Below are 60,125 nucleotides of genomic sequence, written 5' to 3'. Positions count from 1 at the left end.
TGGACGCACACAATACGTGGTCTTTTGTGTCCAGCTTCTTGGACCTAGCATACATTTTCAAACATTATTACAGGTGAGGGAACCAAGGCTTGGGAACCTCAAGGCCGCCTGTCCTGTGAGCTTCAGAGTTGGGTTGGGACTGATAAGGGGTTGAATTCCATCGTTCGTCTTCTGAGCTGTAGCCAAGGTGGGGGAACTAGTTGACCCTGGGGGCAGGGCTGGGGCCTCTGCCCCCCAGCGCCCTGGCTGTCCCTGAAGACTCTGACCCCGTGAGGGGACACGGGACCCTTCTCCAGGTGCTCTGATCAACCCCACACCTCGCGTCCTCCTGAATGAGGGTCTCAGAACCGGCACGTGAGCTGAGAAATGAGGTCATGGAGCGTTTAGCACCCGGAGCTGGTGCAGATGAACAGAGAGTTACATTAACCCTGCATGCTTGGCTCCGGGCTGCTGGCTGGTAGGCTGGGCCATGATAGGAGGGTCCTGGGTAAGAACCAAGCATGGCGGGTAAGGGGTGTGCTTAAAGGGATGCTGTGTGATAAGCGGCTTAAGAGTCAGACCACTCGTTTTGAACACTATCTGCCATTTGCTTTCTCTAAATCCGAGAAGTTTATTATGAACCTCCCCAAGAATCCATTTCCCCACCAGCCAAACAGAGCCGGTTTACTATGTGTGAGGCAACGTGAGAATTAAAAGGTGATGCTGTATGTACAGCAGCTGGTGGGGGACCCAAGCAATGGTGGTCTCATTTCCAGAAAATCTAGGTTGAGATGAGGTGAACACAGGTCCAAGGGGAAAAGGGAACGACCAGGCACGTGGGCTCCCTGCAATGTAAGAGAGGACGGCAGGGAGGGGGTGGCCTGACACTGATGGTGGAAGGGTGGCAGGGCTCCTGGGGGGCTGACGAGGATGGCCCCCCGGGCACCAGCGTCCCGCCTCTGACAGGCACAGATGGGGCTCCCACAGGACCGAGCCTCAGATCAGGCGTGATCGTGCAGGGCGGGGATGCAGACAGACACGAGGCTGAGGTCCGCGCTCTGGGGGCAGGTCCAAGTCCCCTCCACACCGTGTGCCCCTCTACCAGGGAAGCAGCTGCAGGACGGAGGGCTGGAGTGCGTGCTCCAGCTCAGGGTGGTCCTAGCACGGGCTGTGGGTCTGGCACATCTGGGCTGACCCCGCCTGCCGCTCACCAGCCCTGTGACTGCGGCCGGGCCCGTCCCTGCTCCCAACAGCCCTCAGCCTCAGGTGACTGACCCAGGAAACCTCCGTGAGCGTGGTCCTCAGCCCTGGTGTCTTCCTTGGAGCTGGGGCAGCCGCCCCCACCCTGCTTCACTTCCGACGCTGGCTCTTGGCTTTCACCCTCTTTGCTCCCCTCGGAAAGGAAGCTGCGGACAGCCACTCCTTCCCTGGATAGCGGTGAGGCTGAGCTTAGACCCACAGAGCCAGGCCCGTCACAGGGTCCTGGTCCATCGATGGTGACCCCCGTGCTGGCATGTAGAGACCCTTCTGTCTCAAGTGACCGCTGTGAACAGGGCAGTCCAGGTGACATGTTCCGCTCAGAGTGGCCTGGGCTACAGAGGGTCTGCGCGTCCTGGGCAAGGGCACTCCCAGTGGCTCAGGTGCCCCCGCGGGACCACGCAGGGACCAGCCCAGCCCCGAGGGGTGGCCTGTGCCCCACCAGAGTGGTGCCCGCACCACTCCCACGCAGGCTTAGGTCCTGGACTGGACACGAGGAACACAGGTGGTGAACGTTTGGGCAAGTGAGTGGACTGTGACTTTTTTGAAAGAAATGAGATTCAGGTAACATAAACCATTTTGAAGCCGAACTGCTCCACACTGCTGAGCATCCCGTTCCCAAAGGCCTTCCTGCATAGTCACTCCCCAACAATCCCTCAGCTGCTTTCCATTTCTAGGGGTTTAACTTCCAGACGTCCTGTGTGAATGGAGTTGTACTGACGTGGCTGCCTGTGCCCATGAGGGCACCGTGCCGCAGCCTGGGCCAGCACGTCGTCCCTCCCTACGGCTGATCTGCAGTCCGCTGCACAGACGGGCCACACTCAGGAGTCCGCTCACCCACTATGCACACTTGTGTGTTTCGCCTTCTGGCTCACGTGTGAACACATGGGCACAGGACCCTGCTTCACTGTGTCGGTTCTTTGGGGCCTCGTACACCCCCGGGGTGGAGCTGTGGGGTCGTGTGGCAACTCTGTGTCCAGCTGTTGGGGGGACCTGTGTTAATCTGGGGCTGTTGCTCCCTGCCTGCCCACGCTGGGTGCGAGGTGGTCAGGGGGCAGGGCGGGGCACAGGCAGTGGCCCTGGGCGCTCCGGGTTTGCTGCCTGCCTGTCAGGGTCTCGGGTTCCCTGCTTGCCCATCCCAGGATGCCACAGGAGGCAGCGAGGGTGCCTGTCCCCGGAGGGCAGAGTGAGTGGAGGCTCTCGCACCTTTTCGGGTGGGTGGGTGTCTGCTCTCTTTGGAGCCTGCTCTTCCCGTGCGGAACCTGAGGTGGTGCCAAGTGCCCGTGGCCGCGGTCAGCACAGATCTGTGTGACGGGAGGGCTTAGACAGGGGCAGGCCCAGGTAATGGGGGCTCCTCAGCTCTACCTCCAAGAGCCCCAACCCCCGAGGGTAGTTGCTGAAACAGCAGGCAGAGCGGCTCGGAGCAGTCTGGGCGCCGGGGAGGTGTGTGTGTGTGTGGGGGGGGGGGACTCTTACGGGGGACCCCCGCAGCAGCCTTGGTGCGAGCCAGGCAACTCCTGGTCTCCAGAGGAGGGGTCTCCCCCTGCTTCCCAGGTAAGAAAACAGAGGCTGAGGGAGGCTGGCTGCAGGGACGCAGCTGGGATTAGTCTGCACTTCACTCTTCTGTCAAGGCCCCGTGGTTGCACTGGTTTTGCTTGAGGCGCTGGCGTCGAGCCCTGGGAGGCCATGCAAGGGGGACCCGCGGCTTCATGGCTCCCCGGCTGCCCGAGGAGGCAGAGCCCCACCTGGCAGTGGTGGCTTTAGTGACAGCGCCGGTCCCAGCCGGGGCTGCAGAGACCAGACCTGGTCCTGCCGTGAGGGCACCGTGGCCCAGCTCCCCTGTCCTCATGCCTGGCAGTTCTGCCTCCTCCTCTGGGAAGGGGATGCAGGGCCCTCTCCTTTCGTGACCCCTGAGACTTCTGTGTCCTGTTGCTCTCCTGCAACTCGGCCAGGGAGACAGAGGGGAAGTCACAGGGCGTCCAGAGTCGGGTTTGAATGAAGTCTGGGGCTTGGCCTTCTGTCTGGCCGGAACACCAAGTTGATAGTGTGCAGTGAGAGACTGTGTCCAGTCAGGTCTGGCCTCTGCCCTTGGCGGTGATGGCCTCTAAGAACCTGGAATGTCCCCCCTGACACAAGGTGGGCTCAGGTTTCATGGCTAATAAAGTGGTTTCCCTCCCCAGCTGTCACAGAAAATGGCACACACACACACAGAGCTGTCCCCAACGGGAGTTTATTTGGTGCTTGTCTCGGGCGGCTGTTTGCCCAGCAGGGCACTGCTACGTGGGGTCTACTGCCGCCTGCGGGCTCAGCAGAGGCCTAAGGTGGGCACTACAGGGTCTCGGCCCCCTACCACGTGGAGGAGTGGCAACCAGGGAGAGTAAGGGGGAGGCGGATGGGGACTGGTCATGCGTGGCCGTCTGCTGGCAGCGGAGGGGGGAGCCGCCTCCATCACCACCGCCCGCCAATGTCAGCAGGGCCCGGCAGCTCCGACACTGCTCTGCCACCAAGGGTGGGGCAGGGGGTGCCAGGGGAGGGGTGCGCCTTCACTTTGAACAGTGGGAAGAGACACTCTTATTTGGAAGTATACTGAAAAGACAGCTAGTATACCAAAGTTTCTAGAAAAGAGTGGACATCCTTCGTCAGAGGGAGCAGGGCGGCAGACTCATCTGTGGGACCTGGGGGAGGCGGTCAGTCACGGCCCAGGGTGCACCACGCAGCTGGAAAAGAAGAGAGATGGGTTTACGGTGGGGGGGTGGGGGGCAAGAGGCAGGTCCTGCCTCCGCTCGGGGCAGAAGAGCGATGCCTGCAGACCCTCCTGCATCCGGCGCCCCAGAGGTGCTTGCCGGCTGTCCCCCTGGTGGCGAATCACACGTCCGAGGAGCAGACTTGCCTTTCCCTTGCCCGTGTGCCCATTTGAAACAGTGAATGTGAACTTGTCTTCCCACCGCGGCCTGGTAACGCCGACCTGACAGAGGAGCCCCTAACACTGAAGCCTGGTTAAAGGCGGCGTGAAGGGGAGAGCATCTGTAAATAAAATCGCTCTTGGGTCCGCAGTTTCGCACCTGCTGCTCCCATAGCTCAGTGCTTCCTGGAGCTCAGGCTCCATCAAAAACTGGAGTACCGCTTAGAGCCGCCAGCCCAGGAGGAGGCTGTGCACCGCAGTCTGACAGGAGGGTGGCCGGCGGCCCTGTTTACTGATGGGTGCTTTAGAATTCGCCTGTAGCCCACCATCAAGGAAGTGAGGGGGAAACTTATCTTGCCAGTTAGAGCAGCAGATGCTTTCTTGGCCCTGGAGTCCTGTGAAACCCTTGGGAGAGGGAAGGTGGTGCTGGGGAAGAAATGGGGGTTAAATTATGTAGAAGGGGGTGGTCACATCTTCTGCCCTCTCCCAGAGCCAGGACAACTGTCTTACCTGTGCCAGGCAGGCCCTCACTCACCAGCTGCGCCATCCAGTCAAGGGTGGCTTTACATGAAACAGGGGCCATAGCTATTTGGCATGTTTGACTTTCCACAGGTACAAAAATGGTTTCAGTTTTTGTTAGATTTCCGAGAAGTGCACACAGTGTCGGAACTTTACATTTTATATACCCGTTATTCACTCACCAAGTCGTGTCCGACTCGTGGGGACTCCATGGACTGCCCTAGGCTTCCCTGTCCCTCACCATCTCCCACAGTTTGCCCAAGATTTTATATGCTAGCATTTGGCAGTTAGTATTTTATAGGAACCATAGTTCTTGGTGGCTACATAAGTAGATATAATAATTATAAACTATGTAATATATATACACACACATATCTGCATCTGTGACTTTTTTGTATACTAAGTACTGTTTCAATGTTAGTCATTTTTAGAATTATTGCAATGAGTATCATGTGTTCTCAAATCTGTAGAAGTCCAGCCTGCCACACTCTGGGCTCGGGGCTGCCTCCCAGCCACCTGGTGCCCAGGGCCCCAGCCTTCCTGCCTCGAGGCCCCTCTCTGTTGAGCACTCACTCGTGGACTACACTTCCTAGCAGCTAAGAGAACAGAAGGCTTCCTGGGTGGCTCAGTGGTAAGGAACCCGCCAGCTAAAGCAGGAGACTCAGGTTCGATCCCTGGGTCAAGAAGATCCCCTGGAGAAGGAGATGGCAACCGACTCCAGTATTCCTGCCTGGGAAATCTGGTGGACAGAGGAGCCTGGTGGGCTACAGTCCATGGGGTCACAAAGAGTCAGACACGACTGGGCGACAGAACACCCACAAGAGAACAGAAGAGTCTGTGGACGTCTGGGTCTTGGTGCTGCTGCTTCTGCCAGGCCTGAGGTGTCCCCCACTGCCCCTGTGGCTGCTCCAGACCTCCTCCCCAGTACCTGGCACGGAGATCCGGGAGAAGGCCTCAGGCTGGCTCAGCATGTCCACCTTGACGTGCCGGAACGCCTTGCACACAGGGCTCTGTAGGTGCCTGCAACCCAGGGGGACGCCCGTGAGCTCCTGGGGGTTGGAGTGGGGTCTGAGTCTGACCCTGGGCTGGGGGCTCTGACTGATCAGCCAAGCTCAGGGGCCAGAGCCTTCATGGGAAGGTAAGAAGGCCCGGCATGACTGCTAGGGCCCCAAGGGTAGAACAGCCTGGTTCTCGCCTCCCCGTGAGCAGAGTTAAACAAGAGAACTTTCTCTCTGGATTTTTATCCTTGGGCAGCAGTTTCTAAACAGGAGCACCCTTGGCCTCAGCTCCCAGGGCTGGCAAGGAACCTGGATTCAGAGCCCAGGTGAAGGGGTGCAGGACCAGCCTCCTGAGCGGTGGATGCCGCTGGGACCCCAACTCCTCACCACCCCCACAGGCTGGAAGCCAGAGAGCATGTGTGCCAAGCCTACCTCTTCCACTCCTCCTCCGTCTCCCAGAACTCATAGACCACGAAGGTGACGCCGTCCGCCAGCCTCACGGCAGCGATGCTGCAAGAGGAAAGGCCAGGATCAGTGGCCACACCTCCCAGGGTGCAGAGAGGGCCCCACAGGCCCATCCCACCACTACCCTGCCCTGCCACAAACGAGCCCAGACCGGGCGCCCAGAGCCAGGTCCCAAAAGCTGTGGTTCAGGACAGGATCCTCTTGGAACATGCTTCCTTTCTGATCAGAACCCCCAGGACCGCCACCTGGTCTGACAGCTGCATGTACAGCTCTGCTGTCTGGACTGAGGCCTGGCCCATACAGTGCCCAGAGCATGGCTGTTGAATGAATTCTAATGAAATGCCGTTTTTTAAAAGGCCTTTTTATTCATTTAAAAAAACCTGTTTTTTTTTTTCCAATCTGTAACATCCATCTTTATTAGAAACAGATTTTTTAATACATGACAAATAGAGGCTCTCTATAGATTAAAAAAAACCTAACAACTTAAAAGTAGTATCAATTGAAAAAAGATCTTGAAAACATACCAGTTTAGAGAATAACTTTCCTTCTATCTAGTAAACCATTCTGTGATAAAAATCTGATATAAAAAGAATTTCTACTACGTTAATAAAAGTTATGTGAGGCACTAGAAACTTACTGGTTTTGTTTTCTTTCCAGATTATCTCCAAGATCAGATGAAGTTATGATTTTAAAAATCTGATAGCAAAGTTATTAGGTCATTATTCATAACATCAACAATTTTATACAAATACTGGGTAAAGTTTTTTTGTACAACTGGGAAAATAAACCACATTTTCTATTTCTTTTCTAGACGTGTTTTGCATGAAGGCAAAATATGTAAATCTTGTTTTTCTTTGCCATGAAGATTCTTCAAAAAAGGCTTTTCAAATAACTACATTAGCCATATTTTCATAGCTATATTCTAATTTTAAGTGGGTTAAATAATTGATCAAGAAAAGAATATGGTCAAAAAGGTACCCAGGGAATCGTCAAGAAAAAAGAGAAAACCTTTTTTTCCTGAAACATAAGTTTAGAAAAGTTTCTTCCATGATGTGGGACTGTTAGGGGATAAATTTCATAGGGTCGAATCAAACCCCTTCTCACGATTTTAAGTTCTACATGATCTTAAGGACCAAAATAACATGCTGTGAAAAACAATATGACAAGTTATCTGGAGTACAAACTTAAGATTCTCTAAATGATAAAGGTTACCCATAGGGGAAACTATCAGATTTACTTCAAAGCAGCTAAACCTTCTTTTATCCAGCTGTATATAGAAGCAACATTCCATACCGTTAAACACTCGCTCCTTTTTGAAATATTTTGGCTTCTAGCACACCAGTCTCCTAACTTCTAGCTTAAAAACCTACCTTTAAAAATAAAAGCATCTTCCAAGCTGTCCTCTGTAATCGTCTCATTTAATCCTTAGAAACAGGCCTGGCCGGAGTCCCAGGCCACTCCTCCCTTCCTGTCTGAGACACAGGACACTTACCTTGTTCCAAACAGGGACAGACCCAGGCTGGGGGCTAGAGCAACAGCGGGGGCGGGTGGGAGGTGGCCTCTAAGAAGGTGGCTGACCAGGGCAGGGTTGGGGAAGAGAGGGAGGCCCGGCCTCGGAGATCACAGCGCCGCCCCCTCTGGCCTCTGGGCAGCCCTCCCTGCTCCTCTTCCCCACACGCTTAGCAGCACAGAGCCCCCAGCATCCCTTGGAGAAGGGATGCCCATTGCTTGCGGCATCTGCTGTATAATCACAGCAGCTCCAGGTTCTGTCACTCAGGACGGAGACAGGGCTCTAATCGCATCATTACTTCATTACCTCCAGCCTGAAGTTACCCGCCAGCTGCGGCTCCTGTCTCCTGATGGGATGGGCTTGGGCCTGCGTGCCACCTGGTCATTAGGGGGACCCTGGCCCCGCCCAGAGGTGGCCTCACTCCTTACAGACTGCCCTGCTGTGGACAGAGGTCACCAAGGGATGGGCTTCGTCTCCATTTGGTAATTGCAGCGCAGAGAAAAGCAATTACAGGGCTTGTGTCTGTTTGGCTGACACGCTGGTTGCAGGGGCGCGGGGCGAGGCCTCTGGCTGCGAGGACACAGCAGGCCGGCTTGGGGCGCATGGAGGACACAGACTCATGCAACAAACAGGATGCCCTACTGTGTGCTGTTTCCAGCCTGCCTGCCTGGCTGTGGGCCCCTTCTCCTTCCACGCTTTCTCCCGTGGCGAGTGCACGGCTCTGGTGGCCCTGGGTGACACCTGGACGCCCACCACCCCCAGGGTCACCCAACTTGTATGCTGGCACCTCGAATGTAATGGCATCTAGAGTGCGATGTGGCCCAAAGGCCTGTGTGAGCCCCCGCCCACTCACCTGATACTCTGCGACATCTCCAGCCCAGCCCATGTCCCCACCCCCCCGTCCCACCCCCTCGCCCCCAGCAAGTTTCTGAAGCCAAAGAATCTCGGACTCCACCTGGCCTCCTCTTTCTACAGCCCGCCTCCCATCCTGACCCTGGGCTGGTCTGGTCAGCCCCACTCCAAAACAGATCCCAGCTCTGCCCACATTGTGCCAAGGGCCAGTCCCTTCCCTCTCCCTAGCTGCCCAGCTGCACGTCTGTCCAGCTGACAAGCGTCCATATACAAGGGAGGAGGCAGGACTGGGCCCCGCTCTGGCCTTAGCATCTCCCCCCGTGGTACCTGATAGGCAGGCCCTGCTCATTCCAGCTATCTGCCCCCCCGCCCCCCATCTCACCCACCACCCCCGGGTCACCCTGTGGAGCTGCACTCTGTCATGTTCCTAGACACGCTCCCCTTGCTGCCACCCTGGGTCTGGGTGGGTGGGGCATCATTATTCAGGCCTCAGCACCCAGCAGCCCCTTCCTGAAGACCCCCACCCCGTTCCTGGCCTCCGCAGCCAACCGGAATCATCTGCCCCGCTCCCGCCACCGGGAATTAGCACTCAGCAACAGCAGCAGCCTGAGTCACGCTCCACCCTCAGGCCTGGCCCCCGCCCCCTACTTCACCAGGAAGCAGGTGGAGGCACATGTGCTCAGGAGGGAGAGAAATCAGCTGGGGGGGAGCGTAGAATGGAGATGGGGAACAGGCGTGGAGCTCACAGCTACTGTCTGCCAGTGGGCCACCACCGGGAGAAGAGGGAGCCCGGCGGCTTGTGCCAACAGCCCTCGGGGACACCCCCAGCTGGACGCAGGCCTTGGCAGCAGAGACCGCGGGCAGGGGGCCCTGAGGAGCAGCCACAACAGCAAGCAGGGCAGTTAACACAGCGGACACTGGGGCCAGGCTCCGCCAGACGGCCCCCATGGTGCATCGCTCCACTGAGGCCTCCGACCACCCAGTTAGTGGTCCCCCTTTACAGATGAGCAAGCTGAGGTCAGGGAGACGAAGTCACTTGCAAAATTTGCACAGCAAGGAAGAGCCAGAGTAAGGACTTGCCTCTGGCTCCTGTAACCACCCCGCTAGGTGCGTCGCTGGCATCGGGGTGTTCTCAGGGACAAAGCTACTTGGGCCCTGGGCCTTCATCCCCAGGCCGGGCCCCCAGCCCGCGGCTTACTCACTGGAAGCAGTTCCTGGTCCCAGCGGTACCCCGCACGTATTGGCGCAAAGAGTCCAGGAAGTCACCCAGCTGCTCAGGGCACACGGCCATCTCCTGCCGGACCAGCTGCAGGTGCTGTGGACCACAGGACCCGTGAGCCACCAGCTCACCCAGGACCCCACCCGGCCCCAGGGGGCACAGCCCAGGACCCAGCAACCCCCCTAGGACAGGACACCTTGGTCAGAATAAAGCTGACCCCCCAACCCCACTACTGAAAAATGAACTAAAAGCAGCAGTCCCACACAGATGCTGAAGAACAGACAAGGGGGTTTAGAGAGGCTCGAGAAAGACTGGAAGGCACTGGGGCCAAGACACAACAGAATGAACGGTCTGCAGAACTGATTCTGATTGAATCAGTGTCTACTGATCACGTTGCTCCAGGCCAGAGAACAACCCCAGAGGGGACAGAGGCCACTTGCCGGGGCTGCACATCCCCAGGCTGGTCCTGGGTGGGGGGTGGGGGTGTCAGGGACACTGAGCCACCTGCATCTTGAGTCTCGGCCCAGAAGGGGACAGGGCCACAGGGAGGGGTCCTCACCATGTTGGTGCCTTCTTCATCCGAGAGATGCTGCTGAAGGTCAAACCAAAGGGTCTGCAACAACAAAGCATGCACAGAGGCTGGAGACTGAGGCCCCCTCTGCCCGGGAGGCTTCCAGGACCACCACGAGGACACAGCACCGGAGAGCTCCGGGCCCTCCACCCGCGGTTCCAGGGACCCTCCAGGTTCCCCGGGCTGGTGGGAGCTCCCAGCACCCCACAGTGCTGGCTCAGGGGGACCCAGGAAGCCGGGATGGTAAGCCACCCACAGAGAGGCCAAGCGGACCTACCGCAAAGAACACAGAGGGGCTGCGTTTTGCTGAGCCCAGAGGGCTGGGGGGTTGCCACACCTGCTGGCAACAGACTGCCCGACTTGCGAGTCACCCCCAACCTGGGATCCTCAGGAACAGAATGGTCTGAATGAGGCAGTCTGCTTGCTGGCTCTTGACTGACCTCGGGCTAAAGGCTTTACACCAACTCTCGGGTAACTTTCCAGACTCTCAGGCAGAGGCTGCCCCACTGCCAGCACTGCGGAAGCAAGGAGTCCATCCAGCCCCTTCTGACCCCATGCTGGGGGCTGCCGCAGTTCCCAGCACCTCCATTCAGAGCAGAGAGCCCAAGGGCCGCAGGAGCTGGTCCAGGCTCCGAGCCCGAGTTTGAGGCCAGGCCCCTTCCCCCCGATCTAAGGAATCCTTTAACTTGGGCTCCCCAACAGACGCCACCTTTGTACCCTCCCTGTCCATCCTCCGGGAGGAAAGCCGTGTCCCTGGCACAGGGTGTGTGTGTCTGTCTGTCTTCTCTACACAAGGATGTGTGTGAGGCGTTTTGCCTGGTTGTTAGAGAAAACAGAATAGCAGATACACAAGTCCGTGACCTAAGCGGTCACCACCTAGAAATTCTTAATAAAGCTGGAACCAGGGACCCCGTCAATGCACGGCCGGTCCCAGAGAGGTGCTGACTTTCCCGGAAGCAGGGTGTGGACGCAGGTGTAAGCGGGCTCCTGGAGAGCGGGGCTGCGATTCGCCCCCTAGGTTTCTCCTGGCCGGCTGGGCCACGTGAGGGTGAGGATGAAGCAGAGATGAAGGGAGGGATGGTGGCACCTGGGTCTGCGTTCCCCTCTCCCTACCGCGCCTCTGCTCCGGGGAGCCCAGGCCCCGCCAGGAGGCCTCAGGCTGTCCCGTGGAGGGCGGGGCCTGGCTCCTGCTCGCGCCCGGGGCCAATCCTCTGATTGGCCGGAAGAGGCCCGCCCCGTCTCCAGGACGCCCAGGTGCTCCTTGGTTTCCAGCCAGCTGGTTGTTAAGGCGACTGGGGAGCTAAAAATAAGCTTCAAAGAGCCTCCCTCTGGGGGCGCCCGCGGAGTTGTTATGACAACCAGGCCTCAGGTCCCCGTGGAGTCTTTCCTACCGCTCCCACCAAGTAGCCGGCTTTGGGGGCGGAAGGGGGGGGGCCGGGTGGAGATCCCTGCGGCCCTGCAGGTGGGCTCACTGGCTCCGCCCTCAGACTCCCCCCCCAAGTCTGGGCCTCGGCCTCCTCCTGGGGAGCTCCACCCAGCGCCCTCACGGATCCCTCAAAACTAACCCACGAAACCATCAAAGCACTATTTTTCTTTTGCCCTTTTGCAAAAGATATAGAAGTTTCAGAAAATCATAAATGTAAAATTGCCACTGTGACCCTACAGCCCAGAGATATCTGTTATCTTGGTTTATGTAGATGTACAGGTGTGGTGTGTACATGTGTATATAGGTTCTGGTATCAGAATGTCTCATAATGATGGCAAAATAACAGTGCTAATATTAAATGCTAACTAAGCAGCAGGCTCTGTGCTAAGCCATTAAGATGTTTTATCTAATCCTCACAACGACCCTGTGAGAGGTACCATTCTGATTATCTCCCCTATGGTTAGGGGAGGACTCTGAGGCTCAGAGAAGGTAAATCACTGGCTCAAGGTCATACAGCTGTTAAGTGGTATAGCCAGGATTCAAATACAGGCAGGCTGATACGAGTGCCTACTGGTAAACTTTAACTGTTCGTTCTCTTTCTTCCAATAAATGGTCATTGTTATGGGCTGAACTGTGTTCCCCGCAAATTCATAGGTTGAATTCCCAGCCTCCAGTGCTGCAAAACGTGACTGTATTTGCAGACAAGACATTTGAAGATTGACTGTGTGAGAATAAGGTCACACGGGTGCGCCCTAATCCAGACTGACTGGTGTCCTTATAAGAAACCAGGACACAGACACCTGGCTGTCTACACGCCCCAGAGGAAGGCCGCGGGAGGACCAGCCCTGCTGGCATCCTGATTCCAGACTCCAGGTGTCAGAGGATAAGAGCCTGGGTTTGAGCCCCTGGCTGTGGTCCGTGGCTCCGGCAGCCCTGAGATGATAGCACTGAGTCACGCAACACTCTGAAATCATGATTCCATTTTCCATCGCTTGGGACGGGCCATGTCACATTTAAAAGGCTTCACACTGCTGGTCACTCTCACCTCTCCTAGACCTCACCATCCCTCAGCCGCCACTACGCCGGGTCTGGGCTGCCATCTGCCCAGGCCACCCGAGGCCTTACAGCCCCCTTGTGGCTCAGTCCCCTTGCCGCCCACTCTCTGCTCCTCGGCAACCCCCTCCTGGCTGCCCACCCACTCTCATAGCTCCTCTTCCCCAGGCCCCATACAAGTACAAAGGTCACATTCCCGGGGTTTCCCCTTAGTCCACACCACCCCCAACCCCTCCCAGGGGCATTAAGCTTCCCTGACTTCCCTCTTGTAAGCTCTGGCCTAGCTCTGCCCTCCCTGGGGGGCTAGGAGGTTTGGGGGGGGGATTGAGGGATGGATGTGGGGGCTCAGCAGGCCCACCTTGTTCTCCAGCCGTCCAATGAGCCCCGCCAGCCTGCTGATCTGGGCATCCAGGCCATCCTCCTTGGGGTCTGAGGTGCCTGGGAAAGAGGAACAGAGATGCTGACGGGGGCGGGGCCAGGCTGGAGCAGGAGCACCCCCTCCCCCCGACCGAGGACTCCCAGTCCCTGTGGGAGGCCCAGGCCCCATCGGGACCACTCTCAGAAGTCCTCCCGGGACCCCCCAGCCAGTGCCCCCGACCCCAGGCCACCGCTCTCTCACCAGGCGGGAAGCTCTTTCCTTGCTCCGCAGCCATGAGCTTGTGGTTGGGGGCGTAGGGGGGAGTGGGACTCCTGGACCAGGTCTCCACTGCGCTGTGGCTGGGCCGGCTGTGGTTCTGTCTGCAGAGGGGGTAGGGGGATGCACCCCGTGACGGGGGCTGCAGGGCCCTGACTGCTCAGAGCAGCTGTGACCAACTGTGGGGGTGAAACGTGCACAGAACTCCTGGGAGCCCCATCCCCTGAGCTGTACACAGTGGCCGCTGTCTCACAGAGGCGGCTGCCCGCGGGTGGGGCTGGGATCTGCCAGGAACCCAGACCCTGTGCCTGGGAGGTTCCGTTCCAGGTTCCAGGGCCTGCGAGGCTGAGCCAGGCCCGCACCTCCCTGCGGCTCACAGCTGTCCCTTGCCCACCCTGCCTGCCTCCTGGTCCTGTGTTTAGAGGCCTCTGGGGTCGGGGCCTGGGTTTGCTAACAAGCCCCCTCTCCAAGAAAAGAAGCCGTAGGACTCAGCTGAGAGCGGGCATCTAACAGGACAAAAATCCATGATCCTGGCTCAGCCTGGCCCCACCCCACCCGCCATGCACACTGATGTGCACAGACCAGGACCCCTGACACGCAGCTCACCAAACGCTGTGCCTGGCATGCAGTAGGGACCCAAGAAATGCCCAAACCCCCATGTGCAAAAATGCTAGAAAAGTCACTGCGGACACACAAACACATACGCCCGTGTGCACGGCCGATACGCCTGGTGCCCAGCGTGGCCGCCGCTCGCTCTGGAATCTGCCTCCTGTGAACCTGAAAGCCCAGCATCCTCTCCCTCTGTGCCGAGGGGCTGACCACCCCCAATCCCCGGGGAGGAGAAAGGCTGGCAGAGTCTTGGGGGTGTTGGTCCTGCGACCTCTACAAACCAGCAGCAAATGAAACATGGCCCGCTGACTGTGAGTGGGTGCAGCGGGGGTCCCCCAGGGACGAGCTACTGGCTCGAATGTGGGTCACGCCGTCCCCAGGGCTGGGAACCAGGGTGGCTGGGGGCCCTGCAGCTGAGAGCTGAGACAGCTGAGGTTTGGGGGCTGAGAGGTGGGGGTGCGCAGGAAGCAGATGTATGTTCCCATCATCCCTACGTGAGATTTGGGGAGGGAGGCAGGTGTAATGGCTGACACGTGGGGGGACAGCTGACTCGTGGGGGGACGGCTGACTTGTTGGGGGAAGGCAAAGCGCAGGGAATTAGCTCTAATAAGTGTGCAGCGCTCCATCTGATCTGTGACAGAAGGGAAGCCGCAGGTTTTTTAATCAAGATAGTGATGATAAAGGATGAAGGAAATCTATGTGACAGGAAATCCCCTTAACCTTGGAGACCCTCTGAATCAGGAGACTGATCACAGATGCAGAGTCTAGGGCTTGGCTCCCAGGGACCCCAATCCCAGATGGTGTCACCAGGGCCCAGGACTCTGCGTCCTGCATTTCCCAGGGGACTGGGCTGCAGGCCCTCAGAGCAAACGCGTTTTGTGAACAGCATCACTGAGCACCTCTGCAACCACAGTGGGTTGGGACGAACCCCCACCTAGGACCAGCATCCTGCCGTGCCAGGAGACGCCAGGCTCAGTAAGCTCAGGCACCTGGCAGGTGCGCCCAGCTGTTCCTATGGCTTAAAAAAAATATTTATTTGGCTTCACCGGGTCTTAGTTGTGGCATATGGGATCTAGTTCCCTGACCAGAGATTGAACCTGGGCCCCCCTGCGTTGGGAGCGCAGAGTTGTAGCCACTGGACCCCCAGGGAAGCCCCTGTTAATGTGTCTTTACTTCTACTTTGCCTCAGGCACGTCAGCAATTCAGGGAAGGAAGAGCACAGAAGAGCTGGTCTGAACTTGGGACAGCAAATGCCCCCCACGTGGCCCCTGGGGGCTGGCCCTGCCAGCTGGAAGGAGACTACTCCTCTCCGGACCCCAGGCTCATTGCCCCAAAAAGGGGGGACCCCAGGTGTTTTCCATGTTCTCAAGGACCCGCAAACAAGGCCTTAAATAACACTAACTAACCTCAGGAGAAAAACCACTCCATTTCACTGCTGTTCAGTCTTTCTGAGGTGGTGATTTGATGGTACGGTGTTTTCAATGCCCATCTACCATCTCACAGCCTCGAAACAAGCAGGGAGCAGGTTGAGGGGTCACCAACAGGGCTTATTTTTACAGTCATGGTATTTTTCACTCACAGCCTGAGATAACTTGTTTTCCAATGATGGCAATAACCACTGCAGTTTCCTAATTCCCCAGTTTTAAAAAATGAGCCCAACAGTGGAATAGTTTCAGATCAACAACAACAGCGTGACAAGGTAGGTATACAACTGTCCTCACTTAACAGGTGGGGAAGTGGAGGCAAGAGAGAGGCGGCAGCTCGCCCAAGGCTGCCCAGCCCCCAGGCACACGCCCATCCCCACCACGCAGCAGGCTGGCACAGCTCACTCCCGTCCGCGCACCGGATCTGGCTGGTCTGCTCTTCGATGGCCTCCACCGCGCTCTCCACCGAGCTCAGCAGGGACTGGATCTGATTGGCCGTCTCCTTCAGGAGGAAGCGCGTCACAAACTGGTCCACGTTGCTCCCGCCTTCGTACACCTGTGGAGGGAAGGGAGGGGGCACAGAGGGAAAGAGGTTGACGAGGGATCTGATACACTGACTTGGGGTCACCCTCCCAGGGCTCCTGCAGGAAGGCAGGGGCTACGGACTCAGAGCCCAAGGTTTGAGCCACAACAGAAATCACAGTGTCTACAATACTGCATTGAGGACGGAAAGGCAGAAGGTGAATGAAATGCTCAGCACTGTGCCTATCACATAGCAAACGCTCTGTGAACGGTAGCTGCTCTGATGAAGATGGTAACAGTGACGACAGTGCTGGCGAAGGCACTGGTGGTGGCGCTGGTGGTTATAGTGACGACGCTGGTGGCCACTTCTGTTCAGCGTAGTATTGAAAGTCTAGCCACAGCCACCAGACCAGGAAAAGAAAAGGTATCCTAAATGGAAGGGAAGGGGTAACGCAGTCACTCTATGCAGACAACTTGATACTCTATACAGAAAACCTTGAGGACTCCTACATCCAGGTCAAAAAGCAATAGCTAGAACCAAACATGGAACAACAGACTGGGTCACAATTGGGAAAGGAGTACTTCAAGGCTGTATATTTAATTTATTTAACCTGCCACCCTGCTTATTTAACTTGTATGCAGAGTACATCATGCAAAATGCCAGGCCAGATGAATCACAACCTGGAATCAAGACTGTGGGGAGAAACATCAACAACCTTAGGTATGCACATGATACCACTCTAGTGGCAGAAAGTGAAGAGGAACTAAAGAGTCTCTTACCGAAGGTGAAAGAGGAGAGTGAAAAAACTGGTTTAAAACTCAGCATTCAAAAACCTAAGATCATAGCATCCAGTCCCATCACTTCATGACAAAAAGATGGGGGAAAAGTGGGAACAGTGACAGATTTTATTTTCTGGGGCTCCGAAATCACTGCAGACAGTGACTGCAGCCAAGAAATTAAAAGACGCTTGCTCCTTGGGAAAAAAAGCTATGACAAACCTAGACACCATATTAAAAAGTAGAGACATCACTTTGCTTGACTGCAGCCAAGAAATTAAAAGACACTTGCTCCTTGGGAAAAAAAGCTATGACAAACCTAGACACCATATTAAAAAGTAGAGACATCACTTTGCTGACAAAGGTCCATATAGCCAAAGTTATGGTTTTTCCAATAGTCATGTGTGGATGTGAGAGCTGGACCACAAAGAAGTCTGAGTGCCAAAGAATTGATGCTTCTGAACTGTGGTGCTGGAGAAGACTCTTGAGAGTCCCTTAAGACTTCTGGGAGCTCAAACCAGTCAATCCTAAACGAAATCAACCCTATTCGATTTGTTGGAAGGACTGATGCTGAAGCTGAAGCTCCAATACTTTGGCCACCTGATGTGAAGAGACAACTCACTGGAAAAGACTCTGATGCTGGGAAAGATGGAGGGCAAAAGAAGGGGACCACAGAGGATGAGATGGTTGGATGGCATCACCGACTCAATGGACATGAGTTTGAGCAAACTCAAGGAGATGGTGAAGCACAGGGAAGCCTGGGGTGCCGCAGTTCATGGGGTTGCAGAGTAGAACATGACTTAGCAGCTGAACAATAACAGATAAAAGACCCGGAACTGCCAAAGCAATTCTGAGGGAAGAGAAAACAAAGCAGGACGTATAACTCACCCAGACCTCAGACGGTGCTACAGAGTTACAGTAATGAGAACTGTGATTTGGGCACAGAAACAGGCATATGGATCAATGGCACAGGACAGAGAGCCCTGGCGGGGGGAAGGACTTATGTCAATTAATGTCCGACAAAGGAGGCAAGAATATATAATGGGAAAGACAGTCTCCTCAGCAAGTCACGGTGCTGGGAAAGCTGGACAGCTGCATGTAAATCAATGAAGTTAGTACACACCCTCTCATCAGGCACAAAAATAAACTCAAACACAACACATGACACCATAAAACTCCTAGAAGGGAGCACAGAGAAAACCTTCTCTGACATCAGTCGTTCCCATGTTTTCTTAGCCTCGTCTCCTAAGGCAACAGAAATAAAAATAAAAATAAGCAAATGAGATGTAATCAAGCTTTTGCACAACACAGAAAACCATCAAAAAGTGACAAGACAACCCACAGAATGGAGAAAATGTTTGCAAATGTTGAGCCCGACAAGGGCTTAAGCTCCAAAATGCACAAACTCACACAACAAGAAAACAAACAACCCGATCGAAAAATGGGCAGAAGACCTAAACAGACATTTCTCCAAGGAAGAAATACAGAGAGTCAGTAGGTATATAAAAAGATGCTCAACATCATTAATTATCAGAGAAACACAAATCGAAACTACAGTGAGGTTACTACCTCACACCAGTCAGAACGGTCTTCATCGAAAAGTCTACAAGTATCCAATGCTGGAGAGGGTGTGGAGACAAGGGAACTCTCCCACACTGTTGGCAGGAAAGTAAGCTGGTGTGAGTGAAAGTGAAAGTCGCACAGTCGTGTCTGACTCTTTGTGATCCCATGGACTATACAGTTCATGGAATTCTCCAGGCCACAATACTGGAGTGGGTAGCCTTTCCCTTTGCCAGGGGATCTTCCCAACCCAGGGACTGAACCCAGGTCTCCCACATTGCAGGCGGATTCTTTACCAGCTGACCCACAAGGGAAGCCCAAGAATACTGGAGTGGGTAGCCTGACCCTTCTCCAGCGGATCTTCCCAACCCAGGAATCAAACTGGGGTCTCCTGCATTGCAGGCGGATTCTTTACCAACTGAGCTATCAGGGAATTCCCAAGCTGGTGTAGCCCCTATGGAAAATATATGGAGGGTCCTTAAAAAACTAAAAACAGAGCTACCATATGATCCAGCAACCCCACTCCTGGGCACATACCCAGACAAAACTAGAATTTGAAAAGATACATGTACCCCTATGTTAAGAGCAGTACATTTACAATAACCAAGACATGGAAACAGTCTCATTGGCCATCAGCAGACGACCAGATAAAGAAGAGGTGGCGTATTAATGCACAGTAGGATACTACTCAGCCATAAAAAACAATGAAGTGTTCACGCCATTTGCAGAGATTATCTAGCGGTTATAACACTAAGTGAAGTAAGTTAGAAAGACAAGTATCCTTTATGTGAAATCTAGAATATGACGCAGATGAACTTATTTGTGAAACAAAACAGATTCACAGGCTCACAGAACAGACTTGTCACTGCGGGGGGCGGTGGGGTGGGGTGGGGGGAGGTGGGGGGGCGGGGTGGGGTAGGGGTGGGTGCGGGAGAGGGTGGTTTGGGAGTTTGGGGTTGGCAGATGTAAACTATTTCATATGGGGCGGATGAACAACAAGCTCCTACTGCATAGCTCAGGGAAATATATTCAATATCCTGTGATAAACCAGAATAGAAAAGAACATGAAAAAATATATAACTGAATCCTTCTGCTGTACACCAAAAACAACACAACACTGTAAGTCAACTCTATTTCAATTAAAAAAAAAACACAAAAAAACCCTCCTGCCCTGATCAGTAGTGGGGTCGTGTCTGTCAATAACCACTGCGCCCTAGTCTGGTCAACACAGCGAGACCCTGTCTCTCTTGCTAAGGACTCTCCTAAATGTTCTGCATGTCCCTTAAATAAACAATTTTTTTTTTTAAACAAGGTGGATTCTGTGGGCGCTGGGCATACGTGCTGCTACTCAGAGAAGTGAGGGAAGAGGAGCCAGAGGAGCAGGACGGATTAACTGTCTCTCAAGAAAGTGCCTGAGACTTAGTCCTCGGAGGGAGTCTGGGGGCCACGAGAGGGGGAGCTCTGGGCATAAGATGAAGAGGGCTTCCCACTGATGTTGCCCTGTGATGTGAAACAATTTCCTCTCTTGTCAAGAGTCTGCAGCAGGGACATTGCTCAAGGCTCCTGGATCGGGCTGAGTGTCTTTTGGCTTTGAGACTCGAATATGGGCGGGAGAAGGCTCCGGCTCAGCCATGTCACTCCAGGGTGACGGTGATGGAAATGACGCCAAGCTGAGGGGCTTGGACCCCTCAAGCCCCATGTGGCTCCTTCTGACCTCCCCTGCCAAGACCCCACTCTCTTGAGCCACCTGCCTCAGCATCTTGGGAGTCTGCCCAGTCCCTGGCCAGGCGAGGAAAAACAGGGCTCTGAGGGAAAGAAAATTAAACCATCCATCACTCTGACTGGGAATTAATTGGCAGTAATGGCACAAGGGAACCGCAGCTAGAGACAGAGAGGCTGAGACATGGAGGCCAGGGGGCAGGGAATACAGGTGGGAGGTGAAGACAGGCCAGAGGAGAGGCGGCCTCAGGCAGGGAGGCTGCGGAGCCTCCTGCACCAACCAGCAGACGGGGGCGCTGGGGAGCCTCCTGCACCAACCAGCAGACAGGGGCGCTGCGGAGCCTCCTGCACCAACCAGCAGACAGGGGCGCTGGGGAGCCTCCTGCACCAACCACCAGACAGGGGCGCTGGGGAGCCTCCTGCACCAACCAGCAGATGGGGTGCTGGGGAGCCTCCTGCACCAACCACCAGACAGGGGCGCTGGGGAGCCTCCTGCACCAACCAGCAGACAGGGGCTGGAGGGAGCCCCGACGGCAGGATGCACGCCAGGTTCTGGCCGCCAGATGCACCTCCCTGATCAACTGCCCTTCCTTCCCAGCAGACGGCTGAACTCACACGCGATCCAGATCAATAGGCGTGGGACGAGCAAATGGCCCCCAAAGAACAAGACATAACAAAGTAAAAAAAAAAAAAAAACTGAAGAAAAAAAAGAGAGAGAGAAAGCTGCCAGAAGCCATCAAGCAGAAAGGATGAGCTTAGATGGCTGTATTAAAAGCACCCAGAGAAGAGACTGAGGATACAGCCAGGGGTCAACACATGTAACTGGTTGGCTGAATTAAAAAAGAAAAGGCAAGTTATTTTCAAAAGTGTAAAAATGCAGCTTGCAGAGTCCTGCCCTCCACCGTCGATGATGCCTCAGCCGAGGCCAGCACCGCTGATTCTAGAGGAAGACAGTCAGAGCTGGGGAGTCTGCTTCCTGCGGACAGGTTACTAACATGCAGGGGGACAGAGAGACCTTCAGAAATCTGCAAAGCTCTGGAACTTTATCAGATAAGCACCTTTCCAGCAACGAATGCCCAGGAGTTTCTCCCAAAGAAATCTCCTAGGGTTGAATGAGATAAAGTATGGAAGTTGTGGACAAAAGTGAGGGGGATCACCCAAATTAAAATGAAGGTTACAGAGGTCAGGAAATAAAAATATGAGCCACTAATAATTAAATTTAAATCAGACTGGATTAAGTCGATAAAGAGTGACAAACAATGGAAAAATAGCCAGTCATCCTAACAATTCTTTTAATTTCACAAGAGAGGAGAGAAAGTGTTTTTTATTAGCCAGGTATAAAAATAGGATTAATACTGTTAACAATGTATATTTTAGATGTCCCTTCCCTGGTGGCTCAGACGGTAAAGAATCTGCCTGCAACGCAGGAGACCTGGGTTTGATCCCTCAAGAAGGGAATGGCAACCCACTCCAATATTCTTGCCTGGAGAATCCGGGGGACAGAGGAGCCTGGCAGACTACAGTCCACGGGGTCTCAGACTGAGCAACTTTTTCTTTCACTTTAGAAAGTCCCAAGTGTAGTGACTTTGAAATCATGATCAACGTACTAAACAAAGCAGACTGCCCAAAGGTGAAAGTCAGAAAAGACGAGCATAAAAAACACGGGAAGTGTATGAGATTATGACACCAGCCAGGCCTGACAGATCCTAACAATGAAGAGAGTCAGCCTAGACTGCCCCAGGTAAAGGCACTGTCCCAGATTTGATTAAGCAGGACTGCAGGTATATTTCAAGCGAAAGAGCACTCAAGGATTTGTAAAGAAAAGCCTGTGCAAAGACTCAGCTACCAAATTTGATCAACTGACTAAGACAAGTTGCAATGTCAGGATCGAGTAGAATTTAAATGGGAAAGTATTACATAAGAGACGGGTAAGAATAAATGACAAAAGGCATAGTGCATTACAAGGACACGACATTATCAAATCTTGGTGCGTTATGAAACCTCCATGCACCAGGAGAGGCTACAGCTCTACGGATGGCTATGGGGAAGCAGATGGCTATAACCACTTTGTAAGGCAATTCTGCTTCATATCGAGAGACTTTCACCGCCCAGTATTTCTCCACTCTTGAACATCTATCTTTAAGAAATTATGCAAATGTGGACAAATATTTATGTCCCAAGGTTACAGGGTTGATAGACAGGAGCCAAAACCCTGGAAATAATCTAACATTCCAACAAAAGAGGAAAAGTATGCAAATTGAAGTAAGAATGTTTAAAATACTTTTAAGTGGTTTGAATAATATGGGAAAATATTTGTTAAAATGTTAGGTGAAAAAGAAAGCAAAAAAATTCTGTATGCAAAGTGATTTTACATGTATTAGAGAAATCCACAAAAGAAGAAAAACAGGCTCAAAGAAATCAATTATCAGCTAAAATGGTAACAGTGGTTAGAGATCATAGGAATTAGGAGTGATCTGAATTTTTTCTTTGTATTTTTCTCTACTTTCTAAATTTTGAATATTGAATATGTATTATTTACATAACAAAAATATGATAACAAGGTCTACAGGCATCAAACAGCATGGAAGAAAAATATTAGAATTACAAAAGTTAAATGATAAAATTCTGTGTGAGAAATTAGCCCAACAGAGTCCCACAAAACAGATAAATTACAAACAATATATGTCTACTGTAAATGGCATTATTGAGAAAATGTGAAATGGGCAAAAAAAAGAAAGATGTCTGGGTTCCTTGTCCAATACACTCTTCTGGGTTATCTAAGTCTTTGCTTGTTTTGGAGCTACTTTTAAAACTCTAGCATATAAAAAGTTGACAGTAATGCAAATAATTCCCATCCGCAGAAATGCATATGAATTTTGCCTGGTAGCATGCAAAACTGCCTGACTGTGTTTATTCACAGATTCATCTCAGAATTCCTGTTGTCTCATGTATGGCAAATGTTCTTTGAATTCGCCTTGGAGCCAGTTTAACGTTTTACTGGTTTTCACATTAATGAGTTAAAATCTTTCACATGTGTTCCTTTCGTAATCGTACAAGAGACAATCTTACCTTTACACAAAGTTGTCTTTTTAACAACATATTTCATAACAAAGAAGGGATAACTATGCTCAGATTTTATATTCTTTAAGTATGACCCACATCATCTTCTCAAGTATCCATAATGAAAAAAAAAAACAAAATAATACGTAGTGAAGAAATCTCAGCATGTTAAACAACAACAACAACAAAACTAGAATACAAACTATTGGTCACTTGGTTTTATCCTAATACCAGGAAGTGAGTGAGGACCTAACAAACCATTAGAGGATACAGAGAGAGGAGATACTACATTCTAAAATCTATCATTACCGTGAAAGTATTATTCAGCGGTAGATTTCTACACTTCATTATTCAAAAAAATTTAAGCATTCTATTTCACATATGAAAAACCACAGTCACAACAATAAACCTAAGGAAACAGGAAGTAGAAAATAATAGTGATAAAAACTATAGAGACAGTGGATTCAGTAGTAAAGACACAGAATCAACACTGCCGAAATGAACAAACTATTTCCAAGGCAATATACAGAGTCAACGTGATTCCTATCAAATTACCAGCGGTATTTTTCACAGAACTAGAACAAAAAAGTTTAAAATCTGAATGGAAGGCCTTCCTTGGTGGGCCAGCGGTTAAGACCACCTGCCAACGCAGGGGACACGGGTCCCACCCCTGCTCCAGGAAGACCCCATATGCCGCGGAGCAACTAGGGCCATGTGCCACAGCTACTGGGCTTATGTTCTAGGGCCCGGGAGCCACAACTCCTGAGCCCGCGCTGCACCTATGGGGCCTGGAGCTCCTGCCTTGCAACAAGCCAGTGCAGTGAGAGGCCCTCACACAGCCAGAGAGCAGTGTCTGCTGGCCACAACTAGAGAAAGCCCGTGTGCAGCCAAAGACCCGGCACAGCCAAAAATTTAAAAAAAAAAAAAAAAAAATTGAGCGGAAACACAAAAGACCCTGAAGAGCCAGAGCAATCTTGAGAAAGAAAAACAGAGCTGAAGGAATCAGGCGCCCTGACTTCAGGCTAAAACTACAAAGCTACAGCCATCAAAAGAGCATGATACTGGCAACAAAAACAGAAATATAGCTCAAAGGAATAGGACAGAAAGCCCAGAAATAAACCCGCCCACCTATGGTCAATTAATCCACGACAAAGGGGGTAGGAATATACAACGCAGGGAAGACAGTCTGATCAATAAGTCATTCAGGGGAAACTGGACAGCAGCTTAAAAGAGTGCAATTAGAACATTCTCTAACACCATACATAAACTCAGAGTGGATCAAAGACCTAAATGTAAGGCCAGACACTATAACTCTTACAGGAAAACGCAGGCAGAGCACTCTTTGTGTTAAATCGCAGCAATATCTTTTTTGATGCCCCTCCTAGAGTAATGAAAATAACAAAAAAGAAACCAGGACCAAAGTAAACTCAAAAGCTTTCACACAGCAAAGGAAACCATAAGCAAAACAAAAAGACAATCCACAGACTGGGAGAAAAAACTTGCAAATGATGTGACTGACAAGGGATTAATCTCCAAAATATACAAACGGCTCACTATCAAAAAGAAGCAAACAACCCAATCAAAAAACGGGAAGAAAACCTAAACAGATATTTCTCCAAAGAAGACATCCATAACCAAAAAGCATGTGAAAAGATGCTCAACATCACTAATCGCTAAAGAAATGCAAATCAAAACGACAATGGGGTGCCACCTCACATCAGTGAGAATGGCCATCATCAAACATCTACAAACAATAAATGCTGGAGAGGGTGCGGAGAACAGGGAATCCGCCTACACTGCTGGTGGAAATGTAAACTGGCATGGCCACTCTGGGCTTCCCGGGTGGCTCAGTGGCAAAGAATCCACTTGCTAGTATTCCTGCCAGAAAAATACCACAGACAGAGGAGCCTGGTGGGTTCAGTCCACGGGGTCACAAAGAATCAGACACGACTGAGCATACACACACAGCCACTATGGAGAGCGGTATGGAGGTTCCTTGAAAAACCAGAAACAGAGCTACCATACGACCCAGCAATTCCACTCCTGGGCATATTCCAGAAAAAATCCTAATTCAAAAAGATACATGCACTCCAATGTCCACTGTGGCAGTGTTTACAATAGCCAAGACATGGACGCAACCTAGATGTCCATCAGCAGAGGAATGGATAAAGATGTGGTGTATATATACAATGGGACGTCAGCCATAAAGAAGAACCAAATAATGTCATTTGCAGCAACATGGATGGACCCACAGATTGTCATACTGAGTGACAAATGTCAGAAAAAGACAAATGTTGCATGATATTGCTTATATGTGGAATAAAGAAGGCTGAGCGCCAAAGAATTAATGCTTTCAAATTGTGATGCTGGAGAAGACTCTTGAGAGTCCCTTGGACTGCAAGGAGATCAAACCAGTCCATTCTAAAAGAAATCAGTCCTGAATATTCATTGGAAGGACTGATACTGAAGCTCCAATACTCTGGCCACCTGATGCAAACAGCTGACTCATTGGAAAAGACCCTGATGCTGGGGAGAGACTGAGGGCAGGAGAAGAGGGTGACAGAGGCTGAGATGGCGGGACGGCATCACCCACTCCATGGACATGATTTGAGTTAGCTTTGGGAGTTGGTGATGGACAGGGAAGCCAGGCATGCTGCGGTCCATGGGGTCGCAAAGAGTCGGACATGACTGAGTGATTGAACAACAAGCATGTATATGTTTATGTGTAACTGATTCACTTTGCTGTCCACCTAAAACTACGGCACCACTGTAAATCAACTATACTCCAATAAAAAATGTTTAAAAAGATACATGCACCCCAATGTTCATGGCTGCCAAGACACGGAAGCAACCTAAATGTCCATCAACATAAGAATGGATAAAGAAGACGTGGTACACACTGCTCTACGTAAAACAGATAATCAACAAGGACCTTCTGCACAGCACAGGGGACTCTGCTCAGCGTTATTACGGCAGCCTGGATGGGAGAGTGGATACATGCATGTCTATGGCTGAATTCCTTCCCAGTTCACCGGAAACTATCTCAACGTTGTTAATCTGCTATACCTCAATACAAAATAAAAGATGTGGTACATATATACAATGGAATATTACTCTGGCCCCCTTCATAGATGACAGCCTTGATGTGATGAAGGGGCTTGTGTAACTCAATGAAGCTACAAGCCATGCCATGCAGGGCCATCCAAGACGGATCAGTCATAGTGAAAAGTTCTGACAAAATGTGGTTGACTGGAGGAGGAAACGGCAAACCACTCTAGCATTCTTGCCCATAGAACACCATGAACAGTATGAAAAGGCCAAAGGATCACCAGAAGATGAGTCCCCCAGGTCAGAAGGTGTCCAATGTGCTACCAGAGCAGAGCACAGAGCAATTACTAACAGCTCCAGACAGAATGGTGGCTCAATGGTAAAGAAAACGCCTGCCAATGCAGGAGACATGAGACATGGGTTCTGTCCCTGGGTCGGGAAGGTCCCCTGGAGGAGGGCATGGCAACCCACGCCAGTATTCTTGCCTGGAGAATCCCATGGACAGAGGAGCCTGGTGGGCTACAGTCCATGGGGTCACAAAAAGTTGGACATGACTGAAGTGACTTAGCATGCCGGAAAGAATGAAGTGGCTGGACAAAAGCGGAAACACTGCTCGGCTGTGGATGTGTCTGGTGGGGAAAGCGAAGTCTGATGCTGTACAGAAGAATACTGCATAGAAACCTGGAATGTCAGGTCCATGACTCAAGGTGTACTGGATGTGGTCAAAGCAGGAGATGGCAAGAGTGCCACTCAGGAATCAGTGAACTAAAATGGACAGGAATGGGCATATTTAATTCAGATGACCATTATATGTTACTGTGGGCAAGAATTCCATAGAAGAAACGGAGTAGCCCTCACAGTCAACAAAAAAATCCGAAATACAGTACGTGGGTGCAACCTCAAAAACAACAGAATGATCTCCGTTCGTTTCCACGGCAAACCATGCAACATCACAGTAATCCAAGTCTATGCCCTGACCAGTAATGCCGAAGAAGCTGAAGTTGGACACTGCCGTGAAGGCCTTCTGGGCTTCCCTAATAGCTCAATTGGTAAAGAATCCACCTGCAATGCAGGAGACCCCAGTTTGATTCCTGGGTTGGGAAGATCTGCTGGAGAAGGGATAGGCTACCTATTGCAGAATTCTTGGGCTTCCCTGGTGGCTCACCTGGTAAAGAATCCGCCTGCAGTGCAGAAGACCTAGGTTCGATCCCTGGGTTGGGAAGATCCACTGGAGAAGGGAAAGGCTGCCCACTCCAGTATTCTGGCCTGGAGAATTCCGTGGTCTGTCACATGGGGTCGCAAAGAGTCAGACACGACTGAGTGACTTTCACTTTCATGACGACCTTCTAGAACTCACTCCAAGAAAAGATGTCCTTTTCATCATGGGACTAGAATGCAAAAGCAGGAAGTCAAGAGATACCTGGAGTAACAGGCAAATTTGGCCTTGGAGTACAAAACGAAGCAGGGCAAAGGCTAACAGAGAGAACGTGCGGGTCATAGCAAACACCCACTTCCAACAACACAAGGCACAGTTTTACACGTGGACATCACCAGATGGTTAATACCGAAATCAGATTGATTATATTCTTTGCAGCCAAAGATGGAAAAGCTCTTTACAGTCAGCAAAAACAAGACCGGGAGCTGACTGTGGCTCAGATCATGACTCCTTACCGCAAAATTCAGACTTAAATTGATGAAAGTCGTGAAAACCACTAGGCCATTCATGTTATGATTCAAATCAAATCCTTTATGATTATACAGTGGAAGTAACAAATAGATTCAAGAGATTAGCTCTGATAGACAGAGTGCCTGAAGACCTATATGGAGGTTTGTAACATGGTACAGGAGGCAGTGACCAAACCATCCCGAGAAAAAGAAATGCAAGAAGGCAAAATGGCTGTCTATATTTCTCTACAAATAGCTGAGGAAAGAAGTGAAAGGCAAATGAGAAAGAAAAAGATATACCCAGCTGAATGCAGAGTTCCAAACAATAGCAAGGAGAGATAAAAAAGCTTTCTTAAGTGAACAATGCAAAGAAATAGAGGAAAACAATAGAAGGGGAAAGACTAGAGATCTCTTCAGGAAAATTACATACACCAAGGGAATACTTCATGCAAAGATGGGCACAGTATAGGACAGAAATGGCAAGGACATAGAAGAACAGATTAAGAAAAGGTGGCAAGAACACACAGAACTGTACAAAAAAGGTCTTAATGACACAGACAACCACGATGGTGTGGTTACTCACCTCGAGTCAAACATCTGAGTGTGAAGTTAAGTGGGCCTTAGGAGGCATTACTACAAACAAAGCTAGTGGAGGTAATGGAATTCCAGCTGAGCTATTTCAAATCCTAAAAGATGATGCTGTTAAAGTGCTGCACCCAGTATGTCAGCAAATTTGGAAAACTCAGCAGTGGCCACAGGACTGGAAAAAATCAGTTTTCAGTCCAGTCCCAAAGAAGGGCAATGCCAAAGAATGTTCAAATTAGCGCACAACTGTACTCATTTCACATGCTAGCAAGGTAATGCTCAAAATCCTTCAAGTCAGGTTTCAGCAGTACCTGAACCGAGAACTTCCAGATGTACAAGCTGGATTTAGAAAAGGCAGAGGAAGGGGCCATATGTATACCTATGACTCTTTCATGTGGAGGTGTGACAGAAAACAACAAAATGCTGTAAAGCAATTATCCTTCAATTAAAAAATAAATAAATTTTAAAAAGGAAAAAGAAAAGGCAGAGGAGCCAGAGATCAAATTGCCAACATGCGCTGAATCATACAGAAAGCAAAGGAATTCAAGAAAACCATCTACTTCTGCTTCACTATTATAAAGCCTTCGACTGTGTGGATCACAAACTGGAAAATTCTTAAAGAGATAGGACTTCCATTCCACCTTACCTGCCTCCTGAGAAACTTATATGCAGGTCAAGAAGCAACAGTTAGAACCAGACATGGAACAACGGACTGGTTCAAAATTGGGAAAGGAGTACATCAAGGCTGTATATTATCACCCTCCTTATTTCATTGACATGTAGACCAAAATGCCAGGCTGGATGAAGCACCAGCTGGAATCAAGATTGCCAGGAGAAATAGCAACAACCTCAGATATGCAGATGATGCCACCCTAATGGCAGAAAGCAAAATGGAATGAAAGAGCCTCTTGATGAGGGTAAAAGAGGAGAGTGAAAAAGCTGGCTTAAAACTCCAACATTCAAAAAACTAAGATCATGGCATCCAGTCCCATCACTTCATGGCAAATAGATGGGGAAACAATGGAAACAGTGACAGATTTTATTTTCTTGGGCTCCAAAATCATTGCGGACGGTGACTGCAGCCATGAAATTAAAAGACACTTGCTCCTTCAAAGAAAAGCTATGACCAACCTAGACAGCATATTAAAAAGCAGAGACATCACTTTGCCAACAAAGGTCTGTAAAGTCAAAGCTATGGTTTCTCCAGTAGTCACATACAGATTTGAGAACTGGACTCCACAAAGAAGGCTGAGTGCCGAAGAATTGATGCTTTTGAACTGCGGTGTTGGAGAAGACCCTTGAGAGTTCCTCGGACAGCAAGGAAATCAACCCTGAATATTCATCGGGAGGGCTGATGCTGAAGCTGAACCTCTAATACTTTGGCTACCTGATGCGAAGAGTCAACTCACCGAAAAAGACCCTGACGCTGGGAAAGACTGAGGGCATGAGGAGAAGGGGATGACAGATGAGATGGTTGGATGGCATCACTGCCTCAGTGGACAGGAGTCTGAGCAAGCTCCGGGAGACAGCGAAGGACAGAGGACACCTGGTGTGCCACAGTCTATGGGGTCGCAGGGTCAGACACAACCGAGATATGAACAACAAGAAAACACACGATAATAGGAAAGTTAAATAAACGTGTCAGCGGCTCATTTCTAGAAACAGCTAATTAAAATGGGCAAAACTGTCAAACAGAAGTTTAAACGCAGCAAAATAGGAAAAAAATTAAATCAAGACCTGAGCTCTATCGGCAGATGTTTTATTGAATGTAATCTGAATTATGTGTCTGTCTTGTTTCAGACAGTGATTAAGAATTTAAAAAAGGCATAAGAGCATGCTAAGCATTACTGATCATAAACTGAACATGTCCACGGCAGTTCTGTTTAAAAAAATATCATAATGGACACCAAAAATTCAACTAAAATTAAGACTGACTTTAAAACCACTATTAAAATAATCCTCTCCTCCTGTTTAAGCACCTCAACCCAAGCCTATGCATTAATTCTATTTTTGAATAGAAAAATGACTCTGAGATAGACAAGCTGATTCACACACAGAAAGATATGCAAAACCACCTACAGTTCAGTCCCAAACTATCATCCAATCTCAATTTCTGATACAGACAGAGATAAAATGCTCAGCTAGTGACAAGGATTCAGCACTATGGCAAAAGAAAAATGTGCCAATTAGGGCTTATCACAGGAAGCTAAGGATTGTTCAATAGGAAAGAATCTAATAATAGAATCTACCTCATCAATAGTTCAAGAAAAATCATATGATCCCTGGAAAAGAAAAAAAGAAAAAAAGGCATTTGAAAGAATTCACTACCACCCCCTAAGGCAAAATTTAATGAAAGGAATACAAAAATATTTTTTCACAGGCTGAAGAGGATTCTAAAAATAAGAGCTGGTATTAATGTTATAATTAGTGAAGAACTAGAGAGATGCATTTGAACCTCAGAAGTGAAACAAGGATGCTTGACGTAACCTCATTACAGGGTTTGAGAATTTGGGGAAAACGCAACAGGACACAACAGAGAAAGAGCAGGAACACAAATCAGAAATGAAGAGAACTGTACTAGCTAACAACGCTACTAGGACTGCACGTCTGCAAAAGCAAACGAGCCAACTAGACCAATGGACACGAGAGAAGTACTTGAAATAATCAGTGAGCTTCATTTCTCCAGACAAAAACTGATGAGAAAGCATGCAAAGAAAAAGAAACGCTATTCTCAATAAAATATTAAAAAATCAAATCCAATAACACATCAAAAAGATCGTGACATATAAAAAGTCCCATGACCAAGTGGGATTCATCTCAAGTTTACAAGGATGGTTCAACAATACACAGATCAGTGCAATACTCCACTTAAACAAAAGACAGTATACAATGGAGGGCCTCCCTGGGGGCTGAGCAGGAAAGAATCCACCTGCCAATGCAGGAGATGCAGGTTTGATCCCCGGTCCGGGAAGATGCCGGCATGCTACACAGCAACTAAGCCTGTGAGCCACAACTACTGAGCCTCTGTTCTGGAGCCCAGGAGCCACAACTACTGAGCCCACCTGCCCTACAGCCTGTGCCCTGCGACAAGTGAAGCCGCGGCCAGGAGGAGCCTGTGCCCTGCAATGAGGGAGTAGCCCCCGCTCACAGCAACTGGAGAAAGGCCTGCATAGCAAGGAAGACCCAGAGCAGCCACAGATACAAAACAAATCTTAAAAAATATATACAATGGAAGGTGACTCAGCCATGAAACAAGGAATGAAGTAATCCCATTTGCAGCAACACGGATGCAGCTAGAGATTACCATACCAAGTGAAGTAAACCAGACAGAGAAAGACAAATGCCATGTGATATCATTTATATGAGGAACCTAAAATATGGCACAAGTGCATTCGTCTATGATATGAACAAGATTACGGACACAGAGAACAGACAGGTGGCTGCCAAGGGGGAGGGGGCTGGCGGAGGGAAGCAGCGGGAGGCTGGGCTAGCAGATACACGCTGTCATATATAAAACGGGTAAACAACAAGGTCTGGCTGTAGAGCACAGAGAGCCATATCCAACATCCCATGATAAGCCAGAAAATAGTATTTTAGAAAAGAACGAGTATATATGTACGGAATCACTTTGTTGTACAGCAGGAATTAACACCACACTGTAAATCATGTATATTTCAATTAAAAAAAACAAAGAAATGCGTTACCATTGTGACAATCTCCCGTCACCACCACCACCACTAAGAACACACCAAAGGCTGCAAGCGTTCCAAGAGCAAAAATCCCCCAAACTGCTCTAAGTTGTACTGGCAGGCATTACAGTCCTCTCCCTGGCGGAGAATTGTGCCACATCTGAATTGTTAGCCCAAAGACCAAGAGACCAGTACATGTTAATAATGCCAAGACCACATTGCTGGGCAGTGGCCCCATTCACAGATTTGAAAACTGAGGCTCAAGGTGGTGACTTCATTCGCGAGGGCACACCTCACACAATGCCTGAGGAACGGAGCTTGGACCGCCACACTGTGCAAGGGTTCTGGAGGTGGGGGCTTTCCTTGTTGCCTGCTAAAGCCACTGTGTCTTGACATTTTCAGAATGTCAATATTGTACAAGAATGAGCAATGAAAGGGAAGTGCTCTCACGCAATGTTAAAAAATACTTTAACATAGCAAGACTCAAAACAGCACGACAGGAGGACAGACATGGAAATGTGGGGCTGTGGCAGCTTGGGGTCGGGCCCAGCTGTGGGTGGATATATGGGGAGGGCAGGAACCGAGTAGCATGTGGAAAAAAGCACACAACAGGGGCCTGACGACACGCTAGTCGTGTCTGCTCTGTGCTGGAGCTGTGCTCGGCAGCTTAGAGACCTTTCACTTTATTCAGGCCTTGCGAGGACTCTGGAAGGTGAATGCTCCCATTTCACAGCTGGAGAAACTGAGGTTCAGAAAGACAAGTGACTGGCTGGGGTCCTTCGGCCTGATCTGGCTGACTTTACCAGCTAAGCCCCCTGGCCTCAACCAGCAGGTGGGGCTGCTCCTTCCTGAGTTTCCTCCGCTCAGAGGGGCTGCATGCCCTCCGGTGTGACACCGGTCCAGCACGGTGTGGCCCCTCCAGCCCCGGATGGCTCGGCCCCAGGCTGTGCTCCATACCTCAGGCTGGGTCCCTGCTAAAGCTCCCCATCCAGTTTAGCAGGAAGCTCTGGCTGTCTGGCTACCCCTCTGCTGGGCTCACCTTCCTGAGCCCTCTACTGCCATAGCTGTGAAAGCGGGGGAGTGGACTTCCCTGGCGGTCCAGCAGCTGAGAGTCTCCTGCCAATGCAGGGGACACGGGTTCAACTCCTGGTCCAGGAAATAAGACCCCATACGCCACAGAGCAACTAAGCCCGTGCACCACCGCAGCTGAGCTCGTGTGCCCTTAGGGCCTATGCCCTGCAACAAAGGAAGTCTGGGCACAGCAGCGAAGAGTAGCTCCCACTCGGCACACGTAGAGAAAGCCCGTGCACAGCAACAAAGGCCCGGGGCAGCCAAAAAAGAAGGCTGGTGGTGGCACCAGTCACAGCCCACAGGCTGCTGGGGGGATTACAGTGAGCGCTAAATCCTGCTGCCGTAGATCCTCAGGAAACTGACGGCGCCTCTCGAGTGTGGACGGAGAGGAGGAACACGCCCCGCCTGTGCCCCCACCCCCAGAAGCACCAGCCAGCGCGGGTGCAGACTCTCAGGTGGGACGTGGAGCCAGGAGGTGGGCTGCCTGTGGCTAGCTGAGCCACGCCACCGCCCGGCCCACGACCTGCCCCATCTCCCATCTTCTGCCCTCCTCCAGAGCACGGATGCCAACAAAGTAATCAGCCTATGCCTGAAGCCACACTGGGGCTCTCTCTCTCCAGGATACATGGGGAGTCCTGAACTCGGCCAACCCTCCTGGTGGTTCCACCGCCCAGCTCCCGTCTCCTGACCTGAACACGGCGCAGTCGCCCCAGACACGCTGGGGCTCCTGGTCAAGATCAGGGGCTCACGTCCACCCTCTTCCCTCCCCATCTGTAATCCTGCTGCAGAGGCCGTGAGACTGGCATGGCTGACACCTGTTCTCGGACCTGGTGTCCACTCCCTCTCTAGGACTGAGTCCCAGCACCGAGCCTGATTCCAGGACATGGCCTTGTGCTCCAAACCGGATGCTGCTGGACAGACCCTTCCCCAAGCCCCTCCCCTCACTCCAGTTCACCGTGCACCCTTGAGACGCCCAAGCAACGCCTGCTTCGGAGCTGGCTTTACCCAACACCTGTCATCACAGACCCAGGCACCCCTGGGCCACGATGCTCTCAGACCCAAACCGGCGCTCAGGCCCTCGACCCCCAGGGCCACCCACACCCGCTGACCTTCTTGGTGTAGCCCATGGCCTTCAGCACGGAGTGGTTCAAGGTCTCCAGGGAAGCCAGGACGTCCTCATAGTCCCCCATGTGGTCCACAAAGTAGTCTGGGGTGGGGGGAAATGGGAAGCAGAGGTCAAAGGTCGCAGGAGCATCGCACCCCTCCCCTGGGTTCTCCCACCACCATCTGTTCCCCTCCCCGCAGAGAATCATTGCGCACCCAGTCTGGGTCCCCGCACAGCGGCACCTACCACAAAGCTCCTTGGTGTCCACATGGCTGCATGCAGAGAGAGACAGGGGCTCAGAGACAGCCTTGTCTCCACCTGCCCCCCGCCCTCCACCCGTCTCCCTCCGGGGTAAGCACAGCCCCCAGCAGTGGTCAACACCCCCCCACCATGCAGCCTAGGTGACCCCCACTTCAGAGATGAGGGAGCAGCCAGGGAAGGCCGCCACCCCCTCCAGAGGATCCGCGTCTGTCTGACCCCGTCACCACACCGCGTCTGCCCACTGCATCTGGAGCGGAGGGGGCTGAACCAGGGGCTGTGACAGCTGTCACCAGAGCTGTCCAGCGACCTCAGCCCCGGGCCCTGCTCTGTTGGAGGGTGTGCCCCCCTTGTTCTCACTCGAGCCCTGGGGTCCCGTGTTCCCGTTCCTACAGCCAGAAGGCTCTCGGTCTTTCCTCGGAGGCCGAGCATGGGCCACCCACGCCGGGCAGGTGCAGGCAGCAGCCTCAGAACCCAGACGCTGTGAACAGGAGCTGGGGGCGGGCGCCCGGGGACCCAGCTCTGTGCAGTTCCGACAACCTCCCTTCCCGGCCGGCTCCCTCACCGGGAGAGGAGGGGCTGGCCTCAAAAGCAAGCCAGCCTCATCGCAATGGCTCTGCAAATTCTGTCATGGAGGCCCACGTGGGACAAGTTCTCACAGGTCCTGCAGAGAGGAGGCCTGCCTCACAGTACTCAAAGTAGCACCGACCTTCCTGAGCTGCGCATGGACGGTTTGGGGGAGCAAACCTGTCTAGCATCCCCAGGAGGGAACGTGTATAGCTCACACTCTAGGGAGTGCTGGAGACAAAACACCCAAAGGTCTTCAGAGCTCTGACTTCTTGCTGATGGGAAGTCCGCCCCGCCCGCACTCACCAGCCCCGCTCCAGCTGCCCCAATGAGGCTGAATAATCTGTGAGCACCTGCAAAGCCCTTTCAAGCTCCCAGGGGGGCTGCAGGACCCGCTCAGAACCTCCATCTGGCTCCAGACACAAAGCCCTCCCCTGGGGTCTGCGGCAGGAAGCAGTCCCTTTCAAGTGGCCTTTCCTGAGCCAGCTGCCCCGCCCTGGCCCCCAGGTCACCTCCAACCTGGGCCCCCGGAAAACAGGCCTGGGGACAGCTCCTCCTCCAGAGCTCTAGCCTGGCCCAGGGGACACCAGCCTATCAAACCTGCCCCCCAACAACTCGGGTCCTCATCACCTGAGTTGGGTGGAGAAGGGGCCGGGGCCTCACCCTGCCTGGGGACCACTTGGAAAGGGCGGGGCTGGAGTTCAGGGTGGGAAGGGTTGGTCCCTGTGAGTAGAGTGAGCATTTTGTGTTGGATTTAAGGATTGGCTGGGATTGGAGAAGTTTGGGGTTGACTGAGCTGCAGGTTAGGGTTCTGGGTGGGTTGGAGAAAACGTAGAGAGAAAGAAGGTTAAGGTCCGAGTAAGAGCCAGTCTGATTTAAGGAGGGCCCCGGTTAGGAAGAGAGGATCTCAAAGCTCGTGTTGGGACTGAGAACAAGCATGCGGTGCTGGGGTCAGAACTGAGTTGAGCTGGCTGATTACCCCTTTGTCATCCTGTGTATATTCTGCTTCCCAGGTGGGACAGTGGTAAAGAACCTGGCTGCCAGTGCAGGAGATGTAAGAGACGTGAGTTTGATCCCTGGGTCAGAAGATCCCCTGGAGGAGGGCCAGGCAACCCACTCCAGTATTCTTGCCTGGAGAATTCCGTGCACAGAGGGGGCTGGTGGGCTGCAGTCCGTGGGGTCACACAACTGAAGTGACTCAGCATGCACGCACATGTATTCTGCAAACCTAGGCTCTCTCCCTGCTCTGCCACGTTGCATTCAGAAAAGACAAACGCTTGCCAACACAATCTCAATCTGTCCACTCCCCAGACCGCCCCAGCCAGTGGGGGCCAAAGAGATGGCACTCTGGATTAGCGGCCCAGGGGAGTGGACACTGGAGACTGGGGGACGCCACCTCCCGGTTCCAGCCGCCGCGACTGAGCTCACTTGGTGTTGTCAGAGTCGATGGTGTGGAAGAGGTCCTCCAGTTCCCTCTCATTGAGGACGCCATCTGCAAAGAAGAGCTGGAACTCCTCCAAGGACAACTTCCCGTCGTCTGCGAGGGAGAGAAAGGGAGGGCAGCTGGTGTCGAAGCGGCGGGACATCCCCAAATCAACAGCGGAGCCACAGCCAGGCAATCCCCGCCCACCCCGGCCAATTCCCCAGCCAGCAGCCACATTCCCGCATGGGGCACCCCTGCCCGTGGCACGAACCCACATTAGCCATCATTTCACAGAGAGCAACTGCTCACCCAGCTAACCCCCCACCCAACAGAGCAACACCCATGTACAGGGACTCGCCTTACCAGCAAATACTGGGGCTCCTCAAGCCCCGCAGCCAACAGGCAGGCAGAGAGCACCTGCCAGGCAACCGGCGCTCCGAGTCACCTGCCCACCTGGAGGTAGGTAACCGCATACCTGTTGCCTCCAGTGGGCCCCAGCCTTTTTAGCATCAGGGGTTGGTTCCATGGAAGACGATTTTTCCACAGACCAGGGGCAGGGGGTGCTTTTGGGGTGATTTCAGGATGCTTCAAGCACACTGTGCCCTTTATTTCTATCATCTTATCAAACCTCAGATCATCAGGTGTTAGATCCAGGGGTTAGGGATCCCATACCCGTAAGAGGCAGGTTTAAACCTGGGCGGTCTGAGGAGCACTCTCACTTGCTCCCAAAAGCCCAGAGAGACTCTGCACACTTAAATCATCTCTACCCCAGCACCCAGGTCCTGCCTGGGGAGGCAACGACCTTTCAGGCTGTGACGTGACCCACTGCCAGCAGTGGCACGGAGTCCTCGCCAGGCCGTGGATGCAGCCCTGAAGATGCCAGAGCCCAGGGGGAGGTGGCGGCAGGCCTGGGGCAGGGCTCTCGACGAGGAGCCCCCACAGCAGACACACCTATCCCAACGCATCCCTCCCGATCTCACACCTTCAGCAGCCTCCACTGCCGTCGCCCGGGTAGCAGCATCTGCTGGGGAAGCTCTCATGGGTTGAGGGCAGCCGGGCCCCTGAGAGAGGGGCTCCCAGCAGAACTCCAGCTCTTCCCACCTGGGCTCTCCAGCTCAACACACTCATCTCCCAATCCCACCCCTGAAGCCACGACCCCCTCCTCGATGACCTTAGACCGGTCCTGCTCCTCCCTAAAGGAACCATGTCTGTGGGAGGCAGTGGAGGTCAGGGAGAAGGGCGAGCCCAAGACCCTTCCTGCCCCAGCCCTCTCCGTAGACCCCCTTCATTACTTCCAGCTAGTCTGCACTCAAAGCCCTTGAGAGCCCACGCGGCACTTTGTGTGGATTAGAAAGAAATGCCCTTCCTGGTGGGCAGGGTGGCGGAGATGCAGCCCAGCATCAGAGCTCCTGAGGGGCGGGGCATGCAGGCTTCATGCTCAATTCTCTCGAGCAGGTGCCCCTGCAAAGTGCACAACACGCCCAACCAGACATGGCAGACCTACTCAGGCCCAGGGTGGAAGTCACTCACACTTTTTTTTTTTAATGCATTTTATCTCTGCGTTTTATATTTTAGTTTCTTATTTTTAGCTGTGCCAAACAGTATGCAATGTCTTAGTTCCCTGACCAAGGATCAAACCTGTGCCCCCTGCAGTGGGAGAACTGAATCTTAACCACTGGGCCACCAAGAAGTCCCCACTGTACATTTTAAAGGCTGTGGAGCTTCTACTCTGCCGCCAGCAGCTCTGCAGGGGCTCAAAGTAGGGCAACAGGAGGCAGCTCCTCACATCTTGCAGTGGCTCCCCCGCCCATGCTGAGAGGGGGGATATGAGAGAGTGGGCGCAGGCTGGCATATGGGTGGCTGGGGCAACATGCCGCGTGCCTCCAACATCCTGGCTCGAGTTTTAATGTCACAAATGGGAAAACGAATTTCTAACTCTCAAAATCCAGAGTCCCCCTGAAGACGAAACAAACATCCCCTCCCTCCCCAATAACACATGAAGACCCAAAAACCAACCATAAAAAGTGCAGGGTAACAGCTGTGAAATACATGAACGCTAAGCTATGGCTCTGTCTCCTGTGAAAGAGGATGCTTTCCAAGTTTCCTTTAGCAAGACTGATGATGATCCGGCAGCCAGGGGCAGAACCAGGGCAGACACACGGGCTCCGTGTGTTCACGCATCTGGTCCTCAAACACCCCCTTGCAGACTACCCCCCCCACCCCCACCCCGTTTACAGAGCAGACAGGCCAGGCTGGTTATGGGACTTGCCCAGGTCCCTCAGTGGGAGCTCAAACCCAGGCCACCCGGCTCCTGAGTCCACACTCCCAACCCAACCTGGGGCAGGGTCTTCGGTCGGGACCCCCAGCCACAGGGTCACACGGAGAAGCCAAGGCCAAGCCTGGACTCAGTGGAAGTGTGCTGTGAATGCCTACTCATGTCTGCCACAGGCAGGGCACCACCAGCACCTCCAACCAGTCTGCACTCAGAACAGGCAGAGGGGGGCCCGCCGGCCTCCCGGGCCCAAGGCCTTCTGGGCTGACATTTACCTTGAACGTCCCAGCACAGCCCTAATGAACCCAGATCAGCTAACGAGGGAGGTGGCATCTGCCCGGGGCCTCAGTGCAATTAGAGGAGCCAGCGGGTCTGCACCTCCAGGACCCCCGAGCGGGCCATCTGAAGGTGTCCACACTAATGAGCATGAGCTCAGCCTCTGTCCCAGTGACCTTTCAAATGCCAGGAGTCTGCCAGTGCCCCGGCCCCTGGAGGGAGACACACTGGCACTCACTCCGCCGCCGGCTGCCACACCACCCTTCCGGGCCCCAGACCCTCGGCTGCCAGGAAGGCCCCCCTCTTTTTGCCTCCCCTTGGGGGCCACGCCTGGTCTCCACCCTCACCCCGACGAAGACACCTCTGACCTGGGAGCCGCCAGGATAGGCCAGCCCGAGCTGAGCCCCTGCTCCTGTGATTCCAGAGGCTGATTCCACCCCAACCCGTGGCCCAGGCCCTCGTTTGGGACCATCCTGCCATCCCTGCAGGCATCTTGCTGCTGTGGATGCCAGGGGCAGAGCCGGAATCCACCTGTGCTGCGCGTGTGTGTCTGCACACCTCTGTCTACACCCACACTCGCCCCTTCTCCCACTCCCCTGCCCATAGGATGTCTGCAAACTGGGCTGGACTCAATCAGAGCTTCCTCCCCAGCCCCCCAGCCCAGACTCTGTGATCTTTTGCGTGTCCTCCCCAGCCTGGATTCTGTCACATGTAAAAAAGGGGGGTGATATTCCGTCTGCCTCTAGGACCTGAGGGAATGTCCAACGAGGAAGTCTGTCCTGGTGTGTAACGGACGCTCCACAGCCGCCAGCAGTCTCCACCAGATGTTGATGCCCCGTGAAGTCCAGGGTGGGAACCCATACTTGTTGACAAATCACAGCCCGTTTCCCAAGGCTTGACATTCATCAGCTGGCATGAGGGCTCATAGACCCCTTACCGCATGCCAAGACCCAAGCTCTACTCCATCCCCCTGACAGCCCCACCCAAGGTGGGTACCAGCATGACCACCCCCACCCACGGATGGGGACGCTGAGGCCCTGAGAGCCTAGGGACTGGCCTGAGGTCAGAGCTGGGAGGGAGCTGAACCCAGGCAGTCCCTGTGGCAAAAGGGGGGTGCTCCCCGGGGACCAGCACCACATCCCACGTGAACCCCACTAATGGCCACTGGTGGCGGCCGGGAAGACAAAGGTCCTAGGGAGAGGAGGGAACTCGGGGCCTCTGTGGGGGCCACAGGAGCAAAGTCGAGGGTCCCCGAAGCTGTGCTTGGAGGGTGGAAACAGTCTCTGATGGCATCAAGGGGCGGGGGGCAAGCAATGAGGACGAAACCCAGCTTGCCTGAAGTGAGACCAGGGCGCCTGCCACCCACACACTGTAAAGGCTCCTGCAGAGCTGAGCATCCACAAAGACACACACACAACCCCACATGCACGCGGCACGTACAGCAACGGTCACAGAGACACACACACAGGTTCTGAAGCACAAACGGAGACACACGTGCAGCCACACCCAGACGGCTGTCCCTGGGCAGGCACACACCGCACTGCCAGGAGCCACGCCCGGTCACCACCCGTGAGGCAGCAGCCGGGCACCGAGGACCTACTGTGTGCCGGGCCGCTACAGGGACAAGCCCGAATCCCTCAGTGTGACACCTCACCATAGGCTGAAGGGCGTGGCCAGCACATGGCAATGGCCACGTGGCCCCTGGCCGGCCACACACTAGAAGGTTCCGAGAGGCCTGCAAGGGGATCAAACCCCCGGACCCACTTCTCTAGTCTCTAATGCCACTCAGGCTGCACCGTCATGACGACTTCTCAGCTGCCGGTGAAGTCCCCCCACCGTGTCCCTGCCCTTCCTCGATGCTCCGTATGGAACTGCTCCTGATGCTGCTGCTGCCTTCCAGAGGCCCGGAGGGGGCCCCGTCACACCTGAGAATGGGGGAGGCGAGAGATGGAGAAGCCCCGGGCACTGGCGGCCAGGCTGTCTCATGTTCTCCCCTCAGTGCCAGGCGGGGACAGCTAGACAGTGACTCCCGGGGTCAGCAGGGAGGGGGCTGTGGGCCTGGGACCAGGTGCCAGGTTAGCTGTGCCCACTCCTCCCTCGGCAGGGGCCTGGATGCTCCATCAAATCAGTATTTTCTCAAGGAATTAACACTGAACTCTGCCTGCTTCTCTCTCACAAAGCTCACCAGCCATGTCTCCTCCCTTCATTTCCCCAACAGCCCTGGAGTGTAGACAGGTTAAGTGTTATCACCCCACTTTAGAGATGGCAAAACTGAGGCCTGAAGCGGGACTATGTCCTGGTTCAAGACCACGGAGAGCTGCTTCAACCCATGAACGACGATTCCAGTATGTAGACAATCACTTCCGGCGGCCATCATGAGGCTGAGGGGGCCCCTGCCTTCCAGAAAGGCCGGGGTGGAGCAGTCTCCAGCGGGTGTCCTGAATTCATTCGCAACACCATTCTCACTTTGTGTGGGAAGTCTCTTTGGGGGGACGGCAGTGGTGGGGGGGGGGGTGGAGGGAGAGCCAGGGGTCCGCAACAGAGCCTGGACTGCCTTCCTGAGGCTGGGTGACCCCAGGTAAAACACAGAACCTCTCTGGGCCACCATGGAGCTGACAGAACAGGGGCGACAGCATGGACGTCTGAGGAAGAAGCATGCCGGGGCCCGAGGTGAGGCTTGGGGCTTCCTGGGCGCCCCCCAGGGCGGCTTTGGCCTGGCCCAGCTGCAGGTGGTGGAAGTGCATGAAGCGCTGACCACGCGCATAACTCACCGCACTGCCCACACCTGCCCGCTGAAGCTGCATGGCTCCCCTGCTCAGTAGGAACCACAGGGGTCCCCTCGTAGGATGGAGAAACAGGCGCAGGGCAGCGTCCTGCACCCCCAACCAGAAAGAGCCAGGTCCTCACACCGGGACAGCCTCGCGGGGTGTCGGAAGACTCACCGTTTTTGTCCGCACGGCGGAAAATCTGCAGAGAAGAGAGGTCGAGTCAGTGTCGGCTGGGAGGGGCAGGCTTCCAACACCCCCAACCCCGTGGACCTGCAGAAGCCGGGCCCCTTTTCCCTCCTGAGGGAGGAGACCCGGGGGTGGAAGGGTGTTTCAGGCAGTGGCCCTCCAGCTCCCCTCAAGGAGGCAGCCTCCCCTCTTCCTCAGGCGCTGCTGGCCATGCGGTCGAGAGCACGCCGCACGGGTGTGCGTCCAGAACCTTTGGCCCATGTGCAGCACCCACAGGCGGCCGCGTGCTCCCCACTCCTGTCCGTGGGAGGCAGCCACTCACCTTACACCCCCACTAGGACCCCTCCAGGGCCTGGTGTTCTCCAGGGAGGTGGGTTAAATCTGAACAGAGGCGTCTGCCAAGCAAACCTCGAGGCCTGACAACGGGATCAGCTAGGGCACGGCGGGATTAGTTTTTTTGGGGTGGTCAGTGGGTAGGAGCAGCCTGCAAGCAGCTCAGAAAGAGAGGCGGGGAGGGAAGGGGCAGCCTGGTCCCCTCCAGCTGCAGCTGAAACCAGATAGCTCCTCCTGGTGTTTTTAGTCCTAGTAAGCCTTGCTGGGGGCTGCCCTGGTGGCTCAGACGGTAAAGAATCCACCTGCAATGTGGGAGACCTGGGTTCGATCCTTGGGTTGGGAAGATCCCCTGGAGAAGGGAAAGGCTACCCACTCCAGTATTCTGGCCTGGAGAATTCCATGGACAGAGGAGTCTGGCAGGCTACAGTCCATGGGGTCGCAGAGTCGGACCCTTCTGAGTGACTTAGCACGCGTGCACGCAAGCCTTGCTGAGGGTAGGAAGAGGGGGAGACGCCGCCCCCAGTGTATGACCCTCACACCTTGGAGAGCGGGAGCTGGGCCCCTCCCTCCAAGCAGTAGGGCAGGCATCCATTGTCGGGCACCTGGGGCTGTGGCAAACTGAAGCAGCAGCTCAGGAAAGATATTCTCAAACATCCCCCCTTTCTTGAGCTGAACCCCAAGTTGGGGCAGGGGACACAGGTCTGGAGCCACTGCGGCTGGGGCAGAAAAGGGGGCAGCTGCCAGCACCCCAGCTTGTGCACCGCACACTGCCTGCTCCTGACTGCAAGGTTCCCGAGGAGGCTGGAGTCCCACCTTCAGGTGCCGGGGCTGGGCGCGAGCATTAAACAAGTGACTGACCCGACAGGAGATGTGGCCCTGGCACTCGCTCATCACCCCCATTTCACAGATGGGGAGACTGGGGCTCAGAGCCGGCTCAAGGCCAGCGTGGCGTGAGGACTCCAGAGTCCACGTCCTGTCCTGTGCGAAGGGGTGGGGGGCCTGGACAGAGCTGTCCGCTGCAAGGGCTTTCAGCTGAGAACTCACTGGGGCTTTGAGAGGGCTCACCTGTGCAGGTGCGAGTGGGCTGTGTATGAGCACGTTCTGGGAAGCCTGGGAGCCACGGCCACGCGCGGCAGATCACCCCCTGCCCTGTCGGCTGAGAGCCAGCGATGGAGGCTCCAACAGGAACGTGGCGGGGGTGGGGGGGGGCGAGAGGAAACCCACACTGTCCCCCACTCACCAGAATGTGATACACACACCTCTCCCGGAAACCCACCCACCATACACAAACATGGCACCCCTACCCCCGTGTCACCCACCTCGGAGGACCCTTCCTAGGACAGGCACACCCCACTGCCATGCTGCCCCTTGGGGTGGGCAGAGCACCCCACGGGGGACGCCCCCCCACCCTGCAGAAGGCTCCCTCCTACAGAGGGGAGTGGGTGGGTGAGGTGGGGCGGTTTGGGCCCCAGAGGACGTGGGGGAGGGGTGCGGAGTGGGGGTGAGGAGGGGAGAGGGTGAAAAGGGGAGGGGGGTGAGCAGGGGGAGGGGTGAGGAAAGGGAGAGGGAGGGGTGAGAAGAGGGAGAGGGAGGGGTGAGGAGAAGGAGAGGGAGGGGCGGGGGAAGGAGAGGGAGGGGGGAGCGGGGGAAGGGGATCAAGGACCGGCTCAGAATGGAGTGGTGGTCCTCAGAGAGGATGGGGGATGGCTCCAGTCCTACTGAAAGGAGAGGAAGGCAGGTGGGGAGGGGGCTTTGCTTTTAACAAGGTGGTGCCTGAGGCAAAAGGGTTGAGGATACAAGGGCTTAAGGTCCAAAGCTCGGACAAGAAAAATGGCCCTGGACCCAGGGATTGTGTGTGTGATGGGGTGGGTTGGGGGGAGAGTCTTAGAAAAGTAAGGACGGGGGGCAGGGGTCCGGGGGGGGGGGGCAGGAGCAGGGGCCGACGGCGGTCTGGGACTCGCGTCCCGGGAAGGAGCTGGGTGAAGGATGAAGTGCGGGCTGGAGAAAGATGAGGGTTTGGCCAGGACAGAAGTAGGGGGCGGCGGCCGGGTCGAGGAGCTCCAGGGTCCCGGCTCCGAGAATGTGGAGATCCTGAGAAGGGGAGGGAGGTAAAGGGGTCGTCCCGGTCCGGGGACGAGACGGGACCCGCACGGAGACCGGCCGGGAGGCCGAAGAGCTAGGGGCCGCGTTCTGCACAAGGAGGAGCCGGTGGATCCCGCTCTGGACCCCCGGGGTGGGGGCGAGCGTCCCTGCCCGGGGACCCCTGCCCTTCAAGCAGAAGGGGGTCTTGCAGGTCCCAGCGGGGTCCCGGGAGCGCGGCGTCCGCGTCGCCCGGTGGGGAGAACGGGTCCCGGCCCGCGCGTACTCACGTCCAGGATGACGGCGGTGCCCCCGCGCGGCGAGGCGGGGCCCGGGTAGGGGCCGGGGTCCGCGACTGGGGTGTTGGGGGCGTCGGGGGCCAGCGGCGCCCGGGGCTCGCCCATCCTGGCGCCCACCCAGCGCAGCAGCCCGCCCAGCGCCCGGCCCTGCGGCGGCGGCTCCCGGAGCAGCCTGTGCGCGCCGGCCCTGCACAGGCGCGCCGCCCGCTCGCACATCGCGCCGCGCCCGCCGCCGCCGCCGCCCGGAAGCCCGCCGACCCCCGCCCGGCCCGCGGCCCGCCCCCGCGCGACCCCCTCCCCGGCGCCGCCCGCCGCCGCCGCCGCCCGCGCGCCCCGCCCTCCCTCCCTCTGCCCCCGCGGCCGCGGCCACGCGGGGACGGGCCGGCGCTGGGGGACGGGAGGGGGTGGGCGCCGCCCCGCCCGGACCCGGAGCCACGTGCCCCGTGGGCCACCGCCCCCGCCCCCGGCGGCCGGGCGCGGCGGCAGGGGGCTGCCGGCAGTGGGCCGCGGGGCTGAGGAGCTAGACCCCGGCCCGGCCGCGGAGGGGGCTGCCTGGCAGGCGCGGGGTGGTGGGGGTCTGGCTCGGGGGTGCATCCCTGGGGGCTGCCCCCGTTCCCAAAGTCTCCCCCTGCCCGCCCTCCAGAAGAATCCCCCTTCCTCCGCTCCGTGGCGCCGCCGCCGGGGCCGGAGCGCGGTGTCCGGCGAGCCCGGAGCGCCCTCTGCCGGCTGCAGCCCAAGGAACACGCGCCCACGCACTGGGGCCTTCTCCACTCCGCAGGTACCCACTCGTCCCTTCCACGGGGTGCACGCCCCTCAGACCTCCCCCGCGAGTTAAACAACGCCCAGAACTAGTGTTCCCCACCCCTGGAACACCCTCTTCCCCTTATACTCCCTGCGTCCATCCTTCCAGACTCCCACCCACCGAACCAGAGAATTAAAGGAGCCCCTGCTGGGTGCTAGGCCTGGTGGCCACACTGGGTTCCAAGAACACCGGGAAAACAGGAGGGCTTGCCTTGGCCTCCTGGAGCTTACAGCCAAGTAGGCGGAGCCAGATACTGGAAGTGAAAGTGAAAGTGAAGTCTCTCGGTCGTGTCCGACTCTTTGCGACCCGTGGACTGTAGCCCACCAAGCTCCTCCGTTCATGGGATTCTCCAGGCAAGAATACTGGAGTGGGTTGCCATTTCCTTCTCCAAATACTGGAATGATCCCACAAATAAGGAAGAGTGAGAACTGAACTGCAATGAAGGGGTGGCACCCTGACCCACCAGAGTGGGTTCTACCTTAGGGCCATGGAGGGGCATATGTCAGAAGAGGCTTCCTAGAGGAAATGGTCCTTATGCTCCAAGAGTGTAAGGAAGAGGAGGAGTTACAGAGAGGATGGGGAAGTTCCCTGGGCTAGAGCTTAGCCTGTGCAAAGGCCCTGTGGCAGATGCAAGTGTGGGGATCACAAAGGAGCCACTGAAGGGAGAGGGACTGAGTGGGGCTGGGAAAGCCTCCCCAGCACCCGCTCCTCAGTCACATCTGCCCTTCCACTTGGGACACCACCCAGTGTCCCCCCGCCCCGGGACCTTCTCCCACATGACCCTGTGCTTCTGCCCCTGCCCTGACTGTGCAGCTCCGGGGGCAGGGTCCTGGGCGCCTGGCGCCCTCCCCAAGCAGAGTCCTCGGACACAGGAGTGGAGGCAGGTGCTGGTTTTATTTGGGACCTGATTCTGGAAAAAGCGGGGCCTGGAAGTCCTGGCTCAGTGCTCTGCAGGCCCTGGTGATCCTGGCTCACACGGGCCACTTCACCCCCAATTACAGCTCTGGGCCTACCGTGTCCTGTGGCCTCTGTTTCCACCCTGGTCTGAGTCCGGGCAGTCTGGGTTTCCCACTCTTCATCTGAGAGGCCTGTTGCGTGGGCTCATGGCCACTCCTGTCTCCTGCAGGAGAGGCCCCTTCCATCACTGGGGCGTCCTGGGACGGGCTCTGCATCCAGCAGGGCTGTGGTGACCTCCCTCCTCTTAGGGCCTGGGTGTCAGGCTGCTGGGCAGGTGCTAGGGTGGCTTCCTGGCCTCCTTGCGCAGCAGGGAGCTGGCCACAGCCAGGGCCCCGCCCTGCACGAAGCGCACAAAGTTGTCCCCAGCCAGCGGCCCCATGGCGTACAGGCCCTCCTGGTGGATGCTCTGGTAGGTGAAGGGGTCCACGTCAACGGGGTTCCTCTTGGCACTCAGTGGCTGGTCTGGGTCCACGGCGAGGTCGGCGCCCGCCCCCGGGAGGAAGGACAGATCGGGGTGGGAGCCGATGAGCAGCAGCACCAGGGCCACGCCGAAGACCTTCTGGAGGCCCTGGGGGTCGCGGAACACGGCCTGGCGGTCCTCCTTGAGGAGCAGCAGCTGGTGCTCGGGGAGGCTGCGGTAGCCCTCGTAGGGGCTGGGGGACAGGATGGACCGCTCGCGCATCATCTGGTGCACCTTGTGGTACTCGGGGTACAGCATCTTGGGCAGCTGGTTGAACACCAGGCCGGGGTCATCCACGGGCCGGCGGAAGGCATGGATCACAGGGACGCCGTAGTGGCGGGCGTAGAGGACCGCGTCTGCGGCCGACAGCCCCGCCCCGATGATGAGGACGGGGTCCGAGGTCGGGGACACTGTGCCTGCCCGTGTGGCCGCCTCCAGGGCCGACAGGTCATGGTGGACGAAGGGCAGGCCCTCCCCGGGGACGCCCAGGCGGGCCGGGCTGTCGGACGTGCCTGTGGCCAGGACCACGTTGCGGGCGCGCAGGGAGAAGGACTGCTGGCTCTGGTCCTCGGCGGTCACAAAGCCGCTCACCTGGAAGAGTGGGCTGGGGTCCCGGGCCCCAGGGCTGCTGGGCTCGGGCGTCCCCCACTCCACGGCTGTGACCGTGGCGCTGGACACAAAGTTGTGGCTCAGGCCCTTCCTGATCACGTAGTCCCTGTAGTAGTGGGCGATGTCACCGGCCGTGGCCCGGCTGTTGCGAAGACCTCTGGGGGAGGAGGGACGAGGGGGAGTGAGTGTCAGAGAATGGGCGGGGGCCGGGCGGACAGGCTGGGGCCAGGCCCTGGAGGGTGGCTGCACCACCCCTTCACGTAGGACTTGCTCAAGGGGTTCCCCACTCGGAGCTATAAAAACCTCTCTTTTCTGTACAATGGAGCTGATGAGGGGTTTGGAGTGTGGCCCCTGGTGTCAGAGGGTCTGGGTTCTATGGGAACCCCCTGCCTCAGTCCCTCATTTGCAAAATGACCGTGGTGACAGCACTTGTTCCCTGCTGTTGTCGAGAGGCTCAGATGACAGGAGTGAAGGGTTTAGACTAGAACCTGACAGGCTGTGAGTGACACGGGGTTGGCCGGGACTGTTTCCTCCAATGACTGACTAGTATTCTCTGTGCACGGGGGTAGGATTCTGTTTTTATAAAGTTCACAAACAGATAAAGCTCATCATGTGGAGTTAGACATCCAGCGAGGGGTGGTCTCTTAGGAAGGGGGTGATTGGGAGGGGCCTGAGGGGGGCTTCTGGGGAGAAGGGGTCTGCTTTTTTGAGTCTGGGTGACTGAAACGTATGTGTATCCACTTTAAGAAATTACATCCACCTGTAGGTGTGTGAATTGTGTGCTTTCTATATGTGCTTATATTTCAGTAAAGAACTTGGTTAAATAATAGCCCACATAGAGCACTTAACACAGTCCTCAACACACAGTAGCAGCCGTGGCTATTATTACTGTTACTACGTTACTGTAATTACTGTTGTTATTATCACTCTTGCTATTATTACCACCTTTTCCAGGGCTGTTGCCGGTGGGTGAGGCGTAGATGTTGACGCTACCTCCGCTCTTCCCTGTAGCTCCCAGGTGACCTTCGGTGAGTTCCCTTCCCTGACTTGTGGACACGTTACGGATTAACTCAAAGGGGATCTTTTGTGACACATAGTCAGTACAACCCATCAGTAAGGACGCAAGATTGTAGGTGAGCTCAGATATCCCTGAGGGCCACTCCAGCCAACACAACTCATTAGTCTGCTCCTGAAACTGGAACTCTGGAACTCATGGCTGTGGGTTGGTCATTTCTGCTCCTCTCTTTCAGTAAAAAGTGTTTTAAAGGGCTGTCCTAAGATGATGTTGCATCCAGGGCTCCTTATAATAATGGCACATGGGAAAGAATGAAAGCTCTGTGAACTGGGGAGTGGTTTAGGAACCGCGGCAGCACCCTGAGGGCAGGGGGTGCATCTGCTGTGGCTTTTGGCTCTGACATCTAGGCACAAGGTCCGGTATGTAGGAATGAGTGGAGCTGCCTGCCCTCTCGGGAATATTACATGGCCGTGTAACAGGATGGCTGCAATCACTGTGTAATCACCATGTGAGATCTTACGACATAACGTTACATTTTAAGAGTAGAGCAGAAAAGGGTGTATCTACTGTGAAATTTACATTCCTGTCTGTCTGTTAACACATCACTACACCAGCCTGGATGTCTTTCTACCACATTTGCTGCGGCAAAAAGTCTTTGTGTCAAAAGGACAGACCATGATCTCTGGAGGGATGGAAACAGTTTCCCAAGAGGTCAAGTGAGGTTTCCAGTAGGTCAACTGCCTACTGGGTGGCTGAGCACTAAAGGACTGATGCCTTCGAACTGTGGTGCTGGAGAAGACTCTTGAGAGTCCCTTGGATAGCAAGGAGATCTAGCCAGTCAATCCTTAAGAAATCAGTCCTGAATATTCATTAAAAGGACTGAAGCTGAAGCTCCAATACTTTGGCCACCTGATGCGAAGAACTGAGTCATTGGAAAAGACCCTGATGCTGGGAAAGATTGAAGGCAGGAGGAGAAGGGGATGACAGAGGATGAGGTGGTTGGATGGCATCACTGACTCAATGGACATGAATTTGAGCAAGCTCCGGGAGATAGTGGAGGACAGAACAGCTTGGTGTGCTGCAGTCTATGGGGTCACAAAGAGACGGACACGACTGTGAGACTGAACAACGATGGGCCCCCGTCAGAACCCCGAGGGCGGAGAAAACGTTCAAGGGCCGATGCCACCCTGAGCACTGGGCAGCTTTACGCCTCGTGCCCTGGGATGAGCGGGGGCTGGCCTCTGTTGTGATTCAGCTGTCTCTCTGGGGTGGTGAGAAGTGTGCAGCGCGGTCATTATGGGGCAGGCAGTGGGATGGGAAGAGAGCCTTCTGAGGTGCGGCAGTGGTGGGGAGTGTGGGGTTAGGGGTCAGCTCTCTTTCTTTTCTCAGTTTTCAATTTCCTGTACTGTGGTTATGTTTCTAATGCACAATCCATTTTAAAAAAGTGCATCCGATTGATTAGCTGACTGAGAGAGACGGTTGCAGGCCAGGCTCACAATATCGGAAGGGGCTACGGGAGGCCAGAGGACCGGGGAGCCTGGGCCAGAGGCTCTGAGGCAGGATGTGGGGGGCAGGGGCCAGTGGTCACCCTCCTTAGAGCCTGGGATGCCACAGGGAGGCCCAGTCGAGACTGTGAGGCAGGAGCACCGGACGGAGGGTCCTGGGGAGCCCAGCTCTGCTGCTCACCACCCGTGTGGCCCTGGGCAAGTCCTTTCCCCAGCCCGGCTGCAGCGTTGGCCGCAGTGTCCCCCTCGAGGGCAGGCTCGATGAGCCCCCGAAGCCCCTTGACCTCTAGCTGCCAGTTCAGTGTTGGGGGCGGGCTCGGGTCTTCCCTGCCCACCTTGGCTTTCCAGGGCGGCCTTACCTGCGCTTCTTGCACATCCAGTCCTTGACCTGCAGGTCAGGGAGCCCCATCCACTCGCCTTGGCTCAGGGTCACCATGGAGCCTTCAATGGACTAGGAGTGAAGGAGAGCAAAGTCCCGGTCTCTGCTGGCCCCCAGCCCCCCCACGGCTGGAGAGCAGGGGAGGCCTCTGCTGGCCGGGGCTGGTGGGGGAGGGGCGGAGGGGGGGAAAGGGGAGGGAGGAGGGAGCAGTGGGGGCGAATAGGGAAAGGTGGGAAGTGCAAGAGTCCTGACTTGTATTAGGGAGGTTTGGCACAAGTCCCCGCACCCCGTCCGGGCCCCACTCACATGCCAGGCGCCCCCAGGCGGGTTCCGGCCCAGGACCAGGTGGGGGATCGCTCGCTCCTTCTGGTGCCTCCAGGTGAGGATGGACTCCACGCTGCCCCCAAAGTCCGTGTCTGGGCGCAGGAGGGTGTCAAAGAGCAGGGCCACAGGACTTTGGCACCGGCCTTCCAGGCCTTCGGACAGGTAGTCTAGGTCCTGGAGTTGGGGGGCGGGGGGCACGCAGGTCAGAGGGGCTGCAGGAGGAGGGCCGCCTGGTCTCGCCTCCCCTCCCTCGTTCTGGGGTGTCAGGTGAGCTTGGGAAACGCTGCCTCCCCGAAGGTCATCACGCATGGCAGCACATGAAGGCTCTGACGGTCCTGCAGCAGCGTTCACCCTTTTAGATCCGCCAGACCCAGTGTGTCTCAGCTTTACTGGCGCACAGACTTTTCTCTCTGCGGATTGTACTGAGGCATTCTGGGAAATCCCTATCTAAACCCCACGTGGCTTACTTCCTCACCCTCCAGCTCTGGGGGGGGAGGGGACCGGCTTGATGGATGTTGCCTGAAGGGGCGGCGGACACTGAGTGACCTCCTGGGAGACGAGGGGTGTGGAGGGGGGACAGGTCGGCCCTCCTGAGCAGGGGCTGGTAGGTCTGCCCAGGACTGGGGTCCTCAGCTTTGGCACTCCTGGCTCCAGGGCTGGGGGCTCGTCCTGTGTGTTGTGGGATGTTCTGGCATCCCTGGCCTCGACCCTCTAAGCCAGTGGTGTCCTCACTCTGGGCATAACAACTGAAACTGTCTCTGGGTGGCCAAGTGTCCCCAGGAGAGCAAAACTGTCCTGAGTTTAGAATCGCTGGACTAGGGGAGGCTAGACAAGCGACGTCTTAAAGAGAGCTGCCACCCCTCTTTCCGGTTTCTATGGCCTCCCATGTCTCACAAACGCCTCCTTTTGTTTCTTGGCTGTGCCACATGGCTTGTGGGATCCTACTTCTGTGTCCAGGGATTGAACCCTGAGCCCGGCAGTGAAAGCACCGAGTTCTAACCACTGGACTGGCGGGGAATTCCCACAAATGCTTTTTGATTTTTGCCTGGGAGAGTCTCCCTGCAGTGGGGGTGTCCCCCGCCCCTGCCCAGAGCTCAAGCCCACCTGGTCCATGATGGAGACCCCTGGCGCCTCTGAGAGCTTCCTCTGCAGCAGGGGGTGCGGGTGGATGGCGTCCGGCCTCACGTAGGGGGTGTAGCCTGACAGCAGGTAGGACAGGCAGATGCCTGAGGGACCATTGCCTGGGGAGAGAAGGTGCGGTCAGAGGGCAGAGCGTTGGAGCCCTGAGACCACCAAGAGCTTTGGTTTTGATCTGTCTCATTCCCTGATTTGCTCTTCACTCATAAACATAAAAATAAAGCATTTATTAGCGCTGCACCACTTTAGCAAGAAAGCTGTGGAAATAACCACTGATGTTTACTGAGTGCTTACTATGTGTCAAGATTTCTGTTAAGTGATTAAAATTTTTTTTTTTTTCTGTGTGGACCAATTTTAAAGTATTGAATTTTTAAAAATAATATTCTGTTTGATGTTTTGGTTTTTCGGCCTCAAGGCATATGGGATCTCAGCTGCCCGACTAGGGATCAAACTTGCTCTCCCTGCATTGGAAGGCAAAGTCTGAACCACTGGACCTCCAGGGAAGTCCCCACTGATTTTAACAACAAAATAATAAAGCTACTGCTGCTGTAACAAGCCTCTCCATAGCCCGGAAGACCGTGCGTTACCCCCCTGAGCCAGGCGCACGCTACTTTTCCTTCTTTGCTACGTGAGGATGCTGCAGCAGAGAGGCTGAGTAACTTGCCTGTGGTCACAGAGCAGCGAGAATGAGACCCTGAGACCACCAAGGACGAGCCCAGTCCTCCGGGACTGACCGCGTGGCGGGTTCGAGGGATGTGGAGGATACCGCAGCATGTAAGATGATGTGCTGACAGGGTGAGCTCGGGGGCAGGGGCGCTCAGGACGGGCACTAAAGCCCCCCGAGGTGGGGCCGCCTGCCCCCGGGTCCTGATGAACCCCAGGACTCACCAGTGGCCCTTCTCGGGCAATTAACCTCATGACATCACTTCTTATCTGTCCTCTTATCTTGTGCTGTCCTGAGTCCTACTTATGGAGACAACGGTTAGGATGAACCATGTGAAATCGCTGATGCTCAACTGCCCTGAACTTACAAAAATGGCCATTTCATGTGGTTCAACCTGATGCTGGCCTGGAGGGTGGGGACCTCTGTCCCCCATTTCTGCAGACCTGAGGGCAGGACCACATGCAGCTGCTGTGTCCTCTCACTCAGGCACCCAGTGCGGGGAACACAGGCCAGTTGCCCACTTATCACCAGCACCCCACCCCGTCGGGCAGCCTCTCCAGGTCATTCTGCCCCTGCCTTGCAGGTTCCTGGAAAGACTATTTGGAATGATGTTTTAGAAACTGCTGAACGGAGCACTGAGTGAATGCTCCTGACCTCTGACCCACCCAATCCCCCTGCCTTGAGCAGCACTCACCAATGATGATGACCGGGAGGGGCTCTGAGCTGCTGGCACCAAGGTGGTCCTTCCTCCGGTTGCTCATGGCTGCGGCTGGCGGGGGATGTGGGGCTGACAGCCGACCTGGGGGCACAGGGGAAGAGGGCCGCTCGCTGAGCCTGGGAGTCAGGCGGTCACTTCCCAGCTGCAGGGTGGCCTCCCGTTGGCCTCAGGGTCAAGTCCAGGGCCCTCCCTGAGTCTTATGATGACGCTCCTCTCACACCTGCTACCTCCTAAACAGGCTGAATAATTCAGGGCTCTCTCCCCCAGCCTGGTCGCCTCCCGCTCTCTGAGCCTCACTCCACACTCCCATCTCATTACGGATGGTGACAGTTGTTGTTTCGTCACCAAGTCGTGTCTCACTCTTGTGACCCCATGGACTGCAGCACGCCAGGCCTCCCTGTCCTTCACCATCTCCTGGAGTTCACTCAAACTCATGTCCGTTGAGTAGGTGATGCCATCCAACCATCTCACCCTCTGTCGCCCCCTTCTCCTCCTGCCTTCAATCTTTCCAATGAGTTGGCTCTCTCTTGACGCAAGCCCTGCCCAGCACGCCTGTGACAGCCACACCCCCACCTCACAGGCCAGCCTTCAGGTCTTCAGTGGACCCAGCCCTGGAAAGGCACTTCTGAGCTGGTGACAATGGGCCCATTCCTGGATCTCTCTGGGTCTTGGTTTCTTCATCTGTATAATGGGAATAATCATAGTCTCTACCTCATAGGTTTGTTGGGGGGTAGGGGGACACAGGGAGGTGATGCACATGGAGTACTGACCTGGAGAAAACGGGCCATTGGGAAGAGCCCAGGGCTCAGGGGCTGGCCAGAACAGGTGGGCATACAGAGGCCGAAGCCTCTAGGTTTGGGAAGAAATGCCTTTAAAACTGCTCGTCTCTGGAGCACCAGCGCCCTCTGCTGGCCACGAGTACAAATCACTCCGACGGACCCAACCCCAGAACTTGGAGCTGCAGGTCTCTCCAGGCAAGAGCAGACCCACTTTCTCCACGTCCCCCCAGCGCAGCTTTGCCTGAACACCCTGCTCAGGCCTCTCGGCCTGTCTCCAAGGAGGCCAAGACCTTGCTGTGAGATCCGGCTCATAGCAAGTGAAAGGGTGAGTCAGTGGTACAGGGCCCAGACCGCCCCGAGCAGCCAGGGATGCGAGCCTGGCATCACCCGCCTTCAGAGTTCTCCCAGGAAAAAGCTTAAATCCGGATCTCTATGTGAATTCCCTGATTCGGAAGAGTATGCAACTGATTCACGTTTTTTGCAAATCTTGAAGGGGCTGAGGGAGCACGACCGAGGCCAGCGTGTGACCTCTGATGTGCTAAGGGTGACAGCAACACCAGTGTCCCCCACCGGGCGGGGAGGGGACAGCCGGGGGGTCTGGCCAGAGGACCTGGGTGTCGCTCCCACGGCACTGACAACGGGCCTGCCCACAGTACTTTACAGTTTGCAAGGAGAGGAGCTTGCAGCTAAGCCACAGCATCTGTGCCCCGCAGGCACCCGGAGAGGCGGGCGCCGTCATCTCCGGCCGGCAGTTGAGGGGTGGGGCTCGGAGGCAGCAGGGCACCTCGGGTGTCACAGGGGGGTGTGCCCTCTGGTCTCCTGAGAACCGCCTCAGTGGGGCCTGGGCCATGAGCTGTGTCCCCCATCAGGGACCCCTTGGCCCACTCCACTCCTGGTTCCCTGCAGGGACCCCGCTGTCCGCTCTGGGGTGACACCACAGCCACATAGAACCACCAACATTTCTGAACTTCTGCGGGCTGAGCCGGGTGCTGAGCATGCCCTGAACACTTGACGCACATTCACCAACTTAACCCACATTTAACCGGGTTGTTAGAAGTACTCTCCTGACCGCACCCATATTACAGATGGGGAAGCTGAGGCTCAGCAAGTGTCTCACTGTCCTGGATGGTTTGCGGGGAATTTGCCACAAGGGGTGCCGGCTCAACTGGTTTTGAGCCTGGGCTGCCCTGTGCGAGGGCCTTCTCGTGCCCCCTGAGGCAGTGTGACAGGGTGTCACGGGGTGTGACAGCGTGTGATGGAGGCCCCTCCAGGCTGAGTGCAGCTCTGTCCCAGTGCTCCACCTGGGGGGGTGGACAGCGTCTCACTGGCCAGCCGCTGGGTGTGCCGGTGGCCCTGGGGCAGGGGCTGTGGTTCCTAGAACACTCCCTTCACACAACCCCAGGGCACCACGCTGATGTCCTCACTGTCCCCAGGAACAGTGGCGACAGGACGCAGGTGACATCCTCGTCACGACATCCTTTCGCATCGGCGCCTTTCATCCTCAGGGAGACCACTCTACAGACAGCAAACTGAGGCTCAGGGCGGTGAGGCCACGCCCCCGCTGTCACAGAGCCAGTGGATAATGAATCAAGAGTTTGGTCCCTAGACACCCCACAGCCTGCCACACGGGGTGCCCACAGAGCGCCCACCCCAGGCCAAGTCATTTTCTGCCCTGTCCCTGTGAATCCTCCCAGCGCCAGTAAGAGGGCTGTTTGCAGGAGCCCCCGTTTATAGACGAGGAAGCACTGCAGGCTGCCTGTCTTCACGCTCCCAGGAGGGAGAAGGCCCCATTCACCACCAGGGCTTTAGGACCCCACGTCCAGTGCTCATGCCAGAAACTTCTGGATGCCACACGCATGAGGTCACCACCCAGAGGGTGACCTGAGAGGTTGCTTCCTGCACCGCAATACACAGGACTCAAGTCCCGAGACTTGGAGCTCTCAAAACCTCCTCGGAAGAGTGCACGCTGCCAATTTTCCATTTGAAAGTGTAACTTCCTATTTCTCACACACTGTTTAGTTTTGGGGAGCTGGGAAGGTCAGTTTCCAACGTCCCTCTGGTTGAAGACGGCAAATGTTGACATTAAAAAGGCCTTCAAGTTCACAGGAGAAAAGCAGCGTAAAAGAAATGGGAATAATTGCACCTTCCCGGGTGTGGAGCGTAGAGTTTGGAGCACTGCAATTTCTAGGGTTATTGAAGCTTACACTGCTCTAAGGCTTAGGACACCTGTATGGCTACATTTACTGAGCACCTGCGGTACTTCTGCTCATTTCACTTTAATGACAATCCTCCTACCCCACCCCATGGATTTTTTTTTTTTTTTCTGTTATCCCTATTGCCCAAAGGGAAAAACTGGGGTCAGGAGGGAGGTGTCTTTTCCAGGAATGTCAGAGACCACACCCCAAACCCTGCCCTGTGACACCTGTCGGAGTCCCCTCTGAGGAAGATGGCACAATAGTGCCCCCGAGAAAGTGCCGTGAGGCCGGGGCAGAGGAGGATGGGGAGGTGCTCCGTCAGCCCAAGTGCCACCTGCCAGTCACCAGGGTGAGCCCTTGGCCTCCGCGCCCACCCCATGATACCAGTGCCCCCAGAGTCTCCCTCATCTGGAGCCCCAAGAGCTCTCCAGACCCTCTGAAACTCCACTCCTTATTCTTGGCACCCCCAACCCTCCTGTGAGAAGCCAGGTCCCCCTCGACCCTGGGGGCTCGGTCCGTGAGAACAGGAGAGGCGGAGACGGAGGGCAGCACCCAGCCTGCCCGGGGGACCTGGTCAGCCGGCCTGGGCTGGCCACACCTCTCTTTCCTGCCTGGAGTAGCATCACGTGGGCTGAGGTGAACTCCCAGCAAGCCAGCCGGCAGGGCAGCTGTCGGCCGAGGGTGCCAGGCACCTGGAGGTGGGCATGGCCAGGAGGGGCGGGGAAGGATCTTGGGGGTTGACGGAGTTGGGGGGGGGCTCATGCTGGTCATGGGGAGCCGGGGTGGTCCGCCCTCAGGCCCGCCTGGGGTCCCCTTGCCTGGCTCCAGGGCCCTGCCTGGGTCGGGCTACCTTCTCCCACCTCCCCCAAGCCTCGCCCGGGTCACTCACCTGACCGGCCGGGGTCGAGGACACTGGGGAGCGCGGTCAGGCCTCTCGGAGAACCGGGGTCAGGGAGCCGGCCGAGGGAGCGGGACGCACATTACCCCGTAGGGATTCAAGAGGGTGCGAGAGACGGGAAGCCCGGGTATTTCAGGGGCTGGGAAGAGGCGGGCGGAGGGCGGGGCCAGGAAAATCACTTTCATAAGCGTGAGTCAGCAGGGGCCCCTGGATGAATGAACTTGCACACTTGAGGGCGAGCGGTCACGTTGCCAGCCCCGGGGGACGGCCTTAGAGGGCCCACCCCGGGGTGATCCGTGGCGAGGAGGCGGGGCGGACACCGGCCAGGCTGAGCCAACCTGGCCTTTCGCCTTTTAGGGAGGCGGAGACAGTCCCACCCAACGTACCATCAAGGCGGTCGCTTTGAGTGGAGAAAGTCCCGGTTCTGCTGGGGGTCTCCGCGGTTCTCCACCCCACGCCCCCTCCTGGCTCGGCCCCAGGCTGGGAGCCCCGCCCTGCCCCCTCCTGGGTGGGCTGCCTCAGTTCCCCCGTCTGCGAGGGGGGCCATATGGCACCTCTCCTTCCTGGGTGACCGTGCTGTTTCGGTGACTGTGCCTGAAATAAGGCTCAGAGCTCCTTTTCTTCATTCCAACCCCTCACCTCCCCTTCTTTAACCAGGAACATTGCATACCTCACGTTCTGCTGATACTTATGGATTTTGTTATATTATCATCTCTCCCCAAACCGGGATGTGGATTCTGTATGGTGCGGGAAGCATCTCTACGTCTGTTCTATCCCACGTCCGGGAGGGCACTCAGCACAGTTAGGGCGCTCAGGAAAGGAAGGTCGGGAGGAAGTGAGGACAGTGCTTGGCCTATAGACTCAATGCCTATTAGCTGTTATTTCATTTTTCATGGGATTGTCACCTCTCTTACCTGGAGACTTTCCTGCCAGCCCTGCCCTGTGAGGGGGACCAGGGATATGTTTTGCCCCACTACCGCTGGGACCAGGGTGAAGCAAGAAGGCCCTTACCTTGTGTACAACATTTAAGGGGAAGCCCCAAAACACTCAGAGATCAAGAAAAAGAGCATTTTGATGCAATTGAAAAAAAAATCCAAATTAATGCCCAAATGGTACTTCCCCGGCGGTCCAGTGGTTAAGACTATGTTCCCAATGCAGGGGCAGAGGTTTGATCCTGATCAGGGAACTAAGATCTCTCATGCTTCATAGTGCAACCAAAGAAAAAAAAAAGATTAAAAAAAAATTAATGTCCGAAACCCAAGATGAACAAAATTGTTAAAACTTCAGACAGAGGCAGTATCTCTAACTATGCCATGCCGAGCAGTACCGGAACCTGCTGCAAAAATCGGATGCTGATGCTGCCTTTATTTAACACTTTGATGTTTTGTTCATCCTGGATTTTGGTGTTTTTTATATTCTTGATTTTTAAAAATATTGTGGGGCTTCTGTGGTTAAGAATCTACCTGCCAGTGCAGGGGACACGGGTTCGACCCCTGGTCTGGGAAGATCCAACGTGCGGCAGTGAAGCCTGTGAGCCTCAGCTACTGAGCCTGCGTGCCCTAGAGCCTGTGCCCTGAGAAACCTGCACACCACAATGAAGAGTATCCCCTGCTCGCAGCAACGAGAGAAGACCCGCAAGCAGCAAGGGAGACCCGGCGCAGCCAGAAACAAACAAGCAAACAAGCACTAATGTTTACAGAATAAAGCCATTGTGTGAGGACTTCCCTGCCCGTCCACTGGTTAAGATTGCACTTTCACTGCAGGGGATATGGGTTCGATCCCTAGTCAGGGAACAAAGATCCCACATGCTGAAAGGCATGGCCAAAATGTAAACAGTAAAGAAATAAAGATATGCATGAACTCACTAAGTGCCTTGATGACAGAATGCTTTGCTGCCTCTTGCATTTTGTGCCCGAGGTGATGTCTGTGCCCTAATCCTGGCCCTGGTGGTTACAGAGGACCAGGGCCCTGCCTTGGAACAAGCATAGCATGGAATGTGCAGAGGGGGACTGGGAGGGCGGGAACCAGGGCTGACCACGGGGCTCCTGGGGGATGGGAGAGGCAGAGAGGGGCGCCTGACAAGGAGGGGCCGGTGGCAAGGGTTTGAGGGGTAGCATGAGGAGCTGGGGTGAGGAGACCCCGGGGCACCGGGACCCACGAACCACGTGACTGGTCCAGGCAGGGCTGTACCCAGTGTGCGGTGCGGCGGGTGAAAGCTAGATTCTGGCTCAGCCCTGTGGGCTGGGTGAGCCTGCGGGAGGAAGGGCGCCCTTGGGGCCTCCCTTTACCCAGGAGAAGGGGCACTCAGAGTCTTCCCCTGGGGTCGTCGGCGGCAGGGACGCCTGGTGCCGCGTGGCACCGCGGGACAGATCATGCAGGCAAGAATCAGCTGCTCCCCGCCGGCCCCTAGCTCTGCTGCACACGTGCTGTGTGAGCGTGGGCAGGTGGCTACCTCTCTGGGCCTCTGTTCCAGGGGGCCTTGTTGCCAAAACTCCCTGACAGCCCGAGGTGCACCCACACAGCCCAGGTTCCAGTCCAGGGATGTCACACTGGAGCTGTGGCAGCAAACCAGCCCCCCAGCTGTCTCCACTTCCCCACCCCGGGGCCCTGGTCTGCAACCCCCCTGGTGGTTTTGGGTGTGTAAACTGAGGTAGACAGAGACACTCCAGGCTCAGAGATTCCCACCCAGGGCCTGGTTGAGCGGGGAGGAAGGACCCTGAGGCTCACAGCCCAGAGGGGTGCCTGGGAAGGAGGTGGGCTCCAGGGACCCCCATCTCTGGGCCTGGCAGGTCCTTTGCCCCCAAGCTGCCCCACCGCCCACGCTGGCCCTGACCCCTTTTCTGGAATTTGAGGATTTGCTGATGTGGAAGAACTGTGTGCGGGAGATGGACTTTCTTCCCTGGCGCCTGTTTACCTGACGGCAGATGATCAGAAATAAAATGCGTTGAGTTGCTGCCAGAAAGCTTGACCAAGACTTGAGACTGATAATGTTCCAGGCAGATA

At 55.1% G+C, this 60,125-nt stretch overlaps 2 protein-coding genes across 4 annotated transcripts; both read right to left on the bottom strand.

The window, feature by feature from the left end:
• Positions 1-3,466: 3,466 nt before the first annotated feature.
• Positions 3,467-46,654, bottom strand: NECAB2 (N-terminal EF-hand calcium binding protein 2). Of its 3 annotated transcripts, none has more exons than XM_068992144.1 (13): positions 46,496-46,654; positions 41,958-41,982; positions 36,473-36,581; positions 34,466-34,491; positions 34,224-34,321; positions 15,838-15,974; positions 13,371-13,489; positions 13,110-13,189; positions 10,261-10,314; positions 9,685-9,797; positions 6,088-6,165; positions 5,586-5,677; positions 3,467-3,953 (listed from the first exon to the last, which is right to left on the bottom strand). In XM_068992144.1, exons 1-13 carry the CDS (start codon positions 46,652-46,654, stop codon positions 3,925-3,927), a joined length of 1,119 nt encoding a protein of 372 aa, XP_068848245.1. In that variant the 3' UTR covers positions 3,467-3,924. The 3 variants fall into 3 exon arrangements, with proteins under 3 accessions (XP_068848245.1, XP_068848244.1, XP_068848246.1); XM_068992143.1 differs by lacking the exon at positions 46,496-46,654 and adding an exon at positions 44,672-44,896; XM_068992145.1 differs by lacking the exons at positions 34,466-34,491; positions 41,958-41,982; positions 46,496-46,654 and having other exon boundaries at positions 36,473-38,537.
• Positions 46,655-46,716: 62 nt separating this feature from the next.
• Positions 46,717-57,240, bottom strand: OSGIN1 (oxidative stress induced growth inhibitor 1). The gene is made up of 6 exons (XM_068992142.1): positions 57,114-57,240; positions 53,227-53,331; positions 51,836-51,972; positions 50,714-50,905; positions 50,388-50,479; positions 46,717-47,665 (listed from the first exon to the last, which is right to left on the bottom strand). The coding sequence occupies exons 2-6, from the start codon at positions 53,291-53,293 to the stop codon at positions 46,717-46,719; spliced, it is 1,437 nt and encodes a 478-aa protein (XP_068848243.1). The 5' UTR covers positions 53,294-53,331; positions 57,114-57,240.
• Between the last annotated feature and the right edge of the window lie 2,885 nt (positions 57,241-60,125).

Source organism: Capricornis sumatraensis, chromosome 20, assembly GCF_032405125.1.
Source record: "Capricornis sumatraensis isolate serow.1 chromosome 20, serow.2, whole genome shotgun sequence".
NCBI classification, from domain to species: domain Eukaryota; kingdom Metazoa; phylum Chordata; class Mammalia; order Artiodactyla; family Bovidae; genus Capricornis; species Capricornis sumatraensis.
This window is presented reverse-complemented; position numbering and strand designations above follow the sequence as displayed.

What these genes read in the sequence shown, in the direction of transcription:
- NECAB2 (XM_068992143.1), bottom strand. Translation starts at nt 44,896, where the DNA reads ATGTGCGAGCGGGCGGCGCGCCTGTGCAGGGCCGGCGCGCACAGGCTG. An exon ending in GAGCAGACCAGCCAGATCCG is followed by an intron (nt 13,490 to 15,837) that starts GTGCGCGGACGG and finishes CCCCCTCTGCAG; the next exon opens with ACAGAACCACAGCCGGCCCA. An exon ending in ATGAAGAAGGCACCAACATG is followed by an intron (nt 9,798 to 10,260) that starts GTGAGGACCCCT and finishes TGTGGTCCACAG; the next exon opens with CACCTGCAGCTGGTCCGGCA.
- OSGIN1 (XM_068992142.1), bottom strand. Translation starts at nt 53,293, where the DNA reads ATGAGCAACCGGAGGAAGGACCACCTTGGTGCCAGCAGCTCAGAGCCC. An exon ending in CCTCCCGGTCATCATCATTG is followed by an intron (nt 51,973 to 53,226) that starts GTGAGTGCTGCT and finishes TTCTCTCCCCAG; the next exon opens with GCAATGGTCCCTCAGGCATC. An exon ending in CGCCTGGGGGCGCCTGGCAT is followed by an intron (nt 50,480 to 50,713) that starts GTGAGTGGGGCC and finishes CTTCACTCCTAG; the next exon opens with TCCATTGAAGGCTCCATGGT.